At 40.7% G+C, this 70,067-nt stretch overlaps 11 protein-coding genes across 11 annotated transcripts; 6 read left to right on the top strand and 5 right to left on the bottom strand.

Annotated features, from left to right (window-relative positions):
* Positions 1-11,999: 11,999 nt before the first annotated feature.
* K441DRAFT_657709 (short-chain dehydrogenase/oxidoreductase) lies at positions 12,000-13,348 on the bottom strand. The gene is made up of 2 exons (XM_067648226.1): positions 12,180-13,348; positions 12,000-12,118 (listed from the first exon to the last, which is right to left on the bottom strand). The coding sequence occupies exon 1, from the start codon at positions 13,226-13,228 to the stop codon at positions 12,389-12,391; it is 840 nt and encodes a 279-aa protein (XP_067505783.1). The 5' UTR covers positions 13,229-13,348; the 3' UTR covers positions 12,000-12,118; positions 12,180-12,388.
* A 7,240-nt stretch (positions 13,349-20,588) lies between these two features.
* K441DRAFT_633509 (uncharacterized protein) lies at positions 20,589-22,611 on the bottom strand. The gene is made up of 3 exons (XM_067646375.1): positions 21,829-22,611; positions 21,053-21,771; positions 20,589-20,989 (listed from the first exon to the last, which is right to left on the bottom strand). The coding sequence occupies exons 1-3, from the start codon at positions 22,563-22,565 to the stop codon at positions 20,880-20,882; spliced, it is 1,566 nt and encodes a 521-aa protein (XP_067505784.1). The 5' UTR covers positions 22,566-22,611; the 3' UTR covers positions 20,589-20,879.
* Positions 22,612-24,115: 1,504 nt separating this feature from the next.
* Positions 24,116-26,017, top strand: K441DRAFT_657712 (acid protease). The gene is made up of 4 exons (XM_067648227.1): positions 24,116-24,476; positions 24,530-24,625; positions 24,691-25,693; positions 25,774-26,017. Exons 1-4 carry the CDS (start codon positions 24,378-24,380, stop codon positions 25,788-25,790), a joined length of 1,215 nt encoding a protein of 404 aa, XP_067505785.1. The 5' UTR covers positions 24,116-24,377; the 3' UTR covers positions 25,791-26,017.
* A 1,408-nt stretch (positions 26,018-27,425) lies between these two features.
* K441DRAFT_676181 (uncharacterized protein) lies at positions 27,426-28,350 on the top strand (the record flags this gene model as incomplete). The annotated part of the gene is made up of 4 exons (XM_067650926.1): positions 27,426-27,454; positions 27,494-27,562; positions 27,602-27,741; positions 27,818-28,350. The coding sequence occupies 4 exons, from the start codon at positions 27,426-27,428 to the stop codon at positions 28,348-28,350; spliced, it is 771 nt and encodes a 256-aa protein (XP_067505786.1).
* A 1,189-nt stretch (positions 28,351-29,539) lies between these two features.
* On the top strand, positions 29,540-31,322 carry K441DRAFT_686206 (cytochrome P450 52A12; the record flags this gene model as incomplete). The annotated part of the gene is made up of 3 exons (XM_067651966.1): positions 29,540-30,653; positions 30,745-31,008; positions 31,168-31,322. 3 exons carry the CDS (start codon positions 29,540-29,542, stop codon positions 31,320-31,322), a joined length of 1,533 nt encoding a protein of 510 aa, XP_067505787.1.
* An 877-nt stretch (positions 31,323-32,199) lies between these two features.
* On the bottom strand, positions 32,200-34,968 carry K441DRAFT_686207 (uncharacterized protein; the record flags this gene model as incomplete). The annotated part of the gene is made up of 4 exons (XM_067651967.1): positions 32,200-33,390; positions 33,844-33,916; positions 34,381-34,731; positions 34,805-34,968. 4 exons carry the CDS (start codon positions 34,966-34,968, stop codon positions 32,200-32,202), a joined length of 1,779 nt encoding a protein of 592 aa, XP_067505788.1.
* Positions 34,969-35,856: 888 nt separating this feature from the next.
* K441DRAFT_553773 (DNA binding methylated-DNA--cysteine S-methyltransferase) lies at positions 35,857-36,567 on the bottom strand (the record flags this gene model as incomplete). The annotated part of the gene is made up of 4 exons (XM_067643194.1): positions 35,857-36,076; positions 36,177-36,305; positions 36,363-36,375; positions 36,444-36,567. 4 exons carry the CDS (start codon positions 36,565-36,567, stop codon positions 35,857-35,859), a joined length of 486 nt encoding a protein of 161 aa, XP_067505789.1.
* Positions 36,568-36,755: 188 nt separating this feature from the next.
* K441DRAFT_686209 (uncharacterized protein) lies at positions 36,756-37,855 on the top strand (the record flags this gene model as incomplete). Its single annotated transcript, XM_067651968.1, has 2 exons — positions 36,756-36,942; positions 37,038-37,855. 2 exons carry the CDS (start codon positions 36,756-36,758, stop codon positions 37,853-37,855), a joined length of 1,005 nt encoding a protein of 334 aa, XP_067505790.1.
* Positions 37,856-38,008: 153 nt separating this feature from the next.
* K441DRAFT_58901 (uncharacterized protein) lies at positions 38,009-40,026 on the bottom strand. Its single transcript, XM_067644741.1, has 2 exons — positions 39,723-40,026; positions 38,009-39,662 (listed from the first exon to the last, which is right to left on the bottom strand). Exons 1-2 carry the CDS (start codon positions 39,960-39,962, stop codon positions 38,151-38,153), a joined length of 1,752 nt encoding a protein of 583 aa, XP_067505791.1. The 5' UTR covers positions 39,963-40,026; the 3' UTR covers positions 38,009-38,150.
* Positions 40,027-40,224: 198 nt separating this feature from the next.
* K441DRAFT_553829 (AAA-domain-containing protein) lies at positions 40,225-42,561 on the top strand (the record flags this gene model as incomplete). The annotated part of the gene is made up of 3 exons (XM_067643200.1): positions 40,225-40,630; positions 40,687-41,765; positions 41,818-42,561. The coding sequence occupies 3 exons, from the start codon at positions 40,225-40,227 to the stop codon at positions 42,559-42,561; spliced, it is 2,229 nt and encodes a 742-aa protein (XP_067505792.1).
* A 953-nt stretch (positions 42,562-43,514) lies between these two features.
* Positions 43,515-46,174, top strand: K441DRAFT_608279 (uncharacterized protein). The gene is made up of 2 exons (XM_067645459.1): positions 43,515-45,062; positions 45,119-46,174. The coding sequence occupies exons 1-2, from the start codon at positions 43,977-43,979 to the stop codon at positions 45,815-45,817; spliced, it is 1,785 nt and encodes a 594-aa protein (XP_067505793.1). The 5' UTR covers positions 43,515-43,976; the 3' UTR covers positions 45,818-46,174.
* Positions 46,175-70,067: the final 23,893 nt, after the last annotated feature.

Here is a 70,067-nt window from a genome sequence, read left to right on the forward strand (position 1 = left end):
GCGGTGGTGAAAATTTTTTAGATGGTGAGATCTTGAAAGCTACTACTATTGGCTCTCTACAGTACGACGACTACTATATTCTCCTATCCAGGGCACCTATACGATCCAACATGGATGCACAGTATTCGATATCACCCCCCGTCCCCCAGTGGAAAGCATTGACGACCTTATATTAATGAACAGGTAAACGTGAACGAATAAACGAACGAGCAAATATACGGCCCCTCCTAACCCCTAGGGCGATCGCCCGCGGAGCATGCGGTCACTCGCCGTACTGCTATAATACTACTAAAAGCGGCAGCTGGATAACCCCGTACGGTTTTCCTTGTCTCCTCTTAACGGAGTGGTGCCCTTAGAGAGGGCCTAGTGACTAGGGCCTAGGCATAAAAGATACCTAGATATATATATACACATATATCCCGCTTTTATCTTTTAGTTTTAGGATAGTAAAACGGATGAATTCCCCTTACGCCTTTAATAGGCCTTAGGGGGGGGGGAGGCATGGCGTATATAGTAATGGTTAACAAGAGACAGTATATAGGGGTGGTTAAGATATGGGGCACAACTATAAGCACACAGTAATTGATCGGCAAGGCCTAGCTAGGACGTAGTAAACCCTAGCTTTAGATAAGCTAGAGAAGGAAGTAATGGTTCCTAAGGAGTTCAAAACATCTAAGGAGGAGGACGAGCTGTAGGCCCGTAGGGCCGCTGCTCGTGCAGGCATGGCAATTCGGGGTTTTTTATCCTACTAAGGTGGCTTATAGGGTTTTTCCTCCCCCCCAATAGTAAGGGGTTTTTCCTATTAATATTACTTTCCCCTTGTATACGGAGTAGTCTACGTAGGCCTAGATAGGATCCATATTAGACGTTAATTAAAGAATCTACTACTATATATATCTACTTTATAAACCGGTGGCTTAATATTTCTATATACTGGCTCTAGTATTGCGATATATTATATAGAGTAGATCTTTATCCTAGCTAGTAGGTTTAACTTAAATATAACCGGTAAAATCCTCTATATAATTTTGAAAGGTCCTAGTTTAACGTAGTTTAACTTCTTACTTAGTTATTAACTTTTGAAATTTTTGTATAGTAGCTATACTTTATCTCCCTCCTTAAGATCTGGTCCCTTAGATCTCTTAGCATCGTAATACTTTTTCATTCTTTACTATACCCCCTTAGCTATTTCCATAAGGTTTGTATAAAAATTTATTAAACTCTTTATTCTTTACTTAGCTATACTACTTATCTTCTTTACTTAATATAGCAATAATAATATTCTTAGCTTATATCCGTAATTCGCCTTAAATAGTAATATACCTATTCCTTTTTATGGTGTTATATTGTATATAAACTATATAACTAGTAATAGCGATACCTAATTATTTTATACGTAATTAATATAATAATAATTCATTGCTTAACGTCCGATTTAGATCCCTATTAGGCCCACGCGGACTACTCCTTATTTATATATGGGGAGAAAACTCTATAAATGAGAAAACCCCGTGATCCATCTCCCCGCCTTTTGGGACTCGCCTACTTAGCGCCTACGAGTCGCCTATGGTGCTCTACTACCTTATTATTTGACCTCCTTAGGAACCACTGCTGCCGTAACAAGCCTACGGACGCGCTAGTATCATAAACTATTACTCTACTACTGTAGAGTTACTAGGGGGCACCTACTGCTCGCCCCCTTGCCTTCTATTACCATTTCCCTTGCAACTTAGAACTAATTTAGCACATTTTAACTAATAAGCCACTGGGTAACCGCCTTAAGGCCTTTTTATATTAAGAGTAGTGTATTATAGTTCTCTGTACTAGCTGCTAAGAGCATTATTTCTTAATTAGTGCGTAGGGGGCATAGCAGTATTACGTGTTTTGGTGTCTGTCTTAGCCAGCCATATTCGCATCTTAGGCTACCTACTAGGATACCTACCTAGTAAAGCCAATCTTTTAGTCCTATTATTCCTATTCTTAAGAGTATTACTATTATATTTTCTACCTTTGTTAGGCCTTCTTAGAGCCCTTAGGTATTTACCCCCCATAGCGTTAACTATACTATAGCTTAGGTTCGTCTTGCCTAAGTTAGCCTCTATACCTTTAACTCCCATTTACCTCTCTAGTGTTAGTCCAACCAGTATTACATTACGGTAGATAGTTTCCTAGCGTTCTTACGTATTCTACTTTAGCTCCTTTCTTTGTCTTACTATTGTCTTTACTAACCTCTTACGCGTCTCCCTTTCTCCTCTATATAGGCCTAGGCCCTAAAGCGGCACCATTCTTCTTCTACTTTCTTTACCTATTTCTCTAATATCTCTTCCCTACTTTAGGGTTATTAGTTTATTCTCCTATAGGGCACCCTAGGGTCCCTCTATAGTTTACTTAGGCGTGTCTTAATATACTTTATAACATTAGAGTTACGTTTATTTTGCGTTCTTTATATTGCAGCGGCTTTAATATATAACTATAGGGGGGGAATATTGGATTCCTTCTCAAGCAGTGCTGTAGCCGTTCGCTTATACCCGCCTATAATACTTTAGAGGCAAGCTATCTGGACCTTTTAAAGTAGTTTAAGGAGTAATTTAGGGGGGCCCTTCTTAGTTTCTCTAATGGCCCAAATACTGGATCTATATATTATGGTTGGCCGGACGACTGCTATATATAGTAGGCGTAACCTCTAGAAGCATAGACCCCATATAGAGTTAATAATCCTAGATAAAGCGATGAACTGTGCTTAGCCTTTACGGGCCGCTTATGCCGCATATACGCTCCACTAGAGCTTACTGTCTACCTATACTCCTAATACCCTTAGGCCCTAAACTGGTTAACCCCTAAAGCCTTAAATGCGAATTATATGCTAGAGATCTATAGATTAGTTGCGTTTTCTTATAAAATNGATTANCTNGTATTTCTCTNGTAAGAATTNGACTCTATAACGTTTTACCTATTCTATATAAGTATTATAGGCTTTCTCTAGTGTTCTGCAATTCTTTGCGGCTGTTGGCCTATATATAATTAGGTTTATATCATCAACAAAGCCTATCCCCTAGGTCGCCCCTTCCTTAAAGGAGTTAAGTAGGTTGCTTATAAAGAAAAGGAAGAGTATAGGCAAGAGGGGTAATCCTTATAGTATTCCTATTGCTACTGTAATAGGGGGGCTCTGGTATCCGCTAAAGACTAGTAATATTTCTTTCTAGCCTATAAACCCTTAGATAAATTATATAATCTATTCTAGAAAGCCCTTTACCCTAAGGATATGCAGGAGACGCTCGTGGGGTATATTGTCGTAGGCACCACTAATATCTAAGCTAAGCATTAATACTACAAAGTCCTTTCGCATCGCCCATGCAGATTTAATGGTAGCAGCGAGTAGCGTAAGTGCTAATAGTGTTAAGCGGTTCTTTCTTGCCCCTATTTAGCTTTATAGTAGTAGAGCGTATTCCTCTACCGTGTCTGCTATGCGTTCCGCTATTACCCTTTCTAAGATCTTACTAAGGGTGTTTTCTAAGGCAATAGGGCGGTAGCTTCCTGGGATTGAGTAATCTGCTTTACCTTCTTTTTGTAGGATAACCGTTGTTATAGATCTTCTGAGTCGCGGATAGTAGCCTATAGCAAAGCATACTCTGACTACATCTGCAAGCTAAGGTGCTATAAGTGGCCCATAGGTTTTTAGGGCCTTATTTAGAATCCCATCTGGTCCTAGTGCTGTATTATTTAAAAGGCGGCTAATGGTTCTAGCCATTTCCTCTGTTATTATGTTGCTGTTGACCCGCAGGCGAGTTACCGGTGTTTCGCCCGTGATATTACTAAGGTCTGCTAGAGCTGGTTGGGGGAAGAACCTTTCTATAAGGATCTTTGCCTTCTTATCTACGTAATTAATATAATGCCTTAAATACTACTCTAGTATCTAGTTTAATCTTTCCGTTTAACNNTCTNTCTNCGGATAATATACGGTANAAGTTACTNCTTAAACTCCTTANTCCGCTAANAATACCTCCTANAATNCTACTATAAATCTTAAATCTCTATCCGATATAATTTTACTTAGTACTCTATATCTTATAAACACTTCTTTAACATAGATTCTAGCGACATCTTCCGCTAAGATTTCTTCCATATAGGCTATAAAGTATCCCTACTTTATAAGCTTATTTACTATTACTAAGATCACGTTATAATCTTATCCGGTAATAGGATCTCTTAACTTTAATAACTTAATAATAAAGTCCTATAATATAACCTCCTATAGTCTCTCTAGTGTTTTAATAGGTTATAGCCCTCTATACGGCTTATGCCTTATTAGTTTATTTCTTTAGCAATTTAAACACTCTTTAGTAACTTTTTTAGCTATCCTTTAGATTCCATTAATAATATACTCCTCCTAAAGTCTTAACACTAAGCCCGTAGCTCTATTATATCCTTAAGTTAGTCCCTTATAGAAGTCCTCTATAAACTACTCTACTATACTTCTTAGAATATACTTCGCTTTTTAATTTTTATATATATCTAACTATGGATCTTCTAGCTATACTTCTAGAATTCTTTATACCTAAAAGCTTTCTAGTATCTTGTAGACCTTTTCTAACTTATTCTCTTAAGTTATTATAATTTTTAGATAATTATACCTAATTAGTCCGTCTGTGTTTTTTTATAGTAAAGCCCCTAATAGCTTGTCGTTATTTTATAGTTTAGCCTTTTAACTTAACGCATCGGCTCACGTGTTATTTATACCCTTAGTATACTAAATCTTAAAATGGTATTCTATAAGCATCTCTGCCCATCTAACTTACTTTTAGTTAAGTTCCTTTATTATTAGGAATCCTATTAGGTTTTTATAATCCGTTTTAACTATAAATAGTTTTTCTATACCTTATAAGAATGCTCTTTATTCCTTTAGTGCTGTAACTATACCTAATAACTCCTTATTATAGATGTTATAGTTTAACTCTAGTAGTATTATTTTCCGACTGTAATATGCTACTAGATGCTATCTATCTAAATGCCTTTATATAAAATATACTCCTAGTATAAAGTCTAATACATTTATTTCTACAACCGTCTCTAGTTCTAGTTAATAGATCTTAAGAACTGGCTCCTAGGTAAATAACTCTTTAACTTTCTTAAAGAGTTCTTACTGTTCCTCTCCCTATGCCTATAGTTCTTCTTTCTTTATTAATCGCATAAATAGTTTAATATTCTTTAACTATTACGCTATAAACCTTCTATAGTAATTACAAAACCCTAGAAACGATCTTAACTACGTAACGTTCTCTAGTTCTTACTAATTTACTATAGCCTTAATCTTCTTTAGATCTATACTAAGTTAGCCTAGTTTAATAATAAATTTAACAAAATCGGTCTTCCTAGTAAAGAACTCGTATTTCTTAATTGCTACTAGTATTTGTTCTTCCTATAGTCTCTTTAAGACCTATTTAACGTATTCTCCATACTCTTCCTTATTTATTAAGTAGATAATAATATTATTAAGGTATACCATAATAAATTTATCCAAATGTTCTTTTAATATATTATTAATACGCTTCTAAAACGTTACTAGTGCGTTTATAAGCCTAAATTATATAACTAATGGTTTATATAGTCCTTCCTTTAACCTAAAGGCTGCCTTTTATTCATCGCCTTCCTTAATCCTAATCTAATAGTACGCCCATCTTAGATCTATCTTCGTAAAGATTTGCGCATTGCCTATTCTATTTTAGATTTTGCTAATTAAGGGTAAAGGATACCTATCCTTTCTAGTAATGCTGTTTAACTGTCTGTAGTTAATATACAGCCTTAGTTTACTATTTTTTTTTAGTATAAACAGTACTGGATAACCCGCTAATAACTACAATAGTCTAATATATCCCTTTTATAAGTTTTCTTAGATAAACTCTTTTAATGCTCTACCTTCTTCTTTAGTAAGCTTATAAATTGGAAAGAACCTTAAACTTATTCCTAGTTCTAATTCTATCTTATAGTCCTATACTACATATTCTAACAGCTTTTTACTCTTAGGTAACTATAGTTTCTTGCCATACTTATAGTATCTTTTTAGTATATAGCTTAGCCCTTTTTCTGTTTCTTCGTAGGTCGCTCCTACTTAGTACTATACCAACTTAGCTTATTATCGCATCTTGCGGCATTATATATCTCTAATATTGACCTAACCTATAACCTAATCAATCTTTAGATTATATTCCTATAACTAAGGTATTCCTAATACTGCCTTATTATTTCCTAATAGTAATATATTAAAAGACATCTCAACTTATCTTCCTTTAATAGTTAGCTAAATAGGTCCTATTTCAAGATTAATAATACCTCCTCTATAGGCTATCAGATCTCCTAAAATTGTTACTAATAGGTAAGGACGTTCCTTCTATCTACATAGTAACCCTATTCTTTTAACTACTACTAGCGAGATATAGTTCCTTATTGCTCCACTATTTATTAATACTTTAAACTATTAATCTTGCCATTTAGCTTATAAATTTAGGTATTATTCTTAAATTCCTTTAAGGGTCTAAGGCTCTACTACTAGCTCCCTCTAGTCCTATAGGCCTCTACTTTTCCCAACTACTGGTTACTAGATCCTATTTATACTTAGTCTAACTTAGGCCAATACTTAGTTCGTTTTTTATCTTTAATATACTATAAACAGGTATTCTCTAGATATTCCCACTATTGTTATTTATCTAGGCATTCTTCCATAAGGAATTTTCCTAGTTAAAGTATTAAGTCCCCTTATTCTTAAACTTCTACTAGGTGCCAACTATGTATATACTTAGCATTTTAATACTTCGCCTTATCCGCCATCTAATATATCCTTATTAGATACTTTTAATTTTTATCCTTTAGTGCTTTATATATATTACACGCATTATCCATATATGCTATCCACAATAGTGTATAATATGCTTAATGTCTTAGGTTAACTCTCGGTTTGTCTTCGTCTTAGAGTTTAAACCTCTCTTATGTTAATCTAAGCGTTACAACTTCGTTTACGGGTACTAAGATTCGCCTTTTACTTCTCTAGTCCTCTAATTACTCCTTTAAATCCTTTAATATTATAATTAAGGCCCCCTTAATATAAGTTATAGCCTTTTCTATAATCGGGTAGTCTTAGACAACTTTTTTGTCCAACTATATATAGAAATCCTCCTACTTATTATTATATCGTTACCTATACCACTTTTAGTATAGCTGCTTAAGTATATACGGCTCGTCCGTAAGGAAATATTTCTTTATTACTACGTTATAACAGCCTTTAGTATGTCGTTCCTTAAACCTAGTAGGAATCCCTAAATCCTTTTCTTGTTCCAGTTTAATAAGCCACTTAGCTCTTAGTATACCTACTCTAGGCCTATTAGTGATCCTTTGTACTAGCGCTCTATCCCTTATACGTCCTAATGTACTAGATATCTTATCTAGTTTCTATTCTTGCCATGAGGTAATTCTTACCCTAAATTCCTCTATAGTTTTCTTTACGTCGCGTCTTATAAGTAGATCCTTAAAGTTTTCGTACTTCTTAATCTTAGTATTAACTTTTTAATCTTTAGGCTAAATACTATATTCCCCTAGTAAGTCTTCTAGGTCTATATATCTGTCTCCTAGTCTAATCGCTATTTGCGCTACGGATTCTCTAATCTATAAAGAAGCTCCTTACCTCTTACTTATAGGTGTCCTAATTCATACTCCGAATTTTTAATCCCTTAGATTCTTTAATCCTAAGCTTGTTTCTAACTTGAGCTTAACTCCAGCCTTAGTCCAACTAGGCTTACTTAGTGTTCTTATCTCGTCTTAAGAGTCTTATGCCGTTAGGAACACTTGTCCCGAGCTTATTTATATATTCTTAAACTGAGCTACTACTCTGCTCTATTAGTTATCGTCTGTTATAGGTCTCTAAGCATGCCTTATCTTGTTTTAAGAATCTTAGTCGTCTCTTATCTCATCTTAAGAATCTTAAGCCTTTGGCCTTTTGCCTTTATTAAGTGGTAAGCTAGCACTAGCAGTCGTCTGCTTGCTTAATCGTCTTTAAATATTACTCCTTCCGTCTTGTAAAGTGATAGACGCCGTGTCTAACGGTGTTATAATACCCGTTACTAAACCTTGCTCTGTGGCGGTCTTAGTCTCTACTTCTATTATATTGTTAAGGTTTAGATACCCCTAGTTAGTTCCTTTACTATCCTCGTCGCTATTAATTAATAAGTACTCTAACTCCATTATCATTGTTACTAATTATTATCCGTATATTGCTATAACATCTTAATCTAGCTCGTAGAGTTAATCTTATTTTTTATCTAACTTTTTAGTTTCTTTAAGTCCTTTTAACTCTGGCTCTTATAGCTAATAGCTTACACTATACTTAGCGTCTTTATAAATTTGGTATGCGTTATTGTAATAAAACGTAAAACTTTTAATTAAACACTCTTTTGTTCCTTATAGTACACTGTCGTTTATCTATACGTGTATATTATATGCTATTAGTCTAGTTCTCTTTATTATATAGTAACTCTAACTATCTTTACAATCCCTTATAAAGTAACCCTATTTTCCGTAATTTATATAAGCTCCGTCTCTAAACTATTGACTTTGTTATAGAGTCCGCCTAAACGTCTTCTGCTATTAAGATCCCTAGTTTAGCCTCTGCTCCTTAGTCCTATAATTACTAGATCCTTAACCTCTAAATTTTTATAGTTTCTTGCTCCATCTCTTATAGGCTTCTTTAGTACTACTTAGGTCTATTAGCTCTACGCCATACTATAGTTTCTAACTTGGCTTTAGTCGTTGCGTACTTTACGTCTTATATAACTATAGAACTCTATCCTAGCCTTTCTTAGCCTATTCCCTTTGGAAGATCCTATTATTAATCTTAATTACTTAATCTATTAATTCCCTTAAAGTGTCCGCATCTTCTATTAGAATAATTACGTCCTAGACTTTAGCCTTAAGTCCTTATTTATACTATGCCATAAGCGCCTTATTATTCCATTTAACCTATATTATAAGTATTTAAAACTATATCGTGTACTTAATTGCTAAAGTTTACTATATTAGGTCCTAAAGCTTTTTTTTTACTATAGTTGTTGCTTCCGGGTTCCTAAATATTTATATTAATTATTCCGCGAATCCTACCTAGCTAAAAAACACAAATCGTACCTCTTAATTAGTAGTAGTTATTCCGTTAGTCTATATCTCTATTAAGTAGAGTTTAAACTATTTAAGTGCCTAACCCGTTAGGAATAGTCCTGCGTAGGCTATCTAGTCCATTATTATGGCTAACTTAGCCCCTTCTTACATGACTTTAAAATGTATTTACGTTAGAAATCCTTTAAGCTTTAATCTCTCCCCTAAGAATCGTTTAATTAATAGTAATTTAACCTTTACTGCTCTAATTCTATTAAGTCTGTTCTTAAGTACCGTATTATTTTCCGTTAATCGGTCCACTATTTCCTATAATTGTCCTACCGTTATAGGTTGTTGCGAGTTAGTGTCCGCTATACTAGTGTCACCCCCTAACCTTAAAGTAGTTGCCGCCGTCGATAGCGTTATAGTGGCTGCTTTTAGTGGCATATTATTTAACTTTCTATATTTAATACCGTAACTAGGTAGTAATTGTGTAATAGAACCTTATAGTAGGAACTATAATGGGTTCTGTTAATGGGCTAGGTGTATAGGAAATGTAAAGACAGTAGTTAACAACGTAATAATAACTAGTGGAGTGGTTGCCTAATAAATTAACTCTAATTATATTCTAAGAATTACTATAAGAAAAGAACTATCTAGGTAGGGACTAAGGGTCCTTAAATACACAACTATACTCTTATGAAATCCTCCTTATACGTAATGTACGTGTTATACGTAAGGTATATAAGTTCCCTTTGTTCCTCGCGTTCCTTACATAGCACCTTATATAACCTTGGCTACCATTCCTCGTCACATAGTTCCACGGGTTCTATCCTAGACCGTGCTTGTATTAACTAACTAGCTTCTTTCGACTCTTCTCCAAGTAGTCGTAACATTGTACTTAAAGCGTCCGTAACAAGGGGGTAACCTATATAGGTGTATTCCATGGCCTTAAGCGTATATTATAACTTTATATGTGTTATAAGAGCCGTAACCGTCCATTAAGAGAAGCCGATTTCTACCTTAGATTAAGCCCTTAGTTTAGTAATAGAAATAGCGTATATAATTAAGGGCTAATTTATTATTACTATAGCCAGTTTCCGATTTAGCTACTAAATAGCTAGCTAGCAAGTCTATAAACTATTCCTCTATTAAATTCTGGCCAGAAATAATTATTATTAGAGTAATATAATTACTAATTAAGCGTATAGTTTCCACTAAAGTTATAAGCTCTTAACTATTTGAATAAGGAATAAATACCTTTTATTCTTTCTTTGTCTAAACTAATTAATTTTTTATAATACTAAGATATACGCCGCACTTATTAAAGTTTTAGAAATTAGCTAGTATAATTCCATATTCTTGGTAATAAACTAAGAAGTTATTAAACTATCCTTTAATATAGGCAGGCTCCTATACCTTTTTCCGGGTAGTCTCCATAGGCTTAGCCTTTGTACGCTTGTATAAGGACTTATCTAGATAACGTTATAGCCAGTGTATTCCAACCTGTGGAGGAAGTTTGTCGTTATTATATAGGGTAGTGTGATTTTGGGCCAAAATTAAATTAGCCGTATTACGCACTATCTCCTTTTAAATTCCAAATCTAATACTATCTATATGGTTAAGAAATTGCTTTAAGGTAAGCTCCTCTGCATTATTTAAGCGCCTATTAGGTGCATGATGCGTAGACTTGCTGTTATAGCCTCGATAGGCCCTTTAGAGCTTATTGTAGTCGCATTTCCGATCGTCTAAAACTTGCTTTAAATTGGGCTTGTGCGGCAGGGCCTTAAGCTCCTTTACAATTTCTACGATCCTCTGAGCTTCAATAGTATATGCATTAACCTTCCGTTTCGTTATTTTGGGTGCGCAGGAAGGTTGTGGCTGTAAAAATACGTGTAGGATTGTATATATAGGATTAATTTTGTATTGAGGGTGTTTTTGTGTTGAGGGTGTAGGCCCCCACTAGGTGGGGGCTGCGCAGCATTCGAAGAACCCGACGGGGCCCGAGTACAGTTGGTGGCGATCAAGCGAAATTAAATGGCGTACAAAAATCGCAGCTCGCCTGGGGGGAAGCTGGTCGTGAACAAAGCTGTAGAATCTGAACCGAGATCTTGGCGTCAGTTCAAATCAGGAGTTCGAAGCTCCTCATTTGAATCTGAAGGCTTCAGATTACACACGTCCGTGCAACCCGTAGCTACAGACGCGTGTCAAATTGGGAAGGAACGCGTTCGTTCTGCCGGACTTTCAGTTCAGATTCAATCTGACGCTTTTGCAACCGAACGACCCCTAAGACTGACCAATCATCTATGTCTAACTTCTTATAAAATAGAGCTAATATTGCCATAATATAGAGGCAATAGAGAAGATAAAAGAGCTTTTACCTTATAGTATTATAGCAGTAAGGTAAGATTGCGATATAACTGACCGATAAGCTTTGCGACCGATAAGTTTTACGACCGACTGCCCATATCTAATATAGCCACGACATCGTTATTTGATGCAATAAATGGAAAAGCTAAAGTGCTTCCACCTCGTAGCATTTTTATAATAGCTGCACACTATAATAGGGTCGAGATACGGTAGTGAAAAAGGCGATTTTTTGGTGTATTTTGATGCTGCTTTACTACCAAAGCTAGGCCTATAGGCTCTCAGACTCTTGGGGAGAAATACAGTATCCTGGCGCATCCCGTGGTTAGCGTGTTTCGTCAACCTTCCCTACAAAAAGGCCGTGCGGGAGTGGCTGCGCTAACCACCGGAATTGAAGAGATGCTGGAGCGCGGCTAAATATAAATCCGAACCTTTGGCTCGCTAAGCCTCAGACGCACCGCCACAGCACCACCCCTAACACAGTTCACATTTTCCTCCACTTTCTACTCTTCATCCTCAAAAAGTACCGCATCACAAGGGGGTGACATAAGCGGGAGAACACCCTCCCTGCTAGTGCGGTGGCACAGAATGTATGATACTGAATATAATACATTACCCGGTACTTGTTTGGCCACCTCTTGCAAATGATAACAGATGCGACCTAACGTAGTCCATTCTAGAGAACATGTGACGGTTCATCACGTTACCGCAAAGACGGCGACCAATAAGCGCGAGGCTTGACGGGGAATTTGGCAGTGGGATCGCTGCAGCGCTCCTGGGCGATAGTAAACCCTTTGTCTCAATTCATTCGTTTCAGGGCATTCGTGCGTTCAACTTTCCTTCAATTTTGCTTTCAATAGCCCCAGAAAGACATGAGTATCTTCAGCATCTACACCCCAGTTGCAGTCCATTTCCTCCCCGCCACCGCACCCCCATCAACAAGGAGATCAACGCCAGTAATAAAGTCACTCTCCCTACTTACCAAAAATGCTACCGCGTTCACAATATCTTCAGGCGTCCCAATTCTCCTCATCGCACTCATATCAATCACCCCTCTCACTAAATCCCCCCCAGGGCCACTCAGTTGCGCTTGAGCTAAACCCGTAGAGATGACCCCAGGACTAACACTATTAATTCTCGCTCCTTTTCTTCCATAAGCTACGGCGGCAGCTTGAACTCTCAATTGATTTCCACGTTTGGCGACCGCATACGCCATTCCCGCCCCTTCTCCCTGCGCCTCGGCGTCAATGTCCTTGTGCTTTAGGAGCTGGTCTCGTTGCGCAGTGGCAAGGTGGTGTTCCAAGTTAGGAGGCACAGGAATCATACCGCCTGCCATACTCGCGATGCAGACCATGGATGTTCCAGGTGACACGACAGGAAGAAAGGCATCGATAATATTAGCCGTGCCGAGAAGGTCAATCTCGAAGATCTGCCTTGCGGTTGAGTCAGCGGGAGCCACACCTGCGGTGTGTACTATGGCGTCAATCGGGCCAAGAGATGAAGCTTCTTGGGCTAGAGCAGTTACCGTGGAGTAGGAGGAGATGTCGACGGGGCGGCTTGAGACTGTGTGGCCTTCATTGTGAAGGGTTTCCAGTGCAATATTGAGAGTAGTGGTCGAGTAGTCTGCTAAGAGGACGTGACGGCCAATTCCTAGTCGGCGGGCGATGGGAAGGCCCATGCCACCGGCACCGATAACAATAAGGACTTTGGGAGCAGTGGTCTGAGCCATGGAATAATTGATTTTGGGGTTTTAATATAGCAGCCTTGAAATGGTAAGAGTGGACGGCGGACAAGTGAACTCAATAGCGAGAAAAGGATATGTCGGATAGTTTCGGTGGAAGCGATCAGCTTGATTTAATTTGATTTGATTTTAATCCTACAGTCTGTCAGACCTCCAGTGTTTCCCCCCCCCCCTGTTTGCGCGCACGACACACCTAATTTCGCTACGTCTGCAGGTAAATTGGTACGTAGAGCTAGCAGGAAGGGGTGTAGTAGGAGCCAGGGCTTGGGCCACGGCCCGCATTAAATTCGGAGCTCGGAGCTCGATTTTGAAGCTATTCTAAACTTCTCTCACCAAAAGTCGTGATATTACCTCTAGATTGTGGTGTTGCAAAGCTTCCTTCTCTTATTAATATGAGCTCCAAACGCCCTGCTCCTACCTCTGTAGGTAGTCACTCTAATCGCCCACCTACTTAGCAATCGGTCGTCTACCTCCTTTTATATAGAGCTTAAGTATAAATACGGTTGTGAATCTTCTACCAGTATATAGTAGCCAACTTAATATGCAGCTTAACCATAGTACCCTATATACATTATAACAGACTACCTATTTTGCTATAGGCGAGCTTAACAAGATCCTAAGCGATTTAGTGGCTGTTAAAGAGCATAATAATAAGGGAGTATAATACTTTTATTTACCGCTAGAACAAAATATAGCGAGAGCTCCGCAGCGTGTAGTTGTAGCTCCTCCTATATTATAAGGCTAGCCGTACGTTAAGAGGCCTTAATTACTAGAGACTTTAATATATAAGGCTTCGGTAGATAATAGGAAGGAGTTAACTTTAAGGCTCTAAATAGAGTAGAATGTAACGGGCTTGTATAAATGCCTCTGAGACAAAGCTTGTAGATTGCTACTATACAAAGATACTGAGCTAAAGAGAAGAAGAAGAAGAAGAAGAAGGCCCTTGGGGGTCAACCCAAATACAAAGGGGTCGCTAAGGCACCAGTAATAAGCGATCTAATAGCGATTTTCTATCCTGGGGATGGAAAATCCTAATTAGTTAGTAGAAGTTAGGGTTGGCAGAATATAGCAGAAGCATAGTAGAATTTAGTAGGTAACGCGCCCTATCACCGTTATATTCCCCCCCCCCCTTTTTAAAAAAGCCTGCCCTTAGGCGTTATCTAAGCTCCTTATTATTATCTAAATTATTATAGTTATCTACCCCTTTCTCTTAGTATTTAATTCAGTTTTCTAATTTATGTAGTAGTTTAGGGAGGTTTAGGTAGGCTAAGTAAGAATCCCGTAGTTTATAGGGAGAGTATTTAAAATTAAATATAGGACTTAATTGCTTAATTAATACATACACGGAGTAGAATAGGATTTAGGTAGTAGTCCTAGTAGAACTTAGTAGGATTTAGTAAAACTTAGTGAAACTTAATAGAACTTAGTGGAATATAGTAAAATACAGTAGGTTGCTGTTAGATTGCCGCAAATTGCTATTAAATTGCCGTCTTATAGTCGGCCTCTAGTTGCTAAGTTAGTAGAAATAGGTAGACATATATAAGGTATTACGGGGGTGTCCTATAACAATAAGCTTAGGCGTAGTACCCCTTTAGGGGGCCCTTATTCCTTATATACGTTCTAATATTTAGTATATCTCCTTCTTTACTGGGTAGTTTTATACTATAGATGCTCTCTATATAGCGGTTACTTCTATATATATATCTATTAGTAGTATTACTACTTCGCGTTTTAGTATGGCGCGTAGTATCCTTTTATAGGCTTCTGTAATTCTATATAAATATTAATTTTCTAGTTTTCTAGTAGCGCTAGGGAGCTTTTTACTAGTAGTTTGCTGTTTAGGTTTATACCCCAGATCTAGGCGCCGTATAGCATTATTGGCCTTACTACTACTATATATAGTAGTCGTGTGCGTCTAAAGGAGGGTCCCTAGGTTAAAATTACTATTTATAATACCGCTATAAAAGCCACTACTCCCCTATAGGTCGCCTATATAATATACGCATTCTAGTTTAGTTTAGCGTCTACTTAAACCCTTAGGACCTTAAGGGTTGCTTCTAGTTTTACTTTATAGCCCTAGATACTTACCGTTAATACTAGGTTATTATTTACCCTTCTTTTCCTTATAAAGTAGATAAGCTGGTATTTATCTAGTGCGAATTTAACTCTATATTATTTTGCCTATATAATATACCTATTATATACTTAATTTAGCCTAGTACAGTTTTCTACTGCCGTATCTCCCTATATAATTAGGTTTATATTATTTATAAATCCTAAGGCTACTATTTTTTTAGTTACTGTTAAACGTCTCTAGTAGCTCTAATATAAAGAAAAGGAATATAATTAGTAAAAGGGGTAATCCTTATAGGATACCTATAGTTATTAGTATTCTTTTACTTTTATAGCCCTTAAATACTATTTTAGTGGTACGCCCTATTAGGGAGGCTTAGATAAACTTAATTATCTAGTTTAGTAGGCCCTTCTTTCTTAGAATCTATAGGAGCCTCTTATATAATATATAGTTAAAGGCTCCGCTTATATCTAGGCTTAGTATAAATATTACGCAGCCTAGGTAGGCTTACTACGCCGCCTAGACGCTAGAGGTAATTAGGGAAAAAGCTAAGAGGGTTAATCGCTTCTTTTTTACGCCCATTTATATCTACAATAGTAGCCCTTACTCCTTTACGGCCTCTTATATACGTTCTACTGCTATCTTTTTTAGTATCTTTCCTAGCGTGTTTTTAAAGACGACTAGTTAGTAGCTTCCTAGTAGGGAGTAGTCTTTTTTATCCACTTTTTAAAGAACGACTGTAATTATTTCTTCGTAGTATTTTGGTAGCTTGCCTTTAAGAAGGTAGATAGTTATAGCGTTAGCTAGTAGTATAGCTATAGCCTCTAATGCAGCTTTAATCGCCTTATTTAGGATTTTATCTAGCCTAGCCGCTTTACTAGTAGGGAGTTTCTATATAGCATTTTCTATTTCCTTTAGTAAGACTATCTAGCTTATCCCTAGAGGTAAGGGGGGTCTTAATTACTAATATCCTATAGGTCCGCTTAGTACGCGCCTAAAAAGAATCTCTCTATAAATATTTTTATTTTCTCCCTATTATTGTTTATATACTAATCTTATTCTATTTAGCGGGGTGCAGGTAAGTAAAAGTTGCCTAGCGTTTTCCCTATAGCTCTTCTACTCTACTTTAATAAGCGCTAAAAACCTTAATTATGTAGTTTAGTAGGGTCTAAGGTGGTTTTCTCTAGAAATTAACGCCAGCTATTTCTATTCTCCTTTTATATTGTTTTCTTAAGCCTATTTTTAAGGCCTTATAGCTCTAATCGTAGTGGGCCTCGCCTATTACGCTATACTAACGCTTTACCCTCCCTATACCTATAAGTAGCTATACCGCTGCTAGTAACTATTCTCACCTAGTATATTTACTAGGTTGCGCTTTTAGGTAGTACTTTTTTTTTTTAAATATTTGCTTATAATTCTCTGTATATCCGCTAGCGTTACCTTTAGTATTAATACTAGGCTATTAGTAATTTCTTAGGAGTATTTTTCCTAATTAAGTTTTTATATAGCGTATCTCCGGCGGGTTTATTACGCTAAAGCGTTAATATTAAGAGTAATCTATATAGGTATATGGTCTGCGATTATTGCCTATATATTTTCTATTCTATAGAACGCTAGCCGGTCTATAAGTGCTTCTTATATAAATATTGGGTTAATTATACTCTCTTAAATCCCTCTTTTCTAGGTGGGTTTACTAGTTAGAGTAGTTAAAACAAGGCCTCGCGTTTTTAGTTTATTAAGTAGGTAAGTTACCTATACTTCTACTATGGCCTGTTGGCCTCCCTATGCTATATAGTGCGCATTAAAGTCTCCTAGAACTATTATCTTGCCTTCTACTATGTTAATAGTATATTATAGTAGTCCTTATATAGTTATCTAAGGCCTATTATCGCTTAGGTTATAGACGTTAACTATACTAATTTAGCCCCTATCTATAGCTATTTATACTTTAGCTATATTAGGGCTAATAGTCTAGTAGCTTTACGCCTATATACTAATATATTAGCTAATTAGGAAGCATACGCGGGTAGCTAGGTCTAGTTTATATAGGAGGTAATATCCTTTTAGTTTATATTTTTTAGGTTTACTTATTATATACTAGTTCTTATAAGGCTATTATCTAGTATTTTTCTGGGTTAAAGCTATTAAATAAAGGGCGTGTTGCTTTATAGTTTAAGTATCTATAGTTATATTATACTATTGTTAACCCTTTTATAACTTATCTGGTAACTTATAGGCGTCTTCCCTTTATATTTAGGGCGTCTTGGCTAAGGCCGTTATAATTAGGATTCTCTACTAAGATAGGTCTCTGGCCGCGTTAGTGCTGCCTTATAGGCGTCCTACACTCCATTTTGCTGCTAGTTGGGTAGATAGTGCTCCTGCTAGAGTAGGTACCCTAGATTTCTTCTATTAGGCGACTATCTACCTACCTTTACTTACCCTGCTTATCTCCTTCTCTTTATAGGCGTTTCCCTATAGTATAACTATAATTTAGTATAGCCGGGCTTATCTCACTATAGTAACTTCTTAGTATACCTAGTAGGTTTTATAGGCTATCTTCTACTATACTTTATATTCTTTACTATAATTTACACATCTAGCTCCCTTGTCTTTAGAGTAGTTTTTAGTATTATAGGTATCGGTATACTCTCTATACTTTACCTACCTCCTATATACGCCCTAGGTATATTCCTACTATTAATATCTAAAGTATTATCTAACTTGGACTCCGTAGTAGTAGAGCCGGGCCTTATACTAGAGGCTATTTATAACTACTCCCTTATAGGCTAGTGCTACCTATATCTCTTATATTAGTAGGCTAAGTATTAGGGTGCCGCGCGTTTTAACCTTTTAAAACCCTAGTAACTCCCCTATATACATTATATGTTCTTTATTAAGCTATATAACTCTAGTTATAGTAATTCCTAGGACTTGTTTTTTGTAGCCTTTATAATCCTCTAAATAAGCTATATGTTTATAGCGCCTCGCCCGCTTTCTACTTATATATTAAGGGGTACCCCTATTACTTTAACTGGGTAGTCCTATTAGAGGATCTTATACTTAGAGGTATCTCCCTAAATAATAACCTAATCTTTTATCTACTAGTTAGGGAGCGTAACTTTAATATTACCGCTGTATAGTACCCTTACCGCTACTGCCCTTAGTATATATGCCTTAATTAATATAAGGATCTGTTTTAGTTCCGCTTTTACTATCTTTAGTATTTTAACCCTAACTATAGCTCTAACTGGTACCACGCTAGGTATACGCTAAAGAGGCACCAGTTAGGCGCTTACAGCGATATTAGCCTATAATGGTTTTATTACCTATACTATTAGAGCTCCCTATAATTTTACAGCATCTTTAATACGCTTAAGCCTATCCTCCACTGTATTTTAGTTCCTATTATACCTTATCTAAAGTTCCTGGGCGATTTATCCTGCCTATTAGGCCGCACGCGCTACCCCTACGTGTAGGTATTTATTCTTTCCCTTCCCTAGATCTTCCTTAATGTCTTTTAGGATGTCTATAAGTTTCTACCATTTTTAGTTATTGTCCTTTAGTTATTGTGGTTAAGTCGCCCCTTATTAGGTTTATTGTGGTATTGCGTTCTTCTATATATTAACATACCTTTAAGTCTATAGCGACCCTTCTATATTGCGTAGGCTTTCCAGCTATAATGCGTATATTAAATCTAGGGTATATTATGCCCTAGATTTAATTAGGAGTGGTTATTTCTTTATTAAGTAAGCGGTGGGCGTATTTTACTACTGTAGCGGCCTTCTAATAAAAAATATATACTTAGCGTTAGAGACGGATTAAATATTATAAAATAACTGTATATTCGCTCGCGTATGCTTAGCATAAAAAGAAGATTAGTAACTAGATAGAGCTGTAATTATAATATATACTAACTTTTTCTCTATATAATAAAAATACTGTCACGGCACTGACCTGACGCATGCTGTTTTATACTGTCTCGTACTGTCTCGTACTGTTTCCTACTGTTGGCTGGCCCACCACTAGCGCCTTGGCGGCTGGCCCTACTATTTGTGTACGATACCCCCTTTTACCTTCTTCTCCTCTTTATACTACAACGTAGTTATTTAGTCTACTTCATTGCAGCACCATAACAAATAGAACGGTATAACTTTACTAAGTAAAAGAATTATAGTTACTAGCTAATTATAATAATTAGATATAGAGGATTTAATAGGAGGTATTAGAAATAATAAAGGTTACTAAATTAAAAATAGGAATGCTATACCTCTAATAAATAACTTAGAGATAGGAGAAATCTTTAAGAACGAAAATAAAAAGGAAGGGGATAGTATTACGGACCTTATATTAGTAGTAGTAGTATTACTAAGGAGAGATATATATAGGTTAGTTAAGATAGTATAAAAGGCGCTAAAACCGATTAAGCTATAAAATAAAGGGTAATTAAGTTATATAGTAAGTTACGTTATAAGTTTAAAATGTAAAAATATAGAAATATAGAAACATAGAACGTACTAATATACTTAATATATTTCTTAGGCACAGTATTATATATTAAAGGACCATAGTCCCTACCTAGATAGTTCTCTTCTTTATAGTAAATCTTAGAATATAATTAGAGTTAATCTATTAGGTAACCTACTCCACCAGTTATGTTTACGTTGTTGACTATTCCTTAGCCTACATATCTAGCCCATTGACAAGTCCATCGTGGTATTTCCCACAAGGCTTCGTTACATACTGGCCTTAAGTCTGCCCTGCTGTCTAAGGGCCTTTGGTGCAAGTTTTGGTAAGGCTCGACTTAAATTTTCGCAATTCTATATAAGAGACACTCTCTCCTATATATTTTACTCCCTAATGACACCCATTTAACCTAATAAGCTGACGAGTCGAGTTAGATCAATCTCCTCCTATAACGTGTCCCGCTCCACGTCGCCATACGGCCAAAAAGAGAGAGAGTGATCGCGAATCTATCGCGACTCTTGCGGGACCCAATATGTATACTCTTACGCCTCTATAATCGATTGGATTTTTATTAAAATATAAAGCTATTAGCTAGATAAAATTTAGGTAGATTTCGCAACGTTTTATAATAAATCGCGCCCAGGCAAGGCTCTAGGCGAGGCGCCGAGTCAAATAAGTCGAGTCAAATAAGTCGAGTCAAATAAGTCGAGTCAAATAAGTCGAGCCAAATAAGTCACTCTACTTCTTTCTACCTATAATTTTAACAACTTACTTTTATACTATAGGGTTTTTATATAAATATTCTTAAAAGGCAGCTTTAGTTATATAATCGATTAGGGTAGAAGTAGGGCGTTAGAAAAGGTACCAGTCTTTAATCAGCTCTCATATATTTTCGCACTAAAGGCCCTTAGATGGCAACCGAGACAGTATTATTAACTAACCCTAATTCGATTATACAGTAAGGGTCTGGTAAAACTATACTAGTTAAGTACTAGCGAGATTTACAATCTTGGTTGCCGGCTGAGTCGCTCACTGAGATAAACCTATTCCTCCGCTAAACAAGATGCAAAGCCTGACATCCTACACACACACACGCAGACCTTACAACGGGTTCACCCCTTTCGGAAGCTTAACTTTGAACACCAGCACCTGGTTGTCAAGGTTGAAACCTGATGCATCTTTATACGGCAGTTGGCCAAAGTTGATAAATCCTGTACAAATTCACATCAGCGATCGGTAGATTATAACATAGAGGGTATAAGGGAACCACATACCATTTTGGGTAATAAAGTCATTGTCGGAGACTGATATTAAGAAATACTCTTTACCATTCTTGTCGTCGTCGTCATCATCACTAACCGGGGCAAGTGCAAGGCTCTCCCACTTCTCATTTAGAAGTGTTGAGTCCTGTGCCCCGCCGTTGTGGACGCCAAATCTATTCAGCTGCGCATTGATATTGTAGTCCAACCAGGGGCAATATGTCGCAGGGACAACATCTGCATTCAGAACACCTGTAGTGCTAGCAATGGATCCATTGAACGCGTCGTGAGCTGGGCTCTTAACGTTTGTTGCGCTGGAAATGTCGAATACATCCGCGTGACGGTACACGGATGTCGAGCTTTTCTGCCCATGACCGGCGCTAGAGTCTCGAGCTAGGATGAGGAACTGAGTGGGAGAGATGTAGTGAATTTCCGATTGCGCGGCAACATTGGCGCCACTATTGTAGAAGGGAAGTTGAACGACGTACTCGGAGGTATACACAGGGTCACCGTGTTTGGAGAGTTCGTAATGGACCAAACGCGCATTGCGGCGGTTCTTGCTCTTTTGGCCACCTTCTTGTTCAAGCGCGGATTGGATTAGGACGTAGAGAGACTTTCCGTCGGGGCTCACAGTGAGACCCTCGAAACCTTGATTATTCTGGCGACCAGTCGTGGGATCACCTGGGATGACAGTACGGTTCAAATCGTATAGCGGAGGCGAATTGGCGCTGAAGCTGTATGGATGTCAGCAATCATAGTGCAAATATATCTAGCGTCAATTGTGATCTTACCTCTCGCTACTATTGCGGATAGGAATGAAGGCATTTGGAGGCCTGATCGCGTCGACCATTTTCCCATCTTTATTGAATTGGTACACGTAAGGTCCATACTCATCGCTGACCCAGAAAGAGCCATCTGAGCCGAGTACCAAGCCTTCACCGTCGACTGGAATCCGCTTTCCTCCTGGCCCAGCGCCTCCAAATCCATCTCCAGTATAGGTTGCGATAGGGAGGTCTGGGAATCCACGGAAAGATGCATGGCCAACCGCGTCTGGGTCCAGGCCAGTGCATGGAGTTCCATCAGGACCCGACAGGAGGAAGGTATCGACATAGGTGAGCTTAAAGTTCGGAGCCGAGGGATTGGCTACGGTGGCTTTTAGCACAATCTGAAGACTTATGCTGAACTTGTGGATGCGCGTCTGCGTATTTACAGTTCCCAGAGTGTTCCATCCTCGATCTGGGAGGCCATATAGAATGCCCTCGTATGTGTCCTTATCTCCTTTCCTCGTTTTCTTCCAGGAGCGCTTATCAAGAGCAATGGCACTTCCAAACCCTCCAATTGTATCTCCAAACTTGTCTCGAGCATCTGAGGGAACAAACCCATAGCCAGAGAGCTCTTCGTAGGTGTAGACCTTGCTGTTGCAGGTAGCCTCACTGACAGGAGTCTGCGTTGAAGTTGGGGTTGGCTTTGCAAGGGAAAACTGGAGAAGGGCGGTAACTGCCAACGCTATAGAAGTAGAGATTAGCATCTTGAAGACAGTCTAAAGAGGGTGATAAGAAGGCTCCCTAAGGACGATTTACCTGGCCAGTGGTGTTCATCTCTTAATATACATCCGCGACGTCAATCATGGCATGCACGAGTGACGTTCAGAGAAGGCACGTGGGCATGATTAGAGGTCATGAAGAATCTGGTAATCAGAGCGCGCCACCATGTGCATGCATATGGAGTAGTTCATTTTCTAAGCTGCGCCAGACACGAAGAACCAGGAACGAAAGACATTACCCCTCGAGATGCCTGCACGTGTGGCAGAAAGGTGGGCTGTGGTTGGAGAAGCTAGTCACCGCCAATAACCCGCTTTCCTAGAATAGGCATGTACCTACAGATCGACTCTACCGGCCCCGTCAGTCTTCCTCCGCATTCTCGGAGACAAGCCATGCCTTGCGAGGGGTGTACTCAGCCCGCCAATTTTGTGGCGCTCAATTTAGCGGTTGGTTGCCTGGGTATGCATGCTTGGAGGCTCGGACTTACTCTGCCTATGCGCGTGCTTCCAGTTTCGAGACAAGTCTTTCGAGGTTATACGTACTTAGTCATATTTCTCCGCTCTTAATTAACTCAAGTTTGGAGTTAAAACACATCTAGGATAGAACTTGAGAGCGGGCTCGACTGCAGTTCTCACCTTGGCATCAGCGACAAAGCCAAGCATGAGGCGCCTTTGCTCGAGCGGCAGTGCCGTTTTTGTGCCTCCCAGAGACGGGAAAACCGAACCACACAAGCGACATGCCGTTGCATTCACCCCAGTTCATTGATGTCCCAAAAAGGTAGTATTGCAACCCATTTGATGCCGACTTTGATTTAAAAATTGAATAGCGTCCCTCTCCCTAGCCTGACCAAAGTTAAACGTACGCACTGTGTCTAAGATTGGTTCAAGATTTGTATAAACAAATTCTACGCGACGAAAAGGGCTAGAATGCTGTCATAGTACCTGAACAATCTTTGTATAATGGTCATTGAAGATGGGAAAAGAGCAGAAAGATCTCACGCTGACTTACCCTATCCCTTCGCCTGGTAAAATTCGTCCTACGATTATCGTACGAGCTCCGGCTTCTTCCCCCCCGTGTGCGCGCAGCGGTGCACACGCAATTTCGCTAATAACTAGTTAAGTGCACCATCCAGCGTAGACACTGTGCACAAAGGTTGTGTACTCCTAAGCAAGGTATATGCACTTGCAAGAAAGGTAAAGTCTCTAAATTTTAAGCTTAATCGTAAGAGTTAAACTTGGAGTTCTCCAGTGTAAGAAAGCAAAATTGCGTGTGTACCGCTGCGCGCACACGGGGGGGAGAAGCCGGAGCTCGTACAGGCTGTAGAACCAATCTGATCAAGTTGAGATGCCCAATTATCATTTTGCCAGTGCACAGATCACCAGATGGTAGGACGCTACCAGGGGAAGGGACGGTTATGTACTCCGTACATCGACTCCGAAATCTCTGACACCTGTGGGTGATAAATGTGATATTATGCTGAGTTGATCGGGGTAATTTGAGGCCAGTCCTCCCGGATTTCCCCAACCTCTGAATCGATCTGGTCGAAGCTTTCCTTCGGACTTACTCATTCCCATCATGTCGCAAATATCAGTCGCGTTTCTGTTTTCGCTTCGATGAAACGATGTCCGCAGGATTCAGGATTATCTCCGAGCAACAGTTGCATAGCCGCCTTGCGCAGCTCTTCCTTGGCTATGCTACAATAGCTGTGCCGCAATACGTCTCTTATAATCAATCAGTCTACCGTTGTGCACATAAGCAATTTCTTTTCTCTATCTTACATCATTCACGAGATCTTCAAAATGCTTGTAGTGTTTCTCACTATCATTTCTATCGCCACCAGTGTCCAGGCCGTAGCATTTCGTCTTCCTGTTAACACGTTCGAGATTCCAGGCTCCTATGTTAGTCAGAATATATGTTAGAAAAAGTCATCGTTACTAATGATCTTTTAAAGCTCAAACACAGTCTTGCTGCTCTTGAGCGGAGGGATCAACATCCAATAATCCATAGTGCTCCACAACATGATTCTCCTCACAAGCTCCCTCTCAAGGTAATAAAACAACAGACGTAAAAACATAGCTTAGCAGGCTAAGGCGTGGTGTTTTGCTATGGCAGGATTTTTCGCAGATATGGACGTCAACATACGTTACCAACGTCACCTTAGGGACTCCACCTCAACCCTTTAGAGTCGCCATCGATATCCAAGGGAACAACCTCTTCGTTCCATCCATCGTGTGCACCAAAATTTCCTGCGAGGACCACGCGAAATATAATTCCTCTGCGTCCTCTACTTATGTTGCTAACAACACTCGTATCTGGGCAAATTACTACGGAATGGAAATGAATGGCCATGTTTCTCAGGACACCTTGAATGTCGCTGGTCTCTCGATCGAAAATTATCTTTTTGCAGAGGCCAAAGACGTCTACCCGATTAGCTATTTAGCAGACTATGACGGGTTTGATGGCTCTCTCGGTCTTGCCCCTTCCTCTGCGCTGTCAGTTCTCGGCATGCCTAATCCATTCAACATGATGATGGAGCAAGGCATACTAGACGAAAATCTATTTGCACTTAAGCTTCCACGCGGTGTTCTCTGGGCCGAAGAAGAAGACGGTGAGCTGGCTTTTGGAGAGATACCCAAAGCATTACCCGAAGCTGAGCTGACTCGAATCCCCCTTCTCAATGATACTGAATCCCCCCTCAACGGCTACTGGACCTCGGAAATTCGTTCCCTCTTTATGGGGGATGGTAGTACAGTCTATGCACCTCTTGACAACTTTACCGCCATCTTCAGCTCCGCATTTCCGATAATTGGTCTGCCTCGAGACTTGGCGATTGGGCTGACTCTCGAAATCGGGGCCAGGCGTTGGGGCTGGCTCTACACTGTCCCATGTGATAGACGTAAAGACTTGAAGGACTTGTCGTTTGACCTAGCTGGTAATAACTTCACGATCACACCGTGGGAGTACTTGCTGGAGGTCGAAGCACCAAACGGGACCCATTACTGTATTTCCACATTTTGGCCATATTCAGACTTGGGAGAAAACACTGTTGTATTGGGAACGGCGTTTTTGAAGAGGTTTTGGAGCGTTTGGGATTGGGATAGGTGGGAAGTAGGATGTAAGTTTTCCAAAAGCCCTCGTGAACCCTATGACCTTTAGTTGCATATCGGATGCGCTGACAAGTATTCACATATATAGTCGCTACTCTAAAGTAGAGTGGGATATTTTACGGGCACAGAAAAGAGATATTGTGGTCTATATGGGCAAGCTCTGAACGATAACATGATAACACAATATATTTTATTACGATCATCATTGAATAAATCCATTAACTCATCTGTATACCGTGTTGCCGTATTTATCAGGATATAGTGTACTCTTTTGCGAATGGAGATAGTGGCATAACGATCTAAGAATGGTAAATAGAAGAATTATCCGATACTGAATATGACTATGCGTCCTGTGTAAGTCATATGTGGCATCGCCAAACTTGTTGACTCACTAAATTGAGCAATGACGTGAGTGCGATACTTAGTGTGGGGATGACTCAGTGAAAGGAAAACGAGCGGCACGACCGTTAAGCCGTTACTCAAGTCATTCAAACCTAGAAACCAAGTCACAATTCGGAGACGGCAAAGATCACTTGAGACCAGGCTTGTTATTCAATCACCCAGGTTTCAATATTGAATTGAATTGAATGCCAGGACTCAATCAATTCAATCAACTGAGAGCTCGCTGGCTTGGTAACTCAATTAATATAGAGGTTCTAGTTGAATTGAATTGATTGATAAATATTGAATCTTTTAATATTATATAGAAATATGCTGAACATAACATATAATAATGCTTTAAACCTTATTGTTCTTAGACCCCCTTACCAAAAAAGGGTTACCCGAGCATTACTCGTTGTTTACACTATCACATTATCGCCGGGATCTTGGCAGGTAAGAAAAGTTTTATAACTAGATTTGCCCACCAACAATATCAATTCTATTACCACTATGAACAGGGGGTACACAACAGGATAGTAACTCAACACTATGCCAAGACTCGCGATAGACCTATATTAACGGCAGGAGCGACGGAAACGACGGTAGAAAGCGATACGGGCGCCGCCAGGTAGGCCCCCCTGCATCAACACTATGGCCGAGACTCGTGATAATTACTAACTACTACGTAGTTGCAATTAATTGCAATCGTTTCAATATTGAATCAATCAATTCAAGGCCTCAATTGAATTGATTGAGTAACAAGCCTGCTTGAGACTACTTCGGAAATACCTTCAGCTACAGAATACTCGAGTAAGGACACCTCGGGGCAAACCCTGGAAGATTTGACGTGTGGGGACTGCAGTGTCTTTTTCGGCGAAAGGGGTTCCAAAGCCCTTCCTCGCCTCGATTCTTGTGGTTCCCAGGAACGCTGTCAAATATATCAACTACTGACGTCTCTCGCCGGGTCCATTATACCACTCGCCGAATATATAGGCCGAAGGTAGACGGCACCCTACCGCTGAAGACTTGCTTGAAGCAAAAGTCCAAAAAGCACAGCATCCACCCCGCCGGTTGGTTTGAACGGGGAAGAATACTCTCATAAAACATTATCTCTGCGCAAAGTTAAGATAGTCGACTTCAAACGCCCTATGCGAAGACAGTCTCTGTCTCCTCTGAAGCTGTGGCGTATGATGGCAGCACTATCACACGGCCGACGGAAGACTTGAACGTTGTCAAACCAGGATTGCTGATGCTGCGATCACACGTACTGACGTCCACGTCATTGCTATCTCGCCGTCACGGCTTGGTATCGGTGCTCCTAACAACGAGACTGCTCAAAGACAGTCAGCAACTCCTACAATGCAAATTGTCGAGCCAGGGAATGGCGTGTACGGGGCCGTTCGGGACGATAGGAACTTTTAAAATAGCGACAGCGGCCGCGAGCCAATTGCTGGTGAGGTCTCTGAGGTAATCAGTGCCTCTTTCTTCGGACTAAAGTGAGTCAATACCCAGCTTGTAGAATGATCTTGGATTAGAGGTCTCCCAAAGGATAAAGCCAAAACAGTAGAAATTGGTGTGTTCGCAGACGAATCGCGGGAACAACACCCACATCTTGATTGCGCGGTTGAGGACGACAACGATCTCATCATCGCACCTCCAAACAGCGAGAGGCCTAGTGCGAACTCAACACTTCCAACATCCCGCCCTTGGCAGCGAGAGAACGTCTTCATCTGTGTCATACACTAGCACAGATGATTCGGAGGCGGGCCAAAATCAGAAAGACTCACTCATGGCACAAGGCCAAGAGGACACTAAAGAGGCTTGGTGGACAGATTGGAGCAAGCAGTGGGATGATAAGGCCACCCATAGCACAGAGAGATGCTTCAACCTGGATGAGCCTAGAAGATATTTCCAAAACCATCTCGACTCGGTGCTGCTGGCTCAGCAACGCATCTTCAAGGCGGGCGGAGTTTCTCCAGGGCGCGTCATGCATCGCGATTCTGTTTCCATTACGAGGAAGCGCATGCGCGAGAAGAATGCTGCTCAGTTAGCGGCTCGTGATACCCCCCGCGAGGCTCAGGTGGTGTTTGAACGACTTCGGCCGATCGCGGATACATCGCCCCCAAATGGCAGAAAAACGACAATTCAACATCGACGCTCACTTCTCAATCAGCTGAAGGCCATCGGCATATCCGAATCATGGAATGAGGGCACTTCTTTCGAACGGCTATGGTTGGGGATGAGACATGCTTGGTCAGGTGGCAGAGGGTTATCGTGCGGCTGAAATAGAAATCACCTGGGATTGAGAAGAGTGATTGGCAGTGGCTGGGCTGAAAGGACATTTTATGATGGTATGAGGGAGTGTGGAAGAAGATCCCTTGAGGAGTGGCGATGCTGTCATACGGTGGTGCAGTCGGTCCGGGTCGAGGCCGGGAGCTGCAGCGTAGTGTAGGGTTCATTTGCCGGTGTAACAAATGCTCCAGGGGCCATCTTCGTCACGCATCTGGCGCCGTGAAAGGAAACGTAGTGATTACCTTTTGTAGGTAGAAATTGGAGTGTTTTCACCCAATGCTTTTGGTGCAGCTGATTGTCTTCGGAGGTGCACCCAGATTAGGCGAGCGGTGATTTTGCTGGTGGTGTTTGGTTGGAGGCCTTGAAGCTTGTGGGAGTCAGGCTCAGAGCGTTAATCCCTCCGCACGCTGGAACTTGCAGGCGTGTACGGGCGTATAATACTTCGTGGTCTTTGGTGGTTGTCGCGTCGAAGTCGTGGTCAAATGATAGCACGGCGTTTGGCCGCCTCGGCACGAGGCAAAGAACGCCATTGACCTCTAGTCTTGTTGCAAGCAGGTAGTTTGCCGGCATCGCCGAGACGGCTCCATGACCTTTGGACGGGTCGGATGTTGGCTAATTCCAACAATTTAGACCGCCGCTTCATTTGTCCGCGCACATAGCTGTCGGTGCAGTCGAGCTTGTGCTCATATAGCAAATGGCCACATCCCCGATTCCGCCATGTCCGCACCGCCTTCCCTGGGCTGTTCTTTATTCCCCACACGTAGCCCTGCGAACCTCGCAACAAGACCTTATCCGGTGATAGCAGGTTCTCTGGCCAAATTGACCCTTTTAGGCATTTCGCCGACGGCTGTCTCAGTAGGTTTGTTAGTTGGCACTCCTATTACGAAAAGCTGCCTTCCGTGCTTAAGGAGTGTCTGCCCGCTGTATATATCCTTTTGCTTGTCTTTCCCTCGTCGCTGACGATTGATTTTGTCACTAATTCGGCGCGCTCCATTTAGCAATTCTCGTTTAACTCTTCTTTACTTTACTCCGCCGCGTTTCAAGTTTCTGTTGCCTCAAGCGTCAGCCCCTGTGGCGTAAAGCAGTGCTTTACCTCTCGTCATTTCTTTAAACCGCGTTGCGGGACCTTACTTTGAACACGCCGAAGGTTTTTTTTTTCGCTCTCAAATACATCTATCAAAATGCTCTCCCGGGGTACATCGATTCACCTCGCTCTTTGGGCCGTGGGATCTAGCTTCTTAGCATTTCTTTTCATTAACCGTGTACTACTCAACAGCGCTCGCCGCAAATTCCAGGATAAAAATGGCTGCAAACCGCCACAGGCACGCTTCCCACTCAGAGATCCCATCCTAGGTTTCGACTTGATGCTGGAGAACTTCCGTCTGGGCAGGAACAAGGAATTGCTCCTGGGTGCACAACGCCGCTTCGAAATGATGGCCGCCAACACTTACACGAGCAAACTGCTGGGCATGCCCACCATTGTAACCATCGAGCCTGAGAACATCAAGACGGTCCTCTCGCTCCGGTTTAAGGATTTCAGCCTGGGCAATCGTGACCGGGCTTTCGGTCCGCTGCTGGGCAAAGGCATCTTCAACACCGACGGCGAGCGCTGGGCGCACTCACGGCACATGATTCGCCCCAACTTCACACGAGACCAAGTTGCGGACATCCAGGCCTTTGAACGCCACATCGAATGGCTGTTCAAGGCGATCCCAAGGGATGGCTCTACCGTCGACCTCCAGGAGCTCTTTTTCCGCTTCACGATTGACTCGGCAACGGAATTCCTGTTCGGCCACTCAGCCAACTCACTGCGGATGATAAACAAAGGTGATGCTGATTCTGAGGATGCCTGCTTCGCTACTGCCTTCGGTATAGCGCAGCATGATGCCGTCATACGTACGCGGCTAGGCTTCTTATCCAGCTTCAGGAATGATAGGAAGAGCAATGAGGCTATCCGCATCTGCCACGAGTATGTCGATAAGTTTGTCGATAACGCTGTACGGTATAGGGAATCGCATGATTTGGAGAAGGACGCGCCAGGGGAGAAATACGTCTTCTTGCACGAGCTAGCTAAGTCAACCGGTAACAAGAGGAGGCTACGGGACGAGTTGTTGAATGTACTACTTGCGGGTAGAGATACTACAGCTAGTCTGCTCAGCAACATGTTCTTTGAGATTGCGAAGAGGCCGGACATCTGGGCGAAGCTGAAGGCGGAGGTTGGAGAGCTCAACGGACAGATACCGACATATGAGCAGCTGAGGAACTTGAAGTACTTGAAGTGGTGCATGAATGAATGTAAGTCTTGCACAGTACCTTTTACTCAGCCCTCCACCATTCTCTCCGCCTCTCCTTCTTCCAACTTTTATATCTTTCTGACAACGCCCAGCCCTCCGCATCCACCCAGTTGTCCCCGCCAACTCACGCCTTGCCATTCGTGACACCGTGCTTCCTCTTGGTGGTGGCCCCGATGGCAAAGACCCGCTTTTTGTTCGCAAGGGCACCCTAGTGGCATATATCCTCTGGGCCATGCACCGCCGGAAAGACTACTTCGGCGAAGACGTAGAGGTGTTCCGGCCCGAGCGGTGGGAGACGCTGAGACCTAGCTGGGAATACCTGCCCTTCAATGGTGGCCCAAGGATCTGCTTAGGACGTGAGTTCACCCATCCTCTGTTTCCGCGTGCGCCCTTTCTTGCTTCCCCCGTCTCCTCTATCAAAGCTGGGAGTTATTATTACGAGCTTTATCACACTCTCTTCCTCTTTTATTTGTATATCCCTTCACCGACCTCCACCCCATTAACCCGCTCTCCAGAACAATACGCCCTGACAGAAGCCTCATACGTAACCACGCGCATCTTGCAAGAATTCGCATCCATCGAGTCCCGCGACCCAGGTCCCTGGCAGGAAGCGGTCACGCTGACGCTCGCCTCGGCCAACGGGACCAAAGTCGCGCTGACGCCCGCGTAGGAAAAAGGGGGGTGGGGATAAATCCCTCTGCCTCTCTCGAACACTCTCAGCTCTTCCTCGAGTTTCGCTGCATAAAGCGCGCTTATGAATAGATATCTACACATCGTAGTGTTTACGGGTGGCTTTGTTGCTATTTTCACGCTCTGCATATCGGAGGGATGTATCATTCACTTCTAATTACACGACGACGGACGCGCTTGCTGCCACGAAGCATCTGGCAGGGCGACGAGCTCTCCCTTTCCTTCTTTCCTCTGTTCTCCACCGGGCCAAAGGCTGTGACGAGCAGCGGTCGACCCAGCAGCGGTCGGTTAATCGGGGGAAAGGGGGGGGGGGAAAGGAAAAGTGAAGGATAGGGTTGGATACCGGCGTTTCGCCGTGGACAGGGCAGCCTTCCACATGGAAAACTGATTTTCGTAGCCATGAATGTACACTGGGAAATTAAATTTTCGATTTGTCGTAAATTCAATGTATTCATTTTAATCGTTACGTGTTTTGTTGAACCAAAATCCGGGGCCCTTTTGGCTCCGCTCTAGCAGTTCTAGACGTCCTGATCGACGACCGCACTGTTGTCCTCGACTGAATGAGATATTTATGTGTGGTGAGCAAGCGATGAGCCTGGAGGCGACTTTTCGTCGCCCAAGCTCGTGAGCTTTCCTGCGGAAAGAGAAACATGCAATGCGCCAGATCCAAATTCCCGCCCCCAAACGCCCAAAAAATCAAGACTGGACCAGGCTAAGAGATATACAAAGAATCCTACATGAAAGCCCACCCGCACCAGTAACACCCTGTCAAATGCCGCAAAAAAAAAACAGGGTACTCATACACCTTCCCCATTTCTTTCCCTCTTCCTTGGCTAGAAGATATATCAGGGAGCCCCTCAAGCCAACATCCTTTTCAGCTCCCGACAAGCCGTCAAATAATGCTCCCTAACCCCCGGTGTCTCCCTGAGCGGATTGGGCGCCTTATCCCAGCCATGCGGCACGCCAGGGACCATATGATAGCTCACATTCTTCCCCATCTCATCGCGCAGCCGATCGCGCAGCCGCTCGCCCTCGGCCAGCAGCATGTCCCACTCGCAGGTGAACAGGACGATGTCGTCGGGCAGCGCGGCCAGCATGTGGGCGGGGGCGACGCCGGGGGACAGGAACGGGTTCGTCTTGTCCAGCGTCGGCGGCTGCAGGTACGACTCGTCGAACAGCTCGGTGAAGATGGCAGGGAGCTGCTGGTCGGCGCGGGAGCACGTCTGGCGCCGCTGCTCGCGCGTCTGCGTGTAGTCCGTCGACGGGTAGAAGGCCACCAGCCCGCGCAGCTTGAGCTCGCGCCCGCCGCTGCTGATGCCGACGGTGGTGCCGTCCTTCTGCGTCGAGATCAGCGAGACGCGGGATGTCGCGTTCGAGTGCGCGGTGGCGAGGCCTGAGGGCGGAGGCGGGGCGAGGAAGTTCGTCGTTGACGACGACATCGCCACCACTACTGCTGCTGCTGCCGCTGAGCTGGTGGTCGACGGCGACAGCGTCTCCAGCATCTCGCCCTGCAGCCGCAGCGGCACCGTGAACGACATGTTGCCGCCCGAGGAGAAGCCCGACACGGCGATGCGGTCGACGTCGAGGAGCAGCTCGTCGGCGTGGCGCGCCAGGTATAGGATCGCGTCGACGCCGTCCTCGACGGCCGTCGGGAAAGGGTGCTCGGGCGCGAGGCGGTAGTCGACGCTGACGACCACGGCGCCCACCTCGTCCACGACCGTCCACGACCACCGTGCGTCATCGTGCGCCGTGCCCAGCGTGAAGCCGCCGCCGTGGAAGTTCACTACCACGGGGTATCGCTTGTCCTTTTGCTTCTTGTGCATGCAGTAGTCCTTCGGGACGTAGAATTGCAGGTTGAAGCGCCCTTTGTGCGGCGATACTGTTGCGCGTACTGAGCGGTGGAAGGATGGTGGTGGGGGGCGGGGAGGCGCCATCCGGTGGAGCGTCATGCCAATTCCCATGAGGACACGCCAGAATTGCGCTTGGGCGTGGAGCATCCATCGTGGGCGGGCCATTGTGTGTTGTAGAGGGGCACGCGGAAGGCAAAACTAGGATAACACGCAGATACGATAAGGGGTAGTAAAATCAACGAGCCGAGCAGAAATCGAATTGGATTTAAACAGAAACAGCGAGAGCAGGGTTTTTTGTACTCATTGAGACAAGAAATTGATGTGTAATGGGATTGAAGAGATTGTCCTGGCGATGTGTGGAAAGAAAATTCTTTCTCTTGTTTTTATCGGGAGTTGCTAGAGTCGTAGGCTCTGGGGCTGTGTTGGGCGCACCCGACCGATTGAATGACGTACCATCAGAGTCCATAATCACCAACTGCATTATCAAGCCCCCAAATCAACTCTGCCAAACTCTAGAAAAGACAACGATCATCTGCAAAGACTGTCAAAAATATCAAATTACTGGAGATCATTGTCAGCTCCGGATTCGGACTCGCAGTGATGCACGGGAATAAGGCGCAGCAAGCAACGCGCGGCAAGATAAGCAACGACAAAACGCCCTTCTCCGTTAAAGGATCGCGAATTATCAGCAGCCATTTGTGGAACTAGGTAGTTGAATGATCGCCTGGAACAAAAGTCCAGTTTACTATACAAAGACAAGTCATTGCCTATCAATTAAAGAATAATAAACCAAGCAGTCCGCAAAACCGTCGAGGCCGCTCAAGTCCTCAGAAAGCGCCAAACGCTCCCCTCATGCGGATGATGTGGCGCTGAATGAGGAGTTGAGGGGGAAGGAGCGCTGGAATGATCCTGCGGCCGGGTTTCTCGCCAAACGCTCCCCTCATGCGGATGATGTGGCGCTGAATGAGGAGTTGAGGGGGAAGGAGCGCTGGAATGATCCTGCGGCCGGGTTTCTCGCCAAACGCTCCCCTCATGATGCTGCCGTGTCCCAAGCTAATGAAATAAACCAACCATCCACCGATCAAGCCATAGCTATAGATGTCAAATGTTGAACGCCGATGCAAGACTCCGTATGTATATCCCGAGACCCTAGGAATGTGCAATCGTGATAGTTTACGGCAGAATTACACGAACTCGTAGTCCTCCTCGTCAACAGTGGCGCCCTTCTTGCCCTTGCGGGATGGCCCGCTAGCAATAGACTCGCCATCGGTATCCAGAACCTCATACTCCTCCTTGATCAGCTTGTCGGTGGCGTGAACTTCATAGCGTTCAATGGCCTTTGCAAGGGCTAGTCCGAGAATCTGGCTACCGTGGCCAGGGCCACGAGCGGCATCAAAAGAGTAGGTGATATCGGCATCAGGCACAGGGGCTGCAGAGGCCTCTTCAACGTCCTCATCGGCAGAAGAATCGCCGCTGGCATAGGCAATGTCGTTCTTGACGGCTACTCGAGCCTTGTGTCGAACATCACCGAAGGCGCCCCTGGCTTACACGTTAACAATCTGAACTCAACACACATGGGACGGTCTAGATGCGCTATGGCAGACATGCGTACTTTGGGGTTGGGTAGACGCGAGCAGGGCGGGGACGATTGTCTTCTACACGTCGGCCTGGGCCAAACGAGACACCATGAGCCCACTTGACCCTCTGTCCCTTGTCGCGGTTGTAATCCACAGCTCCGCTGCGGAGATCCCCAGTGAAGGTCTGTTCGGAAGCCATGATGTGGTTGCGGGGGGTGTTCACTACGTGGAGGGGTTCTGTTGGGAGAGGGATGTTGATAGGTTGAGTGAGGGACGGACAATGCAGGAAGTTGAAAGGATAATAGAGCGGATGGGAGTGGTTGTAAGAGAGTGTGAGTGATGAGAAGGAATGAATGGTAGGCGAAGGTGACTGCGGTACTAATAGTCGCCGGAAGAAGTAGGTGGAGTCCTGGATGACTCCAAACAATGGTTAGAGCTAAGGTGAGTCAGAAATAGGAGTGGCTAATTAGATGAGTGGCTATGTAGCCGGAACGAGTATGGGGAAGCTTTGTCTTCAACTATGAGTGTCCTCCTTGGGGGCGCAGGAGGGCTGAACTACTGAGAAGGGTCACAAAGGGCGCGTTCCTTTGTTGTCCTTTTGAGTCTTTTGAGCTTCCCTCATACCGCGTACTGATAAGCAAATGGGACCACGGGACCCCGACATCCGCCGAGGTCACAGCCTTCGCTCGAGTCTGGACAGACCTCGTTCTTTGTTCTTTTGATGATGACATTCCGTCATGCACTCAGGAACTGGAACGTGGTGGTTTCTTGGGGGCTTTGCGGGTTCCTGCTGACGCACGGCTGTGCATCATCGTGGAGACCAGAGCTCGGAGTTGGCTGCGAGGCAGCGCGCGAGCTTGACCCCCGCCCGCTCCCCAAACCATCAAGGTAACAAGGCTGCTACATAGCTACCTGCACCCTCAAACGCAGCTATCTATACTTGGCAGACTGTCTAGATGGTCATGGCCGTGAAAAGAAACCTGAATTGACGCCGCCTTTGCCTTGTAATCCGATTCGGTCCTGTTAGAGAGCCTTGGAGCTCTGCTATCAAGCAAGCGCCACAATCCCCGCCATCTATTCATAGCCACTACGATCGAGGCCTGTCAACATCGCCTCGCTCATCCGCCTCCGACTCGTTCTCGTCGTCCTCGTCGTCACTACTCAATTCTGCCGCTTCGCTCGGCAGCACATCCGGGAACCAGCCGTAGGTAGCGAGATCAATTGAATACTCGCCCATACTGCCTTGATCCACGTGCACCTGCTCGCGCCTCAGAGCGGCCGCTTGGTGACTGGCACCTGAAGGCCCTCTTTTGTTCCGCGTCAATAAGCAACCGCATCAAACACACATGTACTACAGGTACGATATGACGAATCTCGGCTTTGGATGGCACAGATGGGGGCTCATACCTTGGACTGATGCATCCTTTGGAGTTTATCACGCGCTGCCACGGCACGTTGCCGCTGTGCCATCGCGCACTGGGCTTGCTTGCGTCGCTGCTGGGTGAAGGCAGATGTTTGAGGCAGACACCAACTTGTCTTTCGATGCATTAGACAGCCGTCACTTGCTTCCCACTAGCTTCAAAGCAGACTGACCTTGGGCACTCAGCTGCAGGAATTCGTGGAGTTAGTTCGTTTGACTCCTCAGGCGTGGAACCTTGGGATGACTGGACGTACGCTTGCCCAGTAGTTTGGCGATATGCCCATATGAAGTGACTCTTCCGCGGGGTATCTCCTGCACTGCCTCGTAAACGGCCTCATACCATGCCCACACTTCTTCCGACCGGCTTCCAGGAGCCATGCTTGCATGTAGGGAGGAATGCTGATGGAGGTGGATCTCCGATTGCTAGAGTACCAGGGCTGGCCGCGCACGTCGCCGACTTTGACACGTCCGGCGGAACTTCGGCGCCCTCTCACGTGACATGGATTTCACCCCAGGAATCGTGAACTTTCGCACTGCCATCCTCAACTGCACACTGTCTATCCACTATGTCCCTCGCCGACTATCTCGCGAAGAACTACCTGACCGCCGACCCTCCCGCGGACAAGAAGAGCAAGAAGCGGAAGCGAAAAGCCGCAAAAAACAACCCCGCCGGCCTCATAATTGCAGACGACGACATCTCAGGATGGAACACCAACACCGCCGAAAACGACGACGATGATGCACCCATGATAGGTACGCAATTCCCCAAATACACACCCCCATCTCTCCTTCAATACCCTCCCCTTAATTGCTACAGTGCACCCCTTACTAACCCACCTCCACCCTAGTCGGCACCACCACCGAAACCCGCAAATCCAAACCCAAATCCACCACAACCTGGAAAACCATCGGCGTCCCCGCGCCCTCCACAACCTCCCAGCTCGCTGCCGACGAGGCCGCGGCCGCAGACGCCGACGCCATCATCGCCTCGACCGCCGCCGCCCGCACCGCCGCGGCTGCAGCCGAAGACGAAGCCCCGGAGATGGTCGACGCGGACAACATCCTGCGCATGGANTCGGGCGCGCACGCGGGCCTGCAAACAGGCGCGCAGGTCGCGGCGGCGCTGAAGCAGCGGCGGGAGGAGGAGCGGCGCAGAGCGGCGGAAGTGACTAAGGAGGTGGGTGGCGGTGCCGCGGAGACGATCTACCGCGACGCGAGCGGGCGCGTCATCAACGTTGCGATGAAGCGGGCGGAGGCGCGGCGGAAGATGGCGGAGGAGGAGGCGGCGAGGGTGGAGAGGGAGCGCGCGGCCAGGGGCGATGTGCAGAGGGTGGAGGTGGAGAAGCGGCGGGAGGCGTTGCGGGAGGCTAGGTATATGCCTGTTGCGCGGCATGCGGATGATGTGGCGCTGAATGAGGAGTTGAGGGGGAAGGAGCGCTGGAATGATCCTGCGGCCGGGTTTCTGGTTAAGAAGAAGGCCGGGAAGAGCGCGACGGGGAAGCCGCTGTATAAGGGCGCTGCGCCGCCGAATCGGCATGGTATTCGGCCTGGGTATAGGTGGGATGGGGTCGATCGCGGGAATGGGTTTGAGGCTGAGTGGTTCAAGGCGAGGAATAGGAAGAGTAATCGGGCGGAGTTGGAGTATGCGTGGCAGATGGACGAATGAGCTGCGGGGCATGTTTCATGGGACTTTCGACCTTGTTGGCCACGGGCGGCTGTTTATGCATAGCGAGGGCGTTTGTATCAACATCTTTTCCGCGTTGGGTTGGGAGGTCTGAACGGTATCCGCAGATCATTGAAAGTCACAGAACCAACATCTTCTTGATATGATACAAAGCTATATTATACAGTGCTGTACATCTACATCGCCAGAAACGCCTCTGGATACTCCGTCTCCGGATATCGCTATGCACATTTATACAGCCAGGATGCCCGAAGATCATTTTCAAATCGAACCCAATTCACCACAACACCTCTGTATTGCACATTCTAACCGTGGAATCATCCTTCCAATCACCTTTGTCACCGGCGATCGGCAAGCGCCTTCTATGCCAGGCCCTCGCGAACCTCCTCGCCATGCGCTCCGTCTCAAACTCGATGATCCAGCGATTATACACTCGATCTATGATCTCTTGCCGGATTTTGGTCTGTTCGTCAGGCTCACTGGAAGGCCGAGAAATTTTCTGGATGTTTGTGAGGTCCGCGAGTCTTTTGATGCCCTTTTGAGCCCCAGCGATACCCCAAATCAACCCCTTCTCCGCACCATCTTTTTGGATAGAGTTGTACAGAGTGAACGGGTGAGGCTCTTGGCCCTCTATCCATAGCAGGACTTTGTGCAGCTTCTCCTCCCTGTCATCTACGATTGGTCTGTAACCGCCCTGTTCAACCACGGCACGTAAGAGTGGCTCGTACGGTTGCAATACCATGTTCAGGGGTAGCCTCAGAGATGGCGGGTAAAGCGTGTAACTCTGAATCAACGCATGCAGGTCTTCTCCATTCTCTAAAACCCCTGGGGGTGGAGGCACGGCGGAGAAGACTGACCTGGGTGTATGTCGCGCAGCGAGGTGGTGGATACGGTTTGCGTTTGCCTGATACGCCACCGCAGCGTCATGAGTGGAAAATAGAAGCCAGTAGAAAGGGCGGCGGGCGAGGGAGACTGGATCGCGCCCTGGGATGACCTGCGCTATATCACCACCCTGCACCCATCCTTCAATATGTTTACCCTGCCGGATCAGGCGCCTGAAGTCCGCTTCGGTCAATGCAGTGCTGCAGTGCTGGAGCTTGAGGACAGTAATGTCTTCGCCGCGCGATATAAAGGCTTCTGTAAACCGTTCGCGCATACTTTTCCGGTGGGCTGGTAATGACACGACAGGTCGTGGAAGATCGGGAAGATCAAGTTTTGGGACGGTTCTTTCCGAGGGCTTCTGTGTTGTAGACGGCTCTTTCTTCACAATTTCAGGAAACAGCTCTTCAAGAAGAGATGAGTTATCTGAATTTAGAATCTTCTTGGGTTCTTCCTCTTTTCTCAGTATGCTATCTGATGGCTGGGGAGGCTGTTCAATTGGCGGGGATTGAGCTGGAGGCAGAGGGACATTCTTATTTCGTACGGCTCTATATGTGATAGTTTTGTTTCGGGATCCATTCGCTTCCGGATTCATGTCTGGCTTCGCGTCTAGCTTTGCGTCCAGCTTCGCTTTTAGATTTGCTTCCGGAATAACTGTTTTATTCCTAGCACGGGTGCTCCTTATCTCTTTGATGGTATTACCACCACTAATCCCATTGCTGTCCCACAACTGTTCAGATACGATTCTGTTTCGTGAGTTGTGCTGAGATACCCGGGACTCATCTTTCGCAGGTGAATCGTGTGCGCCATTCTTTTCCGACGTTGTTGATCGTGGTTGGACTGGTCGAGAGGAGAAACGGGGGTGGTTTGGCGGCAGCCATTTACGTATGAATGGGACTTTTCGAACTTTCTGTTGAACGTTAGGACAAGTTCCCGCCTCTCTAATCTGGGTTTCTCTCGAGGGACTAACAAATTCCACGTCACTATTGGTCAGAGATGTCTCCGATTGGCTGATATCATGGGAGATAGCATCATTCTCTGGACTCGTTATTGAATCGCTGGGTTTGGTTGACGGCTGCGAGTTATCGCGATGGCGTCGTGGAGGATGTTTCTTTGGTGGAGTGTCATTCGTGCCGGACGCCTGACGGATTTGAATTACTCTCCATGAAGGACTGAAATACCGTAGAGGTAGCAGTCGCGGTGGTAGCATCAATTGAGAGGTTAGAGGCGCATCTCAATGGTAGAAGTTCCGTACAAATCCGCGCAAATTGAAGATGAAATTCCTTGCTAGCAAATATTATTCTGCCTCCGTATTCCGCCTAATGAAACTAGAAATTTTGAAACCTCGAGCAGGAACGAGTACATATTCCTTGATGATTGTTTTGCTGCTACTCACTTAGAACCAGACTTGGTTGTTCTGAAAAGCTGTACCAAGTTTTCACTAAAAAAATTAGATTTTCAGCTTAGACAAGATGACTGCAGCACTACATTTTACTCTCCGTCCGCTGGAAAGGCGTATGCCTGTGTCGGCTCTTGAGGGCGGATTCAGGGTCCAGTTATCTATCAGAGACCTAAAAGCTTTGGGATTAGAGACGGGAGATTTATGTCGATTAAGCTCTCCCAGCGGGGCTGGTTTAGCCATCGCCTGGCTTTCGCAAGATGCGAATAGCAGCAACCAGACCAAAAGAATTGCCAAGGTTACTGATCTACTACGAGAGACATATGGTTTTACTCTACAGGACCGCATCTCCATTGAAAAGGCAAACGAGCCTTGGAAGAGAGCAGATACGGTTTTCATTACTCCTGCAGACCCTGAACAGTCTTTGGCTGGCTATGAATCTCCCGACGAACTTGAGCAGTGGGCAAGTTATGCATTAGGTGAGGTGCGTGCCTAGACGCACTGTGAATATAACACAAGTTAATGGCATAAATAGTCGACCTCGATATGATTGTTCCTAATTGCTCGTTCGAGATCCAGCGAAAAGGCCCCGAATATCGCCAGAAAAATGCGAAACTCCGTCTTATAGTTGATAGCGTAGAACCATCATCAACTGGTGGCGGGCCATTCTGCTTCAAGCTGTTCACAAGCCAGGTCAAAATGAAGAGCCCTCAAACCACCAAAAAACCTCAAGGCGCATTAAATGAACTCGTACAGGTCGATTCTAGTGGTATTGGAGGATTGGGTCAGCAGATCAAAGACATCAACGATCGCCTTTATTATCTCACCGATGAGATTTTCCAGTTGATAGACCACCGCCTGGAAGGCCCTACAGCTATCCTCATTCATGGACCGGAAGGCACAGGCAAATCTCTGCTACTCAATAGGCTAGCCGAGGCTCCCTGGCGTCAAAAATTCAATTTGGGCCAGAGATGGTTGTCGTCGAACTCTAAATCCCAGTCTAGGGTGCTCTCTGAAGTCTTTGAAAACGCTCGCGCTTCTCAGCCGAGCATTATAGTCATTGATGAGCTAGACAAGCTTCTCAGTAAGGCCGAGACCTTTTGCGGTGATTTGAGAAAAGAATTAAGTGGACTGGAAGGCGCTAGGGTTCTAGTAGCAGCAGCTACTCGGAGTATATATGACGTTGACAGCAGCCTGAGAACGAGTATGGCTTTTGGACACGAGGTCGAGATATTTGCACCAAACGTGAAGCAACGAGAAGACATTTTGAGAAATATATTGAGACAAGCTAGTCCTTCATTGGACATTAAGTACGACGTCTTGGCCGAGCGCACACATGGTTTTGTCGGGCGAGATCTACGCAGCCTCTGTGGGTTGGCTCGAAGACGAGCAGTCCACCGATCGCTGGAACTCGCAAGGAAGCAATCTGTTATTGAAGATACGAAGAGTTCTACCTTGGTCACGCAGGACGATTTTGACTCTATAATTGATCGAGTACAGCCTACTGTTATGAAAGATGTCCTGCTAGAATTACCCAAGGTCAGGTGGACTGACATTGGCGGATTGGAGCATGTTAGGCAACTTTTGTATACTGTGACAGTGCGACCATTCAAGGTATGTCCTGCTAATGTCTTCTTTCATCAAGCACTAAAACAGACTGCTGCAGTTCCCGGACCTCGCAACTAAATTTGGTGGCACCCAATCCCGGAAAGGAGTTCTGCTGTACGGTCCCCCTGGTTGCGCAAAAACCCTGATCGCCCAAGCGGTAGCTACCGAGTCCAATCTAAACTTTCTGGCCGTAAAAGGATCCGAGCTTATTAAAATGTACGTTGGTGAATCCGAGCGCGCCATTCGCGATGTGTTTAGAAAAGCTCGCGCCGCAAAGCCATGCATAATCTTCTTCGACGAGATTGATTCCATTGGCAAGTCAAGAGACAAATCGCAAGATAGTAGCCTGAACGTAGTCACAACGCTTTTGAACGAGATGGATGGTATTGAGACGTTGAAGGATGTTCTCATTATTGGTGCGACAAATAAACCCGATATTCTAGACTCTGCATTAATTCGCCCTGGGCGGTTCGATGCTCGGCAGTACGTCGGACTACCGAATCTTGAGGCAAGAAGGCAGATCTTTCATATTCACACCAAACGCATGCCACTGTCTGCAGACGTAGACTTGGGCAATTTGGCGGCGAGGACAGAGGGAAGCAGCGGTGCTGAAATTAAGGATCTTTGCGCCATTGCTGTGGATGCTTCAATGACAGAATATGAGTTGGATCCAACAAAGCCGCCAGAGATTAAGATGTGTCACTTTGAGTATGCTTTGAGCACGCATGTCCCACAAACTTCAAGAGAAGAAGCACAAAGGTATGAAAGATGGAGGCCGGGAGTGTCATTGTCCGCAGACTAGGTGTCTTCGGATCGAAGGCATGCGAATCAGGTCAAGAGATGCCAAGGATCAGCATTGATGTTAACTGGTTGAGCATAACTGCTTAGATTCACTGGAACGATAAATCCAAGGTCGAGCCAAGCAGGAATTCAGCTTTGATAGATTTGAAGGGAGCTAGCCGTGGGATATAGCTAGGTCTACGAAGATAGCCTCATGAACTTGGTGTCATAGAGGCTTGGTACTCACATTGAGAGTCTGAGGACATACCCGCGAGTCAAAAGCCCAGAAAGTCATGATATGATGGCTCATCGGATGCCAACAGCCGCATAAGGGGAATAACAAGAAATAGATTATCCGCATGGAGATTGAGGTTAAATGAAGGAAGTTGACGTTTTTGTGTTCCTCTTGAGGCCATTTCTATTAAAACGAAAGCTCGGGAGAATTTAGCAGTAATTAGCAATCTTGGTTATGTTGGACAGGCGGCGTTTACATATATTCTACGTTTCTCCTTCATTTCCGGAGTGGGAGCGTTGGTGGGCAAGGGTCCAGGGATGCAAGTCATCATTGGCGGCTGCCAGTTGCGTAACGTAGGTTACAGGGTTTTGACCGTCACCCTAGTTTTGACCAATAAGTAAAGTTTTGTTGTTCTGCCAAAATTAAAAGTAACGGAAGGCAATATGTCGTGCTGAGGCTTACCTAGGCGTGATAGATGTAACCTAGGTAAAGTTTTGATGTTCCTTTTGGTCAAAACTATGGTATCGGTCAAAACCCTGTAACCTACGTTAGCCATTAACGGCTTGTTTGTTATCTGCCTTACCGGGAAATTCGTTGCGAGATCGCGCGTGCATCATTTTACCTTGCAGCCAGTCTGGACGGTCGACGAGGGTCTGCATGAGGCGAATGGCGTTCTGCAGGGTCAGCCTCAGTAGGCGAAATTATGAGCGGAGAACTTTCGATCGTCTGAAACGTGCTTGCAGGAACGCGCTTCAACGCCTGCCAACGCCAACTAACGCCCACTTTTGCCAGAACAACTCGCGACGGCTGCCCCCATGGATGCCGCTGTCACAAATCTATCGCTGCGCCAATCCCGCTCGCCGTTTCTGACTTATTGTCATTCTGTACAACCCTCTCACCCCTCAGTGCTGCAGCTCAAGGTCACCCATGGGCCTATCAATGTCCTTTCAATTTCCTTCTGACAAGTAGGGGTTGCCGCCACGCTAATATCTCTTTTCTTTCATCATGTTGTTTTCCGCTGCCTCGATGAGACTTACTTTCTTCACCTTTTCTTCACCGTCTTTACAACATTCCTGGCTCTCTGGAGAGCCGTCCGGTCCTTACGTTGCTGTCATTCTCTATCCTCAGTCACTCCTTACAATTGAGCAAACTAAAAGTACTTGAGACTACTTACGCGCCTAAAGATAACCCTTGAAACCGCCATGGCCAGGATGTTAGGAAGATCAAAGTCGCTGCGGCTAAAAAATTCGCAGAAAGACCTCCGCCAACAGGAGGACTTACCTGCGCCACCTCTCACAGGAACCGACTCGGAGCCTCGGAATGATGGCCAAAGTTTGAAGCCTGCTGCACATACAACGAACCCGGGCAAGCGCGTAGACACTCCTGATCAGGTGCAACGCCCTAGGACATCTAGCAGACCAGGAGACCGCGGCAGGCATTTCCACAAAAAGGGAGCTCCTATCGCCATTACTTCAGATGACCACACGTACAATTTTCCTCTTCCCACTCCAAAGACTGTACTGTACACTGCGGAGATCCATGAAGACAGAACCATTGGGATAGCTCTAGGAAGTCCCACCACCCCGGCTCACTGGAACCAGAATACTCGCGCAACTGACTTTGTCACAAATCAACCTGGAACTACCACTCAGATTTCATATGATCACTCTTTCACGGATTCCTCAGATACAAGTCACGATATGGCGAAGCCGAAAATGAGCAGGTGGAGGTCTTTGTTTGGGAGGAAAGCATCCCACAACGTCCAACAAACACCATTTTACCAGTTGCAGCAATTTCCATCCGGACAGAACCATGTGGATAGCTACAGCGATGTCGGCTCGCAAAGACCACGCGCAGCATCCAGGTCCGCTTCCAGAGCTGCTTTATCGCCGACCGCAACATCTGAAAAGCAGGAGAGTCGGAAGAGGGCCAAAGCAGCGAAGAAAGCAGCTGCGGATCAAGCCAAAGCCAAACCTGAGGCTAAAAATCCTACGACTGCCACAAGATCCCCAATACCAAGGGAAGGAAGCCCTGTACTGCCTCGAAAGGACAATTGGGACTCTCCGGCAAACGTTCCCAAATCGATGGTCTCTAGTGGCTCAGAAAACAATTCTCTATGCACTCTAAACTCAGGACCAATGCTTAATGTCGATATTCCTGACATTCAAATGGAGAGGTACAGCGTTATGTTTGGTAACCTTCTCAGACCGGACCGACCTTCGTCACTTTTCTTACGGCGGCAAGCCAACCCGGAGAAATTGAAGCCATTGAATGAATTATCTATGAAGGTTAGTAATGACTGAGATCTGCCCACCTCTCAGAACATGTCTAATCAAGTTCACAGACGGAGGATGTGGATAGCGCCAATGGACTACTGAAACCACATAGGAGAGCAACCTCCCCCTCTCCAGCAAAATCCCCGACATTCTCCTTATCGCTATTCCCGCCACCAGCGCAAGCAAGAGATAACCACTCGCCTTCGCCTCGAGGGTCCTTGTTGCATCGACCCCGGCCCTTGCAACGATCGAATACGGCACCAAGCGCGCTTTCGCCCAGTCGGCAGACGTTCGCGCAGCCGGATGATGCGGGGAAGAAATCTGCTCACACCGCTCAAGAGGAACCGCCAACTCCTGAGCTAGCTACTCACCTCAAGACCCCAACCCCTTCAATCGTCCAAAGCTTTGACTCCGAGGAAACGGCTGTCGTGGTGGCTAAGGACCCTAGCCTCTGGAAGCCCCGCCTGGAGGAACCGGAATGGGAGATCGTCTCCAAGCTAGCGGAGACTACGTCTCAGGTACAGGGCGAGAATTCCCCACGCCTAGCTGAAGTAGACGAGTCTACACTAGAAATCGCGCAAGTCTCCTTAGGCGTGGCGCGAACGGTCTCCGTATCTCGGTCAGCAGGTGCAAGGCCCCACCTGCTGAAACCAATGACGGTGACTTCAGAGCAACCTGAGAGGCTGGTCGATAGGAAACCACTTACGCCGACTTTAGTTGAGCTAAAGAATAGAAAGAGCCAACGAGTCCAGATTGTGGAGGTCTGATTTGGAATGGCGGTTCAAAACCGGGAAACAGGGTAAGGCGTTGGTATAATTTTGGTAGAATGGGAGGGATGGAAGGGTTCTCACGGGTGTTAATGATACGTACTTGGTCCCAGGTTTTGGGTTGAAAGGTTCTAAGACGCGCTGGGTTTCAGATATGACTAAGCTGGTACTTTTATATAGATGCATTTTTTTCCAGGCCGCCAGTCGGACATGGGGGATGTACGTATTACAAGTATTCCACTACTTCTTCAGCAGCCTGTTAAGGATTGAGGCGGTGCTTCCCCCTGCAAGCAGAAACTTCAGTAGATAACCGGGGAGTAAATTTACTGGCTACTGGCGCACCATCGAAATGAGGCGATGAAACTGTCTTGAGGTACCCCCCCTTCAACTCTATCAATACTGCCCCACGGATATTATTCAATTCGCAAAGTATCGGGGTTGCTTGATGTACGTCTGCAGCTAAATTAGTATGTGAGCTAGCAGGAAGGAGTGTAGTGGCCGCAGAGGCAACAAGGATCTTACCCACCTCAAATTTGAAGCTGTTCTCAACGCCCCTTCTTCTCAGAAGTCGTGATATCTGTGCCAAATCGTGGTGTTCCAAAGCCTCCCTCTCTTATTAGTATGGCTCCAAATATGGGCTATTGGCAGCACGCCTTTATTAAAGTCTTTTTTACCGCCGGTACAAGTAAACGTACATGCGCCCTTTAAGCCGATTGCTCTACCAAGGCGATTTAACATATTCGGAAAAAGATAATGTTGATTTGGTAGGTTATGTAAAAAGCGACTTAGATTTTACCGAAAATCTTATCTAAATCTTGCTAGATCTTATCTAAAGCTTTCTCTCCTACGCGTCCTCCTTCCTACTAGTTAAAATATTATTAATTAAACTTCGCTAAAGCTCTACAGCTCTAGCCGTTATAAGAAATAATCTAACTCCGTCTTAAAAGCTTATAAAATAGGTAGTTACTCTATAGGATCTAGGTAACTAAACTCGTAGATAAACTCTATGGAGGCCTTTTCTTAAAGAGACTTCTAGGCGATTAGCTCTCTTATAGCCTTTATCTCTCTTATTACCTTCTCTACCGTTTCCTTCAAAGCCTCTAAAACTCGCCATCTTCCTTAATAGCGCTTTATATTTAATTTAGTAGCTTTAGTAGCTTACTTAATAGTCCGTTTCTATATAGCTAGTAAAGAAGGTTAACTTAGCGTTAAAGAGGAAAATCTAGAAGGGTTAGGGCGCTTAGCTAGAGGTAAGCTTAATTAACTACGTTTAATAGAGCTAAGAGCTAACCCTAACTTAGAGGCCTTATCTACTTCCTCCTTATCCTTATCTTTATCTTCTTTATCTATTAAACCTAAGGCCTACTATAACGAAGCCTTGTAGGAAATACTACGGTGAACTTATTAATAGGCTGGGTATATAGGTATAGAATAGTTAATAACATAAACATAACTGGTGGAGTAGTTGCCTAATAGATTAACTATAAAGTAGAGAACTATCTAGGTAAGAACTATGGTCCTTTAAATACACAACCATACTTTTAAGAAATCCCCTTTATACGTAATATACGCTTTATATATCTTATACATACGTTCCCCTCATACACCGCGTATACTGGGTACAATGTTATATAACCTTAGCTACTATTCCTTATTACATAGTTCTACTAGCTCTATTCTAGACCGTGCCTAAATTAACTAACTAGCTTCTTCCAACTCTTCTCTAAGTAGTCGTAATATTATACTTAAAGCGTCTATAATACCATCTCCCTCCTTTTTATCTTTGTCCTTAAAGATTCTAAATATCTTTAAGTTATTTACTAAAGGTATAATATCTATTTAATTAATTTAGTTAATATTATTGCTTATTATACCTAAGGCTCCTTCCTCTTTATAGGCGCAACGTCATGCTCACACTATTGCTGCGATATTATCTCTTAATAAGATTATACCGTCTCCGTATTCTCACTGTTTAAAAAAGGGGTTAGTTTATATTACTTTAGCAAGCCTATCCTTACGATAACCGTCCTCTTATTTAGAGTGCACTAAAGCAAATATTTATTCGTCCTATAACGTTTATTCCGTCTCTAATACTAAATATACACGTTTTATTACTCTTAATAGTTATCTAGTTCCTTAACTAATTTATCTTAGGGTCTTGTGTTTAGTCTACTACTACGCGGCTAGATAGTAAACTATCTTAAGCCCTTACTAAGTTAGAATATTCTTATAATATAGAGCAGAAAGCCCTAAAAGCCTATATTATAGCATCCGCTCAATTGCTCCATCTTAAAAAGGGTTATAAAAAGGTCTGTTTTAAGGAGTAGAAACTTATAAAATAAGGTTTATAGGAGCTTGGTAATAAAAGAATAGATTCTCCTTTAACCAAAAAGGAAATAAATCTAAGTAGTTTAGCAACTATTTTTCTTAGGTCCCCCTTAGGTAACTTATTTTTTAGTAATCCTTTTTTATTAATGCTACCTAACCTAATTTCTTCTAATACTCCTATACCTTTCTTATAGCGTTTTTTAGGTTCTTTAGTAGTTCCTAGGTAGTCTTATTATAGCCTATCCACTTAACCTTATACTATATTTTATTGTTAATATCCTCGTAATTAACAATCTTTAAAACTTATTATTTATCTTCCTCTTATCCTCTATACGTATCTACTTTATAAACTAGTGGCTTAATATCTCTATATACTAGTCCTAGCATTGCGATATACTATATAGGGTAGATCTTTATCTTAGCTAGTAGGTTTAATTTAAACGTAACTAGTAAAATTCTTTAAATAATCTTAAAAGGTCCCAGTCTAACGTAGTCTAACTTTTTACTTAGTTGTTGACTCTTAAAAATTTTATATAATAGCTATACTTTATCTCCCTTCTTAAGATCTGGTCCCTTAGATCTCTTAGCGTTATAGTACCTTTTTATTCTTTCTTATACCTTTTTCGCTAATTCTATAAGGTCTATATAAAGATTTATTAGTATCTTTATCCTTTCTTTAGCTATACTACTTATTTTTTTTGCTTATTATAGTAATAACAATATTCTTAGCTTATATCCATAATTTGCCTTAAATAGTAATATGCCTATTCCTTCTTATAGTATTATATTATATATAAACTATATAACTAGTAATAACAATACCCAATTATTTTACGTGTAATTAACATAATGTCTTAGATACTATTCTAGCATCTAATTTAATCTTTCCGTTTAACCGTCTATCTGCGGATAATATACGGTAGAAGTTACTGCTCTAACTCCTTACTCCGCTAAGAATACCTCCTAGAATACTGCTATAAATCTTAAATCTCTATCTAATATAATTTTACTTAGTACTCTATACCTTACGAACACTTCTTTAATATAAATTCTAGTGACATCTTCTACTAATATTTTTCTATATATACTACAAAATAGCCCTATTTAGTTAACTTATCTACTATTACTAAGATTACGTCGTATTCTTATTTAGTAATAAGATTTTTTAACTTTAGTAACTTAATAATAAAGTCCTATAATATAACCTCCCATAGTCTCTCTAATATTTTAATAGGTTATAGCCCTCCATATAGCTTATGCCTTATTAGTTTATTTCTTTAGTAATCTAAACACTTTTTATTACTTTTCTAGCTATATTCTAGATTCCATTAATAATATATTCTTCTTAAAGTCTTAACACTAAGCCTATTACTCCATTATGTCCTTAAGTTATTTCCTTATAGAAATCTTCCATGAAATACTCTACTATGCTCTTTAGGATATACTTTACTTCTTAATTTTTATATATATCTATCTATAGATCTTTTAGCTATGCTTTTAGAATTCTTTATACCTAAAAGCTCTCTAGTATCTTATAGACTCTTTCTATTTCGTTATCCTCTTAAGTTACTATTAGTTTAGGGTAATTATATCTAATCTATCTATCCTTATCTCTGCGTAGCATTACTCCTAATAGTTTTTTTATTATTCTATAGTTTAGCCTTTCTACTAAGTACATCTACTCTTACATTTTTAGTTCCTTTAGTATACTAAATTTCAAAATAGTATTCTATAAGCATCTCTACCTATCTAACTTATCTCTAATTAAGTTCATTTATTATTAGGAACCCCGTTAGGTTCTTATAATCCATCTTAACTATAAATAGTTTCTCTACGCCTTATAAAAATGCTCTCTATTTCTTAAGTGCTGCAACTATACCTAATAACTCCTTATTATAGACGTTATAGTTTAACTCTAGTAGTATTATTTTTCTGCTGTAATATAATACTAGATACTATACGTCCTTATACTTCTATAGCAAGCATACTCCTAATATATAGTCTAATATATCTATTTCTATAACTATATCTAGTCCTAGTTAATAAATCTTAAGGATTAGTTCCTAGGTAAATAGCTTCTTAAGTTCTTTAAACAACTTTTTCTACTTATCTCCCCATACCTATAGTTCCTCTTTCTTTATAAGCCTACATCGGGAAAATATTCGCAGGATGAGATTTAAGTAGACTTTGGTTTTCGCGTTTCGCGTAATTGATATGCAATTTGACTAACTTAACACGCAATTGACCAACTTGACACGCAGTTGACCTACTTAATATACAATTTAACCAACTTAACACGCAGTTAACCTACTTAATATNCAATTTAACTAACTTAACACGCAGTTAACCTACTTAACATGTAATTTAACTAACTTAATACGCAGTTAACCTACTTAATATATAATTTAACTAACTTAATATGTAGTTAACCTACTTAATAACTTTAAAAGCTAACTGTATATTTCTTAACGTGCGATTAAGGTAAAGTTATATACTATATATTTAACTATTATATATAATCTTATACAATCTTATACAATCTCATACAATCTTATAGTCTTATTACTTGGAGGCTCTGCATAAGGCTCTACACGAAGCTCTACACAAAGCTCTGCGCATAGAGGCTCTACACAAAGCTCTGCACGAAGCTTCGCATAAGGCTCTACACGAGGCTCTACACGAAGCTCTGCGTACAGAGGCTCTGCACGAAGCTCTGCACGAAGCTCTGCACGAGGGTCTGCGCGAGGGTCTGCGCGAGGGTCTGCACGAAGCTCTGCGTACAGAGGCTCTGCACGAGGCTCTGCGAGAAGCTCTGCGTACAGAGGCTCTGCACGAGGCTCTGCGCGAAGCTCTGCGTACAGAGGCTCTACACGAAGCTCTGCATCGGGTCCCCGCTATATTCCCGATAGCCTCTACACGTGCCTCTACCCTATGTAGCCACCTTATTTTTTACCCTTTCTTCCTTCTTTATATCCTCCCTACCTAGGGAGGCACCAGAACGGCAGCCAGCAGAGGACCGTTGCTAGAACTAGACGACCGTCGCCAGAACCAGATGACCGTTACCAGAACCAGACGACCATCGCCAGCCAGACGACCGTCGCCAGAACCAGACGACCGTTGCCAGAGCCAGACGATCGTCGCCAGAACCAGACGACCGTCGCCAGCCAGACGATCGTTACCAGAACCAGACGACCGTCGCCAGCCAGAACGACCGTTACCAGAACCAGACGAACTGGTCGCCAGGACCAAGACGACCGTCGCCAGCCAGACGACCGTTACCAGAACCAGACGACCGTCCGCCAGAACCAGACGACCGTTACCAGAACTAGACGACCGTTGCCAGAGCCAGACGACCGTCGCCAGAACCAGACGACCGTCGCCAGAACCAGACAACCGTCGCCAGAGCCAGACGACAACGACTAGCCAGCCAACACTATAAACGATTCGATNGATCGATCGAATTAAGGTAGCACAGACAGGTAGGCATAAACAGGTAGATGCTGACGGGTAGGTAGATGTAGATAGGTAGGTAGATGCAGATAGGTAAGTAGATATAGATAGGCAGGTAGATGTAGATAGGTAAGTGTCACGGAGTAAGCACAAGCGGTGATAATATATAGCGAAGTAGGTATTATTAAGCTATGTATATGAACTGCGTAATGAAGTCAAGACGTTGCGTAAGGAAAGAAGGTAGGGAAACGGGAAGAAAGGGTATATATCGTTAACTTGGTTGCTTAGTCAACACGTGCATGGGCAGAATAGGGTTTAGGTCGTGGTCCTGGCAGAACTTAGCAGAATTTAGTGGAACTTGGCAGAATATAGCAGAATACCATAGATTGCCGTTAGATTGCCATTAGATTGCCGTTAGATTGTTATTTCACGGTTAGTCTCTAATTACTAAGTCGGTGGAAATAGGTAAACGTGTGTAAGGTGTTACGGGGGTGTCCCATGACAGTACCCCCCCTTTAAACTCGAGCTTCTGCGAGATGGGGCTATAGTAGTTCTAGGTAGAGTTTGTAAAAGTCTTCTACGGCTTATATAAGTCCTATAGAGTTAACGGGTTCCCATAAGGACTTAGTAAAGCCTTTCCATTTCGTAAAATATATATATTAACGTTTCCGTTTATTATACTTAATATTATTAATTCTTTTAATAAAGTACTCGTTCTCACTATCTACTTTAACTAGTAGGGGAGGGTCTTATATCTGTTTAGGCAGGGCGTCTAATATGGGGGCAGCAGGGTGGAGGACTGACGTATAGAATACGGGGTGGATTTTAACCGTATTAGGGAGCTTCAATTAGTAGGCATAAGGAGAGATAACCTTTTTAACCTTATAAGGGCCAGCGTTCTTCCAATTAAGTTTCTTAGTAGGTTATTTTATGTTTAGATTTCTTATATCTAGCTAGATAAAATTACTAATTTAGTAGGCCGGTGCTAAGGTTTATTTCTTATTTACTGCGGCTTTATAAACAGATTAAGCCCATATTATCTTATTAGTAAGAAACTGTTATAGTTCTTCCATCTTCTCTATAAATTTATTTACTTCTGTGACTTATAAGGCGTAATAAGCAGGGTAAGAAACATTACTAAAGGGTTTAAAACCCATTTATAGGTGCTGGCTGTAATTAGCTAGAAACAGGGAGACTTTCGTGGTTTCCAAGATAGAGTTATTTGCAGTAAATTTAGTAAATATAAGCCAGTTAATCTAGTTATCCTATAAATATAACGTGTATATCCAAATATACTATTCCATTATAGCATTTACGCGTTCCATTTAGCCATCTGTTTTTAGGTAATACGTGGTAGATAACAGTACTTTAATGCGGAGTTAAGTAGTTAGTTCTTTCTAGAATACCAAGATAAACTAGCTGCCTCTATCGGAGATAATCGTTTTAGGGAGTCTATAGAGTTTCTATACGTAATCTAGAAATAGTTGGGCGATGGTAGGCGTTAATATATTAGGGCAGGCAATCAAGTGTCTCATTTTAGATAGTCGGTCTATAACTACCATAATATTTATACAGCCTCTACTCTTAGGAAGGTTAATAACAAAGTCGATTAAAATATCCCTCTATCTTTAGTTTGGAACAGGCAGCGGCTTTAAAAAACCATTATACGTCTTATATAAGGCTTTAGCTCGTTAATAGATGTGGCAGCTAGAGATATACCTTTATGTTATATTATACATGTTTAGCTAATAATACTCCCGTTGGAGTAGTTCTAGGGTCTTTTTTTAGCCCGGGTAGCCGGTAACAGGTAGATTGTATACGTATTTAAGGAGTTTAAGCTTAAGCTTATTATAATTAGGGATAACTAGACGGTTCTAGTAATATAAGCGGTTTCCGTAGGCTTTATATTTACTTAGAGAAATCTTTTTAGAGCGTCTAATGCTATCTTGTATTAGCTTAAGTGTCTCTTAAATAAACTTATTATTCGGGTATTCGTTAATTATAATCTATTTAATTAATTAATCCGTTATTTTAAGGACGTGTACTATAAGATCTTTAGTAGGAGGGTTAAATAGTTTAGGGTAAAGTAGGGTCTAATTTCGGTAAGAGCGCGCTTCTTCTAAGGCTAGCACGTCTTACGAGCGTTGGGTTAGAGTATTAGGCTTCTAGCCTTAAACGCCTAGGCGGTATATAATTAAGAATTGGAAACGAGACAGATATTCTAACTAGCGGGCCTAACGGTAACTCAGCTGTTTTGTAGTCGTAAAGTACTATAGGTTCTTATAGTCGCTAAGGACCTTAATTAGAAATCTAGCGCCTTCTAGTTTAGGTCGCCATTGTTTAAAATATCTAATAATAGCTAACAATTCCTTATCATAGATCTCGTAGTTATATTTGGCTAGGCTTAGTTATTTTAAGAAGTATACTATAGAGTGCAATACTCTATCCTTGTTATATTAAGATAGGATACCTCCAGTAACGTAGTTAGATAAGTCGGCTTCTATAATACTTATTCGGTTTAGGTTAAAGTATTAAAGTACGGGCGTAGTAGTAAATATAACCTTTAGATAGGTAAAGGCCTTCTTATATTCCTTATCAAAGATAAAGACTTTATCCTTTTAGGTTAGAGCTATAAGGGGTAAAACCAGGGCAGAGAAGTTATTAATAAACCGTTAGTAGAAATTAGCAAATCCTATAAAGGCTCTTACGTCCTTAACGTTCTTAAGTTCTTGCCAGTTTATAATTACTTTAACTTTCTTTAGGTCTATTTATATACCGTTTATAGAAATAAGGAGTTTAAGGTATAAAACTTCCGTTTTATAGAACTCGCATTTATCTATATCTAATTATAGACCAGCTCCATACAGGGCTTATAGGATAAGGTTAACGTGTTTCCGATATTTAGTTAGGTTATTACTGTATATTAAGATATCGTCGATATAAGCAGTATAGAAGATGTCTAGGTAGGGGCGTAGGGTGTTATTTATATAATATTAAAACAAGCTCGGAGCGTTTATGAGGCCAAATAGCGTTACTAAGTATTTAAATAGTCTATACTAAGTACGAAATATAGTAAGCTATTTATCTCCTTTTGCTATACGGAGGCGGTTAAATATAAAGATAATATCAAGCTTCGTATAGTAGCAAGCCTTACTTAGTCGGTTTAGTGTCTCCTATATTAACGGGATTAGATATTGGTTTTTAATAGTAATAGTGTTAAGAGCTCGGTAGTCTATATAGAAGCACAGACCGCCACTAGGTTTCTTAATAAAGATCACTAGTGCGGCTATAGGCGATAAGCTTACTCTAATAAATCCTTTACTTAGGTTCTTATCTAAATACTTTTATAGTACTTAGAGTTCGTTTTAGGACATTCCGTATAAGGGTCTAAATCTAGGCTGCTTTCCTTCTTCAAGTACAATCTTATGGTCGTACAATCGGTGTTCCGGTAGCTTATCAGCTTTCTTCTATAAGAATACCTCTAGGCGGTTATAGTACTCTACTAGTACCTTTATAGCAGGGTTAGTGTGCTTCTTTAGTGCTAAGGCCTTCTTAATATCAGCCATAGTAACAGCAAAGATCGTATGTTTAGGTTTCTTAGCAAGTTACGCTAACGGAGTAGCTCTAATTATGCGGATATCTAGGGTACTGAGCTCGCTTAGATTGTCCATAGTTTCTTATTTAGGTTTAGGTTTAGTATTAGGTATAGAGTTAGTGTCAGATTTAGGTTTGGGTTCTTTAAGAATCCTTTTTATAGTTAGATACTAGTCCTTCTAATATCTTTATATAGTGAGCTTAAGCTTCTGCCTATCTTTAGGCAGTATAGTGCTTAGGGCCAATTTGTGGAGTTTAGTGGAATTCCTGGATCCTTAATGGATGTTGGTGGAAATCTTACGCTAGTGGAATTCGGTGGAATTTCTGGGTTGGTAGAATCTGGTGGATTCCTTGGGCGTGGGGTAGACATTAGTGGAAATCTTGGGCTGGTAGATCTTAGCGGATTCCCTAGATTTTAGTTTAGGGTTAAGGCGGTGCGTTGTATAACACTTCTACTTATAATAGGAGGCGGTAAATAGAAGCTTAAGGTTGTCCTAATTAATAGTTACCTTATATAGCTTTATTTAGGGTTATCTAAGGATTACTAAGTAACTTAAGGTGGTAACGAAAAGCTTAATTAGTTCTTTGTGGTTTAGGTATTAGAGTCTTAAAGTTACCACGTAGGTAATATGGCCTAAGATAGTGCGTTTACCATTAAATCCAAATACGTTAATATGCCGGTCAAGGGGGGTTAGGGTAAAACCATTATCTTACGTAAAGATCTTGTTAATAAATCCTATGCCGCTAGCTCCTATATTAATTAGGATTTAAACGTTAGCCTATTAACTATTCTGCTAAAGATAATAGTTAATGGTTATATTATAGTCCTAAGAGTTAGAGTTCGTAACGTTAAATGCGTTTAATGAGATCCTATAGCAAAGCCGTTCTAGAAAGCGACTTAGCTCCAGGACCTTCCTTTTAGAGGCAATCGGGGTAGGGTTCTTATAGGACGTCGGCTATAGCTTCGTCCTCATAAATAGTGCTTACTAGACGTAGGGGTAGAACTAGATAAAGATCGGGGACGGTAACCGGAAGATCGATATGGTGAACGGCTGCCAGTACTAGCCGTTTGTAAATCGTTTTGGGGCATAGGGACAGAATAGTAGTTTAAGAGGTAGGAGCCACTTCTATATTTAAAGTAGAGGCCTAGCTTAATACATTATTCTTATTTAGAGGACCCTAATGGGGCGTATCCTAGGGTCCCAGTGTCAATATCTATAGCGTTAGGGTGCTTGGGTTAAGACGATAACTTAGTAAACATTCGCGGGGTTATTATATTATACTAATAAACGGGCTTTAGTATAAGGCGTAGTATATCATTATACCGTTTATTAATAACGTTTATACAGGCGTTAAGAGTTTCCGGAAGGTCTACGCCTATTAGGGAGGTTTTTAGTTTGGGGCTTAAGGACTTAACGAGGCTGTTAATTAGTGCGGAGTTATTCTAGCCTATTTCCTTTATATAGCGGTTAAATTCGGAGAAGTATACTAGGAAACTTTTCTTTTCTTAAGTTATTTAGTTTATCTTTCTTTAAGCAGTAGCTTAGCGGTTTAGGTCACCGTATATAGCTTTAAAAAGTATAACTAGGCTTTATACTAAGTTTAGTTAGAGAGGTTTAATAAGGTTAGCTATGTCTCCTCCTAGTTAACTTAGGGTGTAATAGAGTTGGTTAGCTTCGGTTAGGTAGCGGTTAGCATTACTAGTTAGCTTATTCTTAAGCCAGCTTAAAAATAACTAAAGCTCTTATTATTTACTGGTGAATACTAGGGGGTTTGGTAGTTTCTTAGATCGTTTTAGTGCAGTAGTCGGTTCTATAGGATGAGTAACTACTACTAATTCAGGGCTTGCGTTCCGCGTATTCATCTCTAGAGATAGCGTTCGGTCTTAGGGCCTTAATATAGGCATCTTAAGAATACGGACTTCTTCTTAAAGTGCTTCAATCAATTATTATTATCGTGCTTCTTATTCGGCTTACTATTAAGTTAAAGTAGCTTAGTACTATACAAGGGCGTCTATAAAGGACTTCTATATACCTACTAATTGTTCTTAGAGTGCAGCTATAATAGCGTCGGCCGTTATAGGGGCTTTAGGGTCGTTCTGCATTTTCGGAGAGTAGTATAGGTTTTTAACGCAATATAGTGTTACAGAGTAAGCATAAGCGGTGATAATATATAGCGAAGTAGGTATTATTAAGCTATATACATAAACTGCGTAATAAAGTCAAAACGTTACGTAAGGAAAGAAGGTAGGGAAATAGGAAGAAAGGGCATATATCGTTGACTTAGTTACTTAGTTAATACGTATATAGGCAGAATAGGGTTCAGGTCGTGGTCCTAGCAGAACTTGGCAGAATTTAGTAGAACTTGGCAGAATATAGCAGAATGCCATAGATTGCCGTTAAATTGCCATTAGATTACCGTCAGATTGCCATTTTATAGTTAGTCTCTAATTGCTAAGTCGGTAAAAACAGGTAGACGTGTACAAGGTGTTATAGGGGTGTCCCGTAATAGTAAGTAGATATAGATAGGCAAGCAGATATAGATAGGTAGGTAAATACTAATAGGTAGGCAGATATAAATAGGTAGGTAGATGCTAACAGATAGGTAAATATAGATAGGTAGGTAGATATAGATAGGTAGGCAAATGTAGACAGGTAGATGTAGATAGGTAGGCGATGCAAATAGGTAGGCGATGCAGGCAGGTAGGTAAGTTAATAGGTAGATAGGTAGAAGAGAACCATCGCTATATTATATTAAATTATCTAAAATAATAATATTTATTTTGCTAGCCTTATAAATAGCTTTAAAATAGCTTTTATTTATTTAAAATATATTATTAGTATAAAAGAGGTAAATATAATTATAGTTGCCAAATGCGCAGATTACTGGCAGGTTGCGCGCAGGTTACGCGTAGGCTGCGCGTAGGCTACGTGTTAAAAAAACACGACATAGGCTAGTCGGTCGAGTTGCTAAATGCCCTCAACTGCGCGCCAATTGCGTTAACCACCAACTATTGAGGCCATTAAAAGGGTACCATATTTTGCCGATGCTAGTAAATAGTTTAATATTCTTTAACTACTATACTATAAACCTTCTATAGTAGTTATAAAACCCTAAGAATAACCTTAACTATATTACATTCTTTAGTTCTTACCAACTCACTATAGCTTTAATTTTCTTTGGGTCTATACTAATATAACCTAGTTTAATAATAAATCTAACAAAATTAGTCTTCCTTATAAAAAAAACTCGCATTTCTTAATTACTACCAGCATCTATTCTTTTTACAGTTTCTTTAAAACCCATTTAATATATTCCCCGTGTTTTTCCTTAGTTATTAAATAGATAATAATATTATTAAGATATACTATAATAAACTTATTAAGGTATTCTCCTAATATACTATTAATTCGTTTCTAAAACGTTACTAGTATATTTATTAATCCAAATTATATAACTAATAGTTTATATAGTCCCTCTCTTAATCTAAAAGCTGCCTTTTATTTATCGCCTTCCTTAATTCTAATCTAATAGTATACCTATCTCAGATCTATCTTTATAAAGATTTACGCATTACCTATTTAATCCTAGATTTCGCTAATTAAGGGTAAAGAATATCTATCTTTCCAAGTAATGCTATTTAACTATCTATAGTTAATATATAGCCTAAGTTTTCCGTTCTTCTTTGGTATAAACAATACTGGATATCCTGCTAATAACTACGATAGTCTAATATATCCCTTTTATAGGTTTTCCTAAATAAACTCTTTAAGTGCTCTAGACTCTTCTTTAGTTAGCTTATAGATTAAAAAGAACCTTAGACTTATTCCTAGTTTTAACTCTATCTTATAGTCCTATACTATATAATCTACTAGCTTTTTACTTTCTAAACTCTATAGTTTCTTGCCATACTTATAGTATCTTTTTAGTATATAACTTAAGCCTCGCTTAGGGGTGTAAGCTTACACTTACACGTGTACATACATTCGTGTACATACACGGTGTACACGTGTATTCTGGAGGCTTACACCGTGTATTGCACGGGCCATATGCTTAGTAAACAGTGTAATGAAGAGTCTTTCGTTTGGATGGCCTATAGTATCAAATTACTATAAGCAGAACACCTATTTGCAACGCCGTTCATCGCACTCTTTCTTCGAGCGGTATACTCGTCTCTATCACGAGCCTTGGCGTAGTGTTTTCAATCAAATCATTCACTAAATAGCAAGCTCTACAGCTGATCTATACTGGAAGGAGGTTGCTGTTTATAAACTCCGTAGTAAAACCCACCCAAAGGCTATCTGCATTTACTGCTAGAAAACATGGCACTCAAATAGTCGCCAGAAGGTCGTCGCCCACCTAAAAAAGTGCCAAGAACTAGACATATATAGATTCGGCGACGACGAGGACGACGACCAGGAGGACATTAAGGATTACGATATATAATATATTATATAAGCTTACACTTACACTGTGTATTACACTGTGTAATACACTGTATACACGTGTAATATTCCGACTTACACGGTGTATTCACACCCCTAGCCTCGCTTAGTCTCCTCATATATTACTCCAACTTAGTACTATACTAACTTAGTTTATTATCGCATCTTATAGCGTTAAGTATCTCTAATATTAACCTAACCTATAATCCAATTAATCCGTAGGTTATATTCCTATAACTAAGGCATGCCTAATACTACCTTATCCCGTCTTAATAGTAGGATATTAAAAAACATCTTAATTTATCTTCCTTTAATAGTTAACTAAATAGGTCCTATTTTAAGGTTAATAATCCCTCCTCTATAGGCTATTAGATCTCCTAAAATTATAACTAGTAGATAAGGTTACTCCTTCTATCTATAAGGTAATCCCATTCTCTTAACTACTACTAGTAAGATATAGTTCTATATTACTCTACTATCTATTAGCACTTTAAACTACTAATCTTACCAATTAATTTATAAATTTAGGTATTGTCCTTAAATTTCTTTAAGGGTCTAAGGCTCTACTACTAGCTCCCTCTAGTCCTATAGGCCTCTACTTTTCCCAACTATTAGCTACTTAATCCTACCGCACTTAGCTCACTCTTTAGCTAATACTTAGTTCGCTTTTTATCTTTAATATACTATAAATACGTGTTTTCTAGGCACTTCTACTACTATTATCCGTCTAAGCATTCTTCTATAAGGAATCTTCCTGGTTAAAGTATTAAGTCCCCTAACTCTTAAACTTTTGTTAGATGCCAGCCGTATATATACTTAGTATTTCTATACTATTGCTTATCTAGCGCCTAATATATCCTTATAAGGTATTTCTAGTTCTTTTCCTTTAGATTTTTATATATTTTATATATATCGTCCACGTATGTAATCTATAATAGCGTATAATATACTAGGTGCTTTAGGTTAACTCTTAATTTATCTTTGCCCTTAAGTTTAAACCTTTACCGTATTAATCTAAACGTTATAACTTTATTTGCGGGTACTAAAATATATCTCTCGCTTCTCTAGTCCTCTAATTATTCCTCTAGATCCTTTAATATTATAATTAAGGCTCCTTTAATATAAGTTATAGCCTTCTCTATAATTAGGTGGTTTTAGATAACTTATTTATCCAACTATATATAGAAATCTTCCCACTTATTATTATGTCGCTGTCTATACTACTTTTAGTATAGCTACTAAAGTATATACGGCTTATCCGTAAGGAAGTATCTTCTTATTACTATATTATAACAGCTTTTAGTATATTATTTTTTAAACCTAGTAGGGATTCTAAGATCCTCTTTATTTTCCAATTTAGTAAGCCACTTAGCTCTTAGTATGCCTACTCTAAGCCTATTAGTAATTCTTTATATAGGTACTCTGTCCCTTATATAACCTAATATACTAAATCTCTTATCTAGTTTCTATTCTTACTATATAATAATTCTTTATCTAAATTCCGTTATAGTTTCTTTTAGTTTACGTCTTATAAGTAAATCCTTAAAGTTCTTCTACTTCTTAATCGCGGTATTAACATCTTAATTCTATTACTTACTTGTAATTTCCTTAATAGTCCTTATTCTATTACTAAAATCTTAGTCCTATAAGATTCTTAATCCTAAGCTTGCTTCTATCTTAAGCTTAGCTCTAGCCTTAGTCCAACTAAGCTTCTATAGTGTTCTTATCTCATCTTAAGAATCTTAAAACTCACTTATCTCGTCTTAAGAGTCTTATACCTTTAGGAAACTTCATCCTAAGCTTATTTATATATTACTAAACTAAGCCGTTGCTCTACTCTATCGGTTATTATCCGTTATAAGTCCTTAAGCTTATCTTATCTCGTCTTAAGAATCTTAAGTATCTCGTATCTCTCCTTAAGAATCTTAAGCCTTTGGCTTTTTACCTTTATTAAGTGCCAAAATAGTTCACTATCCTACTTCTCTTACGTCTTATAAAGCAATAGACATTGTGTCTAGTAGGGTCTTAATCCCTACTAATATTCCCTATTCTGTAGTAGAATTATCCTCTACCTCTTATATAACATCTTTAAGGTCTATATACTCCTAGTAAGCTGCCTTTATTACCTTATTATTACTAAATATTTTGCCTACGTTAAACTTATCATCCTTAATATCCAATCTACGAACCAGTTTATTAGTTCCTCTAAACTCTAATAATTTTTAGCTCTTATAGCCAATAGCTTGCGCCATACTTAGCGTCCTTATAAATTTAGCATGCGTTATTATAACAAAACGCAAAACTTTTAATTAAACACTCTTTTATTCCTTATAGCACATTATCGTCCCTCTATACGTATATATCGTCTACTAGTCTCGTTCCTTTTACTATATAGTAACTCTAACCACTTCTATAGTCTTTAATATAATAACCTTATTTTTCGTAATTTATATAAGCTCCTTCTTTAAACTATTTTTCTTACTATAGAGTCCGCCTAAACGTCTTCTACTACTAAAATCCTTAGTTTAGCCTCTACTCCTTAGACCTTTAATTATTTAATCCTTGTCCTCTAGGTTTCTATAATTTCTTATTTTATCTTTTAAATTCTCTAGTACCACTTAGGTCTATTAGCTCTGCGCTATACCATAGTTTTTAACTTTAACTTTATTATTGCGTACCCTACGCCTTATACAACTATAAAACTCTATCCTAACCCTTCTTAGTCTGCTCTCTTTAGTAGATCCTATTATTAATCTTAATTGCTTAATTAATTAAATCCCTAAGAGTATTCGCATCTTCTATTAGAATAATTACGTCTTAGACTTTTACTTTAAGTCCTTATTTATATTGTGCCATAAGCGCTTTATTATTTTATTTAACCTATATTACTAATATTTAAAACTGCGTCGTATACTTAATTACTAAAGTCCTTTATATTAGGTTCTAAAGCTTTCTCTTTACTATAGTAGTTACCTTTAGGTCTCTAAATATCTACATTAAGCGTTCTATAAACCTATTCCAACTTAAGAATATATACCGTACCTTTTAGTTAGTGGTTATTATACTATATTCCTATACCTCTATAAGGTAAGGCTTAAACTACTTAAGTACCCTTCCCGTTAAGAACAATCCTACGTAAGTAACTTAATCTATAGGCGTTCCTAGCTTCACTCCTTCCTATATAACCTTAAAGTACATTTATATAAAGAATCCCTTAAGCTTTAACTTTTCCCCTAAGAATTACTTAATTAAGGGTAACTTAACCTTAGCTACTCCAATCCCGTTAATCCTTTTTTTAAGTATCCTATTATTATCTATTAATTAATTAACCATTTCTTATAGCTGTTTAACAGTAACTAGTTACGAGTTAGTATCTGCTATACTAGTGTTATTACCTAATCCTAAGGTAGTCGCCGCTATAGACGCCGTTATAGCTGCTACTTTTAGTAGTATATTATTCAACTTCTTTTACTATAACCTTAGTAGTAAATATATAACAAAGCCTTATAGGAAATACTATAGTGGACTTATTAATAGGCTAGGTATATAGGTATAAAATAGTTAACAACGTAAACATAACTAGTAGAGTGGTTGCCTAACAGATTAACTCTAATTATATTCTGAGATTTACTACAAAGGAGAGAACTATCTAGGTAGGGACTATAGTCCTTTAAATACACAACCATACTCCTAAAAAATCCCCTTTATATATAATATACGCTTTATACGTCTTATACATACATTCCCCTCATATACCGCGTACACTACGTACAACGTCATGTAACCTCGGCTACTATTCCTCGTCACATGGTTCTACTGGCTCCATTCTAGACCATGCCTAAATCAACCAACTAGCTTCTTCCGACTCTTCTCCAAGTAGTTATAACATCGTACTTAAAGCGTCCGTAACACCTACCGCCCTAAGAAGTTCGGTGTTACGGGGTAAGTACAAGCGACGATAATATATAGCAAAGTAGATATTATTAAACTATGCACATAAACTGTGTGATAAGATCAAGACGTTGCGTAAGGAAAGAAGGTAAGAAAATAGGAGGAAAGGGTATATATCGTTAGCTTGGTTGCTTAGTCAACACGTACACGAAGCAGAATAGGATTCGCGCGGTAGTCCTGGCAGAACTTGACAGGATTTAGTGGAACTTGGCGGAATATAGCAAAATATGGCAGATTGCCGTCAGATTGTCGTCTCGTAGTCAGTCTCTGGTTACTAAGTCGGTGGAAATAGGTGGACGTGTATAAGGTGTTACGGGGTAGTCCTGTGACATTCGGGGTCTATATAGCTCTTAATTACTTTATTAATTAACCTTATATAATTACCTATCCTTAAGATTCCGTTAAATGGCTCCTATAGTAGATTTAAGAAGATAGGCGGCGTATTATAAAACTTCTTAGCGATAGGATTAGCTTTAAAGTAGGCCTTTATAATCTCCTTACTAATAATAGGTACGTCTTTATCTTCGTCCTACCCCTTGTAACGGAGCCTTGTAGCAGGAACTACGGTGGACTTGTTAATGGGCTAGGTATATAGGTATTGCAAGTAAGTCAATAACGTAATAACAACTAGTGGAGTAGTTGCCTAATAGATTAACTCTAATTATATTCTAAGAATTATTACAAGGAAGGAACTATCTAGGTAGGGACTAAGGGTCCTTAAATATATAACTATACTCCTATAAAATCCTCCTTGTACGTAATATACGTGTTATATATATTATACGTAGGCGTATACCGCGTACACTATATATACTGCGTATAACATTATATAACTCGCTTACTATTCCTTATTATATAGTTCCACGGGTTCCATCTTAGACCGTGCCTATATTAACCAACTAGCTTCTTCCGACTCTTCTCTAAGTAGTTATAATATTGTACTTAAAGCGTTTATAACACTATCTCCCTCCTCTTTATCTTCGTCCTTAAAGATACCTAGCATCTCTAAGTTGTTTACTAGAGGTATAATATCCGTCTAATTAATTTAGTTAATATTATTACTTATAATGCCTAAAGCCTCTTTTTCCTTATAAGCGCAACGTCGTGCCCGTACTATTGCTGCAATACTATTACTTAGTGAGATTATACCATCTCCGTGTTCTTGCTGTTTAAAGGCGGGGTTAGTGTATATTATAATGGTAAGTCCTTTATCTTAACAACCCTTTTTCTATTTAGAGTGCACTAAAGCAAACATTTAATCGTCCTGCGATATTCGCTTTACTTCTAACGCTAAGTATACGCGTCCTATAACTCTTAATAGTCTTTAAGTTCCCTAAGTAATTTATTATAGGGTCTTATATTTAATTTGCTACTATAAAGCTTAATAATAAACTATCTATTGCCTTAGCGGAACTTCGTTATTTATATAACGCTAAGAAGGAGGCTGCTAATACTTAATAACGGGCTCTTAATTCTCGTCTTACTGCGTCCACTTGGTTAATTCGTCTTAAAAAAGTTTATAAGAAGGTTTATTTTAAGGAGTAGAAACTTATAGAATAAGGTTTATAGGAACTTAGTAATAAAAGAACGGATTCTCTTCTAATAGAGAAGGAAATAACTCTAAGTAGTTCGGCAGTCGCTCTTCCTAGGTCCCCCTTAGGTAACTTATTCTTTAGCGATTCCTTTTTATTAATATTACCTAACCTTTTCTCTTCTAATACTCCTATACCTTTCCTATAGCGTTTTTTAGGTTCTCTAGTAGTTCCTAGGTAGTCTTATTATAGCCTATCCACTTTACTTTATACTATATTTTATTGTCTACGTCCTTATAACTAACGATCTTTAAAACTTACTATTTATCTTCCTCTTATCCTCTATACGTGTCTACTTTATAGACCAGTAGCTTAATACTTCTATATGCTAGCTTTAGTATTATAATATACTATATAGGGTAGATCTTTATCCTAGCTAGTAAGTTTAACTTAAATATAACCGATAAAATTTTCTATATAATTTTAAAAGGTCCTAGTCTAACGTGGTCTAACTTCTTGCTTAGTTATTAACTCTTAAAATTTTTATATAGTAGCCACACTTTATCTCCCTCCTTAAGATCTGGTCCCTCAGATCTCTTAGCATCGTAGTACTTTTTTATCCTTTACTGTACTACCTTAGCTATTCTTATAAGGTCTATATAAAGATTTATTAAACTCTTTATTCTTTACTTAGCTGTACTACTTATCTTCTTTACTTAACGTGGCGATAATAAGGTCCTTAGCTTATATCTATAATTCGCCTTAAATAGTAACATACCCATTCCTTTTTATAGTGTTGCATTATATATAAACTATATAACTAGTAATAGCGATACCTAATTATTCTATATATAATTAATATAATGCCTTAGATATTATTCTAGTATCTAATTTAATTTTTCCGTTTAACCGTCTGTCTGTGGATAATATACGGTAGAAGTTACTGCTTAAACTCCTTACTCTACTAAAAACACTTCCTAGAATACTGCTATAAATCTTAAATCTCTGTCCGATATAATCTTACTTAGTGCTCTATATCTTATAAATACTTCTTTAATATAAATTCTAGTAATATCTTCTGTTAATATTTCTTCTAAATATGCTATAAAGTATCCCCACTTCGTAAGCTTATCTACTATTACTAAGATTACGTTGTAATCTTACCCAGTAATAGGATCTCTTAATTTTAGTAACTTAATAATAAAGTCCTATAATATAACCTCCTATAGTCTCTTTAGTATTTTAATAGGTTATAGCTCTCTATATAGCTTATACCTCGTCAGTTTATTCCTTTAGTAATCTAAATATTCTTTTATAACTTACCTAGCTAGTCCCTAGATTCTATTAATAATATACTCCTCTTAAAGTCTTAACACTAAACCTATAGCTCCGTTGTGTCCTTAAGTTAGTCCCTTATAAAATAACTTAATAAACTCCTTTGCAATAGATCTTAGTATATACGTTACTTCTTAATTTTTGTACTACTCTAAGTCTAGATCCTCTATTTATATATCTAGGATTTTTTATATCTAATTACTTTCTAGTAATTTATGGGTCTTCTCTTCTTATATTACTGCGATCTTTAGATAATTATACCTAATTAATTTATCTATATCCTTTCGCAACAAAGCCCCTAATGGCTTTTTATTATTTTTATAGTTTAGCCTTTCTACTTAGAGCATCTGCTTATGCATTCTCTGTTCCCTTAGTATACTAAATCTTAAAATAGTATTCTATAAGCATCTCCGCCCATCTAACCTATCTGCGATTAAGTTCTTTTATTATTAGGAACCCCGTTAGGTTCTTATAATCCGTCTTAATTATAAATAGTTTTTCTATGCCTTATAAGAATAATCTCTATTTTTTTAGTACTATAACTATATCTAACAACTCCTTATTATAGATATCATAGTTCAGTTCTAGTAGTATTATCTTTTAACTATAGTATGCTACTGGGTGCCATCTATCTTTATATTTCTATAGAAAGTACGCTCCTAGTGCATAGTTTAATATATCCGTTTTAACCACTATCTTTAACTATAGTTAATAGATTTTAAGAACTGGCTCCTAGGTAAATAACTATTTAACTCTTTTAAACAGTTCCTTTTATTCCTCTCCCTATACCTATAGTTCTTCCTTCTTTATTAATCTTATAAATAGCTTAATATCCTTTAACTATTAAGCTATAAACCTTCTATAGTAGTTGCAGAACCCTAGAAATAACCTTAATTATATTATATTTTCTAGTTCTTACTAATTTACTATAGCCTTAATCTTCTTTAGATCTATACTAAGTTGGCCTAGTTTAATAATAAATTTAATAAAATTTATCTTCTTAGTAAAGAATTCGCATTTCTTAATTACTACTAGCATCTATTCTTCTTATAGTCTCTTTAAAACCCACTTAATATATTCTCCATATTCTTCCTTACTTATTAAGTAGATAATAATATTGTTAAGGTATACCATAATAAATTCATTTAAGTGTTCTCTTAATATATTATTAATACACTTTTAAAACGTTACTAGTACGTTTATAAGCCCAAATTATATAACTANTAGTTTGTATAGTCCTTCCTTTAACCTAAAGGCTGCCTTCTATTTATTATCTTCCTTAATTCTAATCTAATAGTACGCCTATCTTAGATCTATCTTTATAAAGATTTGCGCGTTACCAATCCTATTTTAAATTTCGCTAATTAAGGGTAAAAGATACCTATCCTTCCTAGTAATACTATTTAACTATCTATAGTTAATACATAACCTAAGTTTTCTATTCTTCTTTAGTACAAATAGTACGGGATATCCCGCTAATAACTATAATAGTCTAATATATCCTTTTTAAAAATTTTCCTAGACAAACTCCTTAAGTGCCTATAACTCTTTTTCTATTAACTTATAGGTTAGGTAGAACCTTAAACTTATTTCTAATTCTAGCTCTATTTTATAGTCCTATACTATATAATCTAATAGCTTTTCACTTTCTAGTAACTATAGCTTCTTGCTATACTTATAGTATCTCTTTAGTATATAGCTTAATTCTTAATTAGTCTCCTTATATGTTGCTCTAACTTAGTACTATACTAACTTAGTTTATTATCGCATCTTACGTTATTATATATCTTTAATATTAACCTAACCTATAACCTAATTGATCTTTAGATTATATTCCTATAACTAAGGCATTCCTAATACTGCCTTATTGTTCCCTAATAGTAATATATTAAAAGATATCTTAATTTATCTTCCTTTAATAGTTATCTAAATTAGTCCTATTTTAAGATTAATAATGCCTCCTCTATAGGCTATTAGATCTCCTAAAATTATTACTAATAAATAAGGGTGCTCTTTTTACCTATATAGTAGCCCTATCCTTTTAACTACTGCTAGTAAGATATAGTTTTATATCGCTTTACTATCTACTAACGCTTTAAACTATTAATCTTACCAATTAACTCTTAGGTTTAGGTGTTATCCTTAAATTCCTTTAAGGGTCTAAGGTTCTACCACTAGCTCCCTCTAGTCCTATAGGCCTCTACTTTTCCTAACTATTAGCTGCTTAATCCTATTATACTTAGCTTACTCTTTAGCCAATACCTAGTTCGCTTTTTATCTTTAATATACTATAGATAGGTATTCTCTAAACATTCCCACCGTTATTATCTATCTAAGCATTCTTCCGTAAGGAATCTTCCTAGTTAAAGTATTAAATCTCCTTCCTCTTAGACTTCTACTAGATGCTAGCTATATATATACTTAGCATTCCTATATTATTATTTATCTATTATCTAATACATCCTTATAGAGTATTTCCGGTTCTTTTTCTTTAGATTCTTATACATCTCGTATATATTATCTACGCATATAATCTATAATAGCGTATAGTATACTAGGTGCTTTAGGTTAACTCTTAACTCGTCTCCGTCTTTAAGTTTAAACCTCTATTATACTAATCTAAACGTTATAACTTTATTTACAGGTACTAAGATACGCCTCTCGCTTCTCTAGTCCTCTAATTATTCCTCTAGATCCTTTAATATTATAATTAAGGCTCCCTTAATATAATTTATCGCTTTTTCTATAATTAAGTGGTCTTGGATAACTTTTTCATCCAACTATATATAGAAATCTTCCTACTTACCATTATGTCGTTGCCTATACCACTTTTAGTATAGCTACTAGAGTATATACAGTCTATCCATAAAGAAGTATCTTCTTATTACTGCGTTATAACAGCCTTTTATATATCATTCTTTAAACCTAGTAGGAATCCCTAAATCCTCTTTATTTTCCAGTTCGGTAAGCCACTTAGCCCTTAGTATACCTATTCTTAACCTATTAGTAATTTTTTATATAGGTACTCTGTCCCTTATACAACCTAGTGTACTAAATCTTATATCTAGTTTCTTTTCTTACTATATAATAATTCTTGCTCTAAACTCGTCTATGGTTTCTTATTATTTGCGTCTTATAATTAGATCCTTAAAGTTCTCTTACTTCTTAATCGCTATATTAACTTTTTAATCTTTAGGTTAAATACTATATTTACCTAGTAAGTCTTCTAGGTCTATATATCTGTCTCCTAATCTAACTACTATTTATACTATAGATTCTCTAATCTATAGCGAAGTCTCTTGCTTCTTTCTTACGGGTGTCCTTATTTATACTCTAAATTCTTAACCCCTTAGATTTTTTAACCCTAAGCTTGCTTCTTTCTTAAGCTGCGCTTTAGCCTTAGTCTAACTAGGCTTTACTAGTGTCCTTATCTCGTCTTAAAAGTCCTAGATCTTACTTATTTTGTCTTAAAAGTCTTATACCTTTAGGAAACTTCGTCCTAAGCTTATTTATATATTGCTAAACTGAGCTATTACTCTATTCTATTGGTTTTTGTCTATTATGGGTCCTTAAGCATACCTTATCTTATCTTAAGAATCTTAGTTATCTCTTATC

Source organism: Cenococcum geophilum (genome assembly GCF_001692895.1).
Source record: "Cenococcum geophilum 1.58 unplaced genomic scaffold K441scaffold_14, whole genome shotgun sequence".
NCBI classification, from domain to species: Eukaryota; Fungi; Ascomycota; class Dothideomycetes; order Gloniales; family Gloniaceae; genus Cenococcum; species Cenococcum geophilum.

Coding starts and splice junctions, on each gene's coding strand:
- K441DRAFT_657709 (XM_067648226.1), bottom strand. CDS start 13,228: ATGGCTCAGACCACTGCTCCCAAAGTCCTTATTGTTATCGGTGCCGGT.
- K441DRAFT_633509 (XM_067646375.1), bottom strand. CDS start 22,565: ATGCTAATCTCTACTTCTATAGCGTTGGCAGTTACCGCCCTTCTCCAG. Junction 21,772..21,828: donor ATCCGCAATAGTAGCGAGAG/GTAAGATCACAA, acceptor ACATCCATACAG/CTTCAGCGCCAATTCGCCTC. Junction 20,990..21,052: donor TGACTTTATTACCCAAAATG/GTATGTGGTTCC, acceptor GAATTTGTACAG/GATTTATCAACTTTGGCCAA.
- K441DRAFT_657712 (XM_067648227.1), top strand. CDS start 24,378: ATGCTTGTAGTGTTTCTCACTATCATTTCTATCGCCACCAGTGTCCAG. Junction 24,477..24,529: donor TCGAGATTCCAGGCTCCTAT/GTTAGTCAGAAT, acceptor GATCTTTTAAAG/CTCAAACACAGTCTTGCTGC. Junction 24,626..24,690: donor CTCACAAGCTCCCTCTCAAG/GTAATAAAACAA, acceptor TTGCTATGGCAG/GATTTTTCGCAGATATGGAC.
- K441DRAFT_58901 (XM_067644741.1), bottom strand. CDS start 39,962: ATGCTACCACCGCGACTGCTACCTCTACGGTATTTCAGTCCTTCATGG. Junction 39,663..39,722: donor CCAATAGTGACGTGGAATTT/GTTAGTCCCTCG, acceptor AACGTTCAACAG/AAAGTTCGAAAAGTCCCATT.
- K441DRAFT_608279 (XM_067645459.1), top strand. CDS start 43,977: ATGGCCAGGATGTTAGGAAGATCAAAGTCGCTGCGGCTAAAAAATTCG. Junction 45,063..45,118: donor TGAATGAATTATCTATGAAG/GTTAGTAATGAC, acceptor TCAAGTTCACAG/ACGGAGGATGTGGATAGCGC.